Below are 71,710 nucleotides of genomic sequence, written 5' to 3' on the forward strand. Positions count from 1 at the left end.
CCCCCCCCCCCCAAACCCCAGTCAAATCCAGTAACCCTTTACTCCACAATATGTCTATGCACCTACTACCTGCTAGCTTCCTTGTGTTCTAAACTTTAGAAAGTAGGAACAGGAGTAGGCCATTTAGCCTATCAAGCTTGTTCTGCTATTCAGTTAGATTGTGGCTGACCTGTATTTTAGCTGCATCTACCCACCTTGGTTCCATTGTCTTTAATACCCTTGCCTAATAACTCAGTTTTGAAACTTTCAATTGAACTATCATTAAAGCTTTGTGGAGGAGAAAATTCCAGATTTCCACTAACCTTTTTGTGACTAAGTGCTTCCTGACTCTCGGAACGTACAGCCTCTGATTTTAAGGTTACGCACCCTAGTTCTGGATGCTTCCGCAAGGGGATATCATTTCTCTCTCTGTCAACTGCTTTTGATCATCTTAAATGCTTCAATTAGATCATCCCTCCGTTTTCTATATTCAAGGAAATATACAAACATAGTCTATGCAACCGTATTTCCCATTATATGGCATAGCACTCTGTTGTAAAGCAGCATATCATTCAGCTCATAGAGCAATGCTGGACAATAGATCTGTTTTGGGTTGTGTGTCTACTAAATATGGATAAAATCAGTTCTGTATTCAAAATTAATAGAGCACCTTCTTGTGAGTAACTTTATTTTCTGTGGATTGCCACCAGATAAAATGAGCTCCCGCGTGTTCATTGGTAGACTAAGCCCTCATGCCAGAGAGAGGGATGTGGAGAAATTCTTTAAAGGATATGGGCGAATAAAGGAAATTGACTTGAAGAATGGATTTGGATTTGTGGTAAGGTTGCTTTTCACTTCAACAGATTTGAACATTGTAACATAAACCAATAAAATATTTATAAATTTGAGAACATTTGAAGGGGAAAAAAAACAACTTGCGTATATAAATTTAGCTATACTTTATTACCACTACGTCTACTCCTAGGAGTTTGAAGATCATCGAGATGCAGATGATGCTGTTTATGAATTGGATGGAAAAGAATTGTGCAGTGAAAGGTAAAACAAAAAGTCAAAATGGGCTGGTCTATAGGTGTGACTATTTTCAATTAAAATGGGTTGTTTCATTAAATATTATATTTCTACAGAGTTACAGTTGAACATGCAAGAGCACGGCCTAGAGGGGGCCGTGGAGGAGGACGATATCAAGGTCGCTTTAGCCCACGCCGTCCTCGTAGTGAAGGAAGGTGAGAGTTTTATGGGAGCATAATAAATTCTATTTAAGGGCTACACTGATAACTCACCAAGATGATCCAGTGAGTAGCTCAGCTGTCCAGGCAGGCAAAGTTCAAGGTTTGATCTCCAGCCTGTGCTGATCTTGGGTAGAGCAACAAGAGTGCTACAATTGGCCTTAGTGCCAGTTATTAGGGAGGGGAAAATTGAAAATAGCTTCCAATCCTGATAACATTTTAGCAACACCTATTGGAAGTGCATGTGAGAATGGGATCAGGCTTGCTGTGGTGTCATGCAATCCTTATTGAAGTCTCGTATGAAAGCCAGCCACTTTGGCCAGGGCAACTTGCTGGTGAAACTAGGGGAGGAAGTTATTGGGACTAACTATTGTAATCTGTGCACATGATATACACTTGGCAGGGTTTGTGCTCATGCAAATATAACAGATGATTTCTCTTGTAAGGACTAGGTTTCCTCGTCTGGTGGGAAGAGCATTGGAGGAATTCAAAAGAATGGATCCTTTTTGCAAAGAGTACCTTGCTTGTCATGTTGAACTATTAGATAAGTTTCCATGCACTGGCTACATATTAAATAGTTTCATATATTTCTGAATATTAAAGTACTGTTGCTTTCTGGTTGGAGTGATGCGGAATGAGGAGGTGCAACCCAGCAGTTTATGACTTGGCAATTTTGATTGCATTTATTGTCACCATGCTGCTCTTTGATGCTTGCACTGTTCTTGCCCACTTAGGTGGTAATTCACTGCCTATTGCTAGTCAGCTTGTTCAGTGCTGTCTAGATTCAGTTAGATATCTCAATGCTGGGCGAGTAGAACAGCTCAACAGAAAGTAAATTGCTGGTTAAGTGAGAATATAAAAATAGAGATGCAAACTAACACATGCAGAAATTTTGGTGGGAAACTTTGCGATTGCTTGGATTTGGCTCCCCACATGCTCTGTGGAGGGGGCGGGGAAGAATTAAATGAGGGTAATTTCACTTGGAGGATTGGTTTCAACATTGTGCAAGGCAACCCATGTACAGGATGACCCTCACTTTCCCGAGCAAGGCCAGGGACTACCAAGCTTAATGGCAGGACATCAAAGGTTTTTTGGTCAGTTTCCGGCTCAACAGCTGGACAATTAGAAAGTACAACTGGTGAAAGCAGCAGCAGGAGGCTACAGCCAGGGACCTTCCCCATCAATTGAGAGGAGGGTGCAAAGGCTTCCTTGAGTGTCTGGGGAGAGCCATTGCAGCTCTTCTTGGCTCACAGTGCTGGGGGGAAAAAAACACTTGTGGATCTGGCAGCTCCAGCCTCCTTTCACTGTCAGTTCCTGACCCCTGGTGAGCTCACACCGCAGCAATGAACTTCAGTTGGAGGTCCCAATTGCACTGCAGGAGCCACTTATAAATAAGTTAATAAGTGCCCCACTCACTTTTAATTCTAAAGTAATTGAGCCTCTCTCGTGTGGGGGTTAATATCAAGGTGATTGATTTATTTTGTGTGAATAGCTATTCTAAGGAAAGTTTGCATTGATGTGCTTATTTTTCTCCAGAAGATCCCAAAGTGCTTTACATCTAATGAAGTGTTTTAAAATTCTGGTTAGAGAAATGAAAAGAATAGATACTAGTCCTTTGCGAAGGGGTATGGGGAATCATCACTTAATCAGATTCTATCATGAAGTGCTAGCTGGATGTGCCCCTATGCTCTGTAAAGTACTTGGATTGATTTAAAGGTATATCTCTCACTTGAGCGTTACCAACACTTCAAATAAGATAAGGCCATATCAGTTAGATAATGTAATCCTTCAGTTATCCCATTAATTCATGGAATCAGCATCACTGTCTTAACAGCATTTGTTCATGGCTGCATGTGCTGACAATGCTACCGCTAGGTGGCACTGCTGTGGCACGTGCAAATGCAGCATGTCCCACTAAGATGTCACAGTCTGCGACTTTAGGCAGCTGCCAGGACTAAAGATGGCGCTGCTCAAATAATCACACGGAGGCAGCCTAACAAACACATGTCAGCACACAATAGCCGAATGAGAGAGCGAATGAGCGGGGGTGGGGGGGTGGGCAGTGGAGCGGGCCTGGTAGGAGCGGTGGGCGATCAAACGGGCCGGTGACGGAGGGAAGCGGAGCGGCCGGAGACAGAGGAGGAGTGCGTTTTTCTGCGCATGCGCCATAAACTTGCAACGGCAAAAGACGCACCGGCAAAAGACGCACCGGCAGGTCCCCGCACCTGGCGACACCAAGGTCTTCAGCCGCTCTCTCTGCACGGCTCTCTACAGCCTCTCACTTCCGGCCTTCTCCATCCAGTCGTTCCCTCTAGCTGCAGATCCCCCATCCAGCAGCTTTCTCCCCTACTTCTCAACTGTACTTCAGGCATTGCAGCTGTCTGGTCCCTGCCTTTTGCATTCCCCTCTTCCTGAACTTCCGAATTTAACTCCCTCCCACTACACCCCCCCGCCCCGCAACCTCTTCCCCCCCCCCCCCCCTCCTCTACCTCTCACCTCCCCCACCCCCCCAGGACCGCACCACAATTGAATATCTGAAGTGTAGTTGCAAAGTCGGGAAAATAGCATCAAAAACCTCAACAATTCCAGGTTTAATTATTGAGGCATTTTATTAAGTACATTAAGCATTCGAAGCACTGCTGTGCATGGATACATGAGTGTTGTGTCACCAGCATTCCCGTGAGACAGACAGGCCGAGTCTCTGCTGTGCAGGACTAAAGAGATTGTTTTTGGGGAGCCTTGTGGTGAATGCACGAGTGGCTTTCTATTCCACTACTGTATTGTCCATGTGAAGTCACAAGAGTCTGAGCTCAGTCTATTCAAACGCATCCCAATGTGGCTCCCGCTACATCCATAAATGCAAGGTTCCTTTCCACATAGTGACAAGCTCCGCAGCATGATCCAGTTGCCTTCGTTGCTTGAATGCTGACCTTAAGTCTCAAGGATTGTTTTCTCGACAGCATGTTTTACATGAAAAGAAATAAGGAAAGACCATCCGTGTCAGAGCTTCCCCCCCCCCTCCCTCCAATTAAATTACTGTTGAGCATGCTTTATGTTCTGCAGTAAAGGCATGTTCTGATAATGCTGCCAATGAATCACTTAGTACCCACCTCAGCTGTAGGAGTCAGGATGATACTGCCCCTGTCTCGTGATGGTTCAATGCTGCTCTCAGGGACAACATGAATGATGTGAGGGTGCTGGAAAAAGAAGCGCATTTCTTTTGGACTATGAACATAAAGCAGGCCATTTAGCCCAGCTGTTCCCTGCTAGTGGTTATGCTACTCCTGTGCCTTCCCATCCACTCCCATTTAATTCTGCCTACTACTATCAACATCACCTATTTCTTTCGCTCTTATCTACCTTTGCCTTTAAAGCAACACTGAGGATGGAGAACGGTGTGGCTGCACTCCCACCTCACCAGTTGTGTACACAGCAAGAGCATTCACATTTGTGCTACCACTGGACACGGCATGCTTGTTTCTTTTAGTGCTCAGTCTCTTGCTGAATTTTCCCAAGTGCTTGACCACTTTGGTCGCCCTCTGTACTTGACAGGCAGCAGCTGGCAATTGCGGAGTCTCACAAGGCTCTGCATGGTTGTTTCAAGGGCGGATGGGGAAACAGGTTCATGTGCACGGCTCTGATGGGTGCAGGAGCAGGTGGCTGTATGTCCATGTGCACTGCTCTGATGGGTGCAGGAACGGAACGACTTACAACAGGCACTGGAGCAGATGCACTGCCTGCACACACAGTGCCCCAGACAATGGAAATGTTTTCCGAGCCAATTATAATAGGGACTGGAGCACATTTACTGCCTTCACACAGCCCCAGACAATGGAAAGGGTTTTAGTGCAGTGCAGTGGACTGGAGCACATGTCGTGCCCGAGACAATGGAAATTTTTTCAGAGCAACTTGCCTTGGAGCATCTCTTTCTGATAAAAATGATGCAGACTGAAATCTTCAAAACGACTAGATAATTGTGAGAAAATGCCCGACAAAACATCTCCTTCCACTTTCAGAAACTCGAGCCGAAGCTTGACGCATGCGTGAATATCCGTTGGCGTTGCATAAAGTGCATGCGCAGAGGCCAACCAAGCGCGTTGCCCGAAGATGCGTACGTCACGCGATGACGTCATCGGCGCATGCGCTAACCAGTCCTGGCAAGCCGGAACAAAGCGCATGCGCAGAGAGCAGGAGACCGTCTGCGCATGTGCGCACCGCGGGGCCTGATGACTTGAGTGGCAGCCAGCGTTGTCAGGAATCACTTAGTTTGTTCATTGCTAGATACCAGTTCATCAGAACAAAAGTTCCAGTGATTTATGGAATATTAATGTCCATACAAGTAAATTGGTGCCCAATAGAGGATGTTCGATATGACTCAACAGATGACAAGAATCCACGACTTGAAGTTTGCCTGGTAGAAATGAAATTCCAATCAAAGTTGAACATAGAAGGAATCCCAACACAGTTTTGAATTCTGCTTAATGTAATCTGTTTCAGAAATGGACCTCCACTTCGTACAGAGAACAGGTTGATTGTTGAGAACTTGTCTTCGAGAGTTAGCTGGCAGGTATGTTGCATATTACAGTGAATTGTACTTTGTTATCCAGTTGCTATAATATTTGTTTTGAGATTAAATACAATTTAATATGAAAAGTCAGTTCAAGGTTAGCTCAGATTTTACATCAGAAATCAAATGGGTATGACGCCACATATTACAGGGGACTGCCAAAATCTTTAATGAAAATGTTGGTCAAAGCCTGCATTGTTATATTACTAGTTATGAGAAAGTTAATGGCACTAAAGCAATGATTGGAAACTGAAATTTATCTTGCCCTATTAGAATGTGTGGAATTAGTTAGTTAACGCCTGTGGCAACATTAATTTTGTGTATGGAACGGGCTACTAATGGATTCTTTAAAAATGAGATGAATAGTGAGTTGAACTTCTAGAAAAGGGATTGCTACATTAGGAAGTATTTAATAGATGTGCTGCTACTGTTCATACAAACACAAGATGCCATTCCGTGTTAATTGTGTCTTCCCACTAGTATTTGGAATCTTTAGAAGAAAACTGCAGAAACTTGATGACCTGACTCCTGTTTGAAATCTTGCCAGTTGTGCTTAATTAATGTAATTGTTAATCATTTCAAAAATTTGCCTTCTAGACATACTGTTATCTTGAGACTAAAAATGTGTCAAATGTACAATATTCATAAACAAGTCCCAGTCAAAGGCAGTGATGGACTGTTCCTTAATTTTATATGTTTTGTTTTCCCCTACTTCCAGTTGTCCCTCAGGTTTTTCTTTATTCTGTCCTGAAGCCAGTGACTCATGCTGGGTATGATTCCATGGCGAGCATTGGTTCTCCAGAACCCTGACCAAGTTGCAATTTCTTGTATGTAAGGCTGGATGCTGACCATTGGCAAGCAATTCTACTTCGCGTTTATTGCAGTCAAGTCCAATCTTGACATTGTTTTGCCAATATTCATGCTTCTAGCATAGGTTGTTGGTAGTGGTCAGGGATCAATATCGTGAGGCTTTTTTCCTTCTCAAATGTTACTTGTGTGGCCCCAACCCCATCCCACCATGTCAACCCAATAAATCTTGGCACCATAAGGAGCACTTCCCTTTTTAAAATAGGTGGTTATTTTGAAATATTGGCGGGAGCATGGGCTAGTTGGCTGTAAGTTTAGCCCAAGTTGCACCTAGATCCTTTGCGTTTGTTGTCAAACTTGTCACTAAGCCTAACCCAGGGAAGGAGAAACAGCGGCAAAAAAAATTTGAAGGTGCACAGTACTGAACGAAATTAATTTCACTTGTCCATTTACAAAATTTTCATTAAGTACTGCAACTTTAGGAGTGTTAACAGTTAACATTCATAATGTAATTGAAGTAATTTGTCTAAATTGCTTACTTATTTGAAAACCTTAAATGTGACATTTTTGTTTGGTTTCTGTGTTGAATTATGTGCAAACTTTAACCAAATATTAAAACCTTTATTTACCAGCCTCTCGTATCGTTGGCCTTGTGACGAGTGACGTTTTCCTAATCGCTCTGGCTTGGTCTCTTGGTGGGCCTAGTTGAATTGCCAGTCCTACGTTTCAATCAGTTGGTGATCTGTATTATGCCGGTCTGACCAACATTGGTGGGCGCTAGCTTAAGTGCTGGGGTTCGTTCCTGCGCCTCTGAAAATGCTGGTAACGAGTTGTCCTAAAGTCGAGTTGTGAGAGCTGACTCTAAAATGAGAGGTCCTTGATTGAAAGAAATTCGCTAGTAGGTTTGTTTGGAAGCTCGATTTGAAATGTGAGGAGCCCTTGGTAACAACACAAGATTTAGCAATTCCTGTTCCCATGGCACCGCCAAAGCCCGCCTTTAGGATGGGTGATGTCCGGGAGGGCTCACATCGAGTGGGTGCTGAAGAGCACCATCGGGTCGTCAGTCGTGATGGTACCTCTGCAAGTTCTTCTTGCATTTGGCTGGTTGAATAGCCTAGGGAATGTACAGGAAGGTAATAAATTTTGATGAAATTAGCTTTGGTTTCTTTTGTAGTGACTTTGTTAGAAGATGACTGAATGAGTGTGTATATGGCTTGTTTTCTAACTGATCTGATCTTGTATAGGATCTGAAAGATTTCATGAGACAAGCTGGAGAAGTTACCTTTGCAGATGCGCACAGGCACAAAATGAATGAAGGGTGAGTCAGAGGAATGAATTAAGTTGGTGTGTTAAAAAAAGCTTGATAGTTAAATGGGAACAATTTGCCAATTCGTCCTCAGCAGAAGATTGGGCCACATGTTAGCAAAACAGTTCTCAAACTTGCACCAAATAGTACCTGAATTTGGCCCTTGGTGACAGTCATGCTAATCTTTTGAGACAAACTTTGATGTAATCTCATCTGAATGCTGCCTCTTGGGATATCTTCACCAATTTCACTCTCTTCCCTAGCCACTGTCCGGTTTGAACCAGACTGTTTGGAACTTTGTCTTATTTAACCCTGAGCTGAGCTTCTGACTCCATTACTATTCTCTTCACCTTCCCTCAACCCTTCAATTGCTGAAACCCTCATTTGCACCTTTGTCACCTCCAGACTTGACTACTGCAGTACTCTCTTGGCCCACCCTCATCCTGTACACTTCATAAACTTGAGCTAATCCAAAACTCTGCTGCCCACATCCTATCCTCCTGCAGATCCAGCTGAAACATCAACCTTGTGCTCACCAATCTACATTGGTTCCCAGACCCCAATCAAAAATGTTCATGCTTCAGTCATGCCCTCGCCTCTAACATGTTCCAGCTGCTTAATCCTCCAATAACTGTGTTTCTCCAACTCTGCTGCTTGTGCACCCGCTGTTGCTGGCTGGTATCAGCCAGCTAAACCCTTCTCTCCTCACATCTCTTAAAGACCCTCCTTAAAACCCACCTCTTTATGTAAGCTTTTAGTTACCCCTCCTCTGACTTGGCATCAACATTTGTCTGGTTAAGCTTCTACGAAGTGCCTTGAAATGTTTTTCAGTTAAAGTTGCTCCATAAATGCAAGTTGTTCATAAGTTTGTGTGTTATGATCCCGTTAGGGACTGTTAACTGGGATTTCGACTTTCTCTTTTTAAAAGTTATTCCTGAGACTTACGCCACAAGATTTCATATTTTAAACCAAACATTTCACTCTACAAGAGTTAAAGCAAAACATTTCTGAACACTACAATTTGGAAACACTTAAATTTTAAACTTAAAATCTTAACAGAACACCAGGACAAATACATTAAAATCTAAATCTCAACAGAACACGCCCGCTTGACTTTTACACCACCTCAAGAGTTCCCCTATACTTGACAAAATATTGGCGGTTAGTTCGCTTCTTCTGGGACCAATCCCTCTAGCTTTGGCTAGGCAAACCCTCCAGAGACCCTTCAGCACCTCAAATCTGGATTTCCCAGCTTGAGCGCAGGCCTGCCTCAAAACACAAACACCCCTGGTTCTTGATGGTCTCCTTGCTCCTGAACCCAGCTGCTTTCCAAAAGCCAACTACTTGTCTGTCAGCAAGCACACAGATCAAAACACCAACAGGCACCCCCTGCATCATCTATCTCCACAGCAATGTGTTACACATGGGATATCCCAGATAGCAATTTAATGATTTCCAATTCCAAATCTCAGTTCTGAAAAACCATATGAATAATTTAAACCCCTGATTGTGTCTGCAGCTGCCTCAATGTCTCCATCAAGAAGTTCAGAGAGGTTCCCTTTGTTTAGGGCCTTTGCACTTCCATTTATGATACTAAATAAACATGGGGTAATATTTGATTTGTAACCACCCTAGGTTTATTTGCCAGCTTCTCAAACCAGGTATTTAAAAAAAAAAAATTCAATTCCCAAATTAAGTTACCTCTAGAATATTAATACAAATCATGAATCAGGTGATCCTAACACGTGTAATATCTTTGCTCCTGATTTTTCTTTTGTCTGACTTGGGAAATATAGTGAAATAACAGTTTTGTTACTATGCTTTTTCTGACACTGGTGTATTTCAGCATTTGTGGTTCACTTGGATCTAAGAGCAGGAAGCCAATGCTACAGCAGTACAGTTGGGTACCGCTGTAGTTTTCTCAGTTTGACATTTTTCAGCTTGATCAATATACCAAAAAATAGACTCAGTAATGTGTTCAAATTGGAAAAAGTTGAATTTCATGAAAAAAAAATTCTTGCCTTAGGGTTGTTGAGTTTGCCTCATATAGCGACTTGAAGAATGCTGTTGATAAACTCTCTGGCACAGAAATAAATGGAAGAAAGATCAGACTGATTGAGGAACCTAAACATAGGTAAGCGCCACACAAAATCTCGTCTGGGTTTTATTTCCAAGTAAAATGGTACACACTGGCACTGTTGATGGAAGTGTCAAGTTGCAGAAACATCATTAATCAGAAATCAGAATTACTGTGTGGTTTCAGTTGACTTTAATATAAAGAAAAATTCATGTTTTTGAATTTGTACAAGAATAGAAAATTCTTAAAGTATTTGCTTCCCAGGAAGACAGCCAAGCTTTCAAACAAAATACAGTTGAAGGATTGTATAGCTCACATAAATGGAAGATTGCACTTCTACATTTTGGGGTTGTGATTTGGGGGGGGTGGGGTGCTGCATGGGGAGTGAAACAAAGCTAATTGACCTACTGCATGTTTTGCCATATTGGCATCTGGAGTGAAGAGGTGAAAGGTTCACTTTTGAAAATCAATTCAGCAACGAATGGTGTTGACGTTTTAAGCTGAGAGGGGTTTCAGACGTGGGCTCTAAATTAGTTTTTGTAATGACTGAGAAATACTGATTGAGCATGTTAAATGGGCAGTTCTTCTTTCCCCTTGATGTTTAGGTCTCGCAGCAGATCACGTTCACGTAGCCGTACATTTTCCCGATCTCGTAGTCGGTCTCGTTCCAGGAGCCGCAAATCCTACAGCAGGTCAAAGAGTAGAAGCCGCAGTAAATCCCGTTCTCGCAGTAGATCTCGTGTCCCTGTCAGGGAACAAAAAGTCCGTTCACCTTCACCATCCAAATCTCCTGCGTCAGAGCGGCCAAGATCTCGTTCTCGCTCACGTTCTCGGTCGATGTCAAGGTCGCCTTCTGTAGCAAGTGCAGATTAAGCAATGTGTGCTAAGTATGTTAATATAGTAAAAGTGGACTTTTACCCAAGTAAATGGAAGTTGATGTAAGTAGAAAGTAGTGAATATCTGTCAAGAAATATGGAACTTAATTTCTTTACTTGGGACCAGAGTGCTTGCAATTATTGGAAGTGTGTTGGAATTGTATTGTTTTCATATGCAGTGGTTTTCAAAAAATGTATGCACATGATACCCATTTATTTCACCCTAATGTTCAATTAATCTATTAATTTAAAGATACATCTACATTTGCATTATTACTTTCCCAGTGAGAAATATAATTCCAATTCATTATTTTGTTTTTCTTTAAATAAAAGTTGCAAATTTAATTCATTAAAAATGTGTTCGTTTTCCTATCTGGATTTGTGGATATTTCATTGGATAGAATGATTTGAATCCTCATCTGACAAATAGTGATTTTTTTTATCTTGCTGTGTAAATGTACAAGTTTGTTTTGTGTAGTTAGCAATTCTTGTTTTTTTGGTTCCTCATTCTGCAACTGAAATGTAGGTTTGTCGTGTCATAGCTTCCTCTTAGTAACATTTTTGGGGGGTGGGGGATGGTGGCTGAAAGCAGCTCAATTCTTTATGTAGCTCTGGTATATAAAAATCATACCCAGTTTGTCCTGCTCAATGACCAAAGCTGTATACCATTCACTGTTGGATTCCTCAAATTGCAGGTAACATTTTTGCACTCCTATCTTAAAGTGCTTGTAAATAGGGAAGGTGATGAGCACAGAGCTCCATGTCTATTGCATTAATTTATTTCATAAGTTCCACAACTTCTTGCAAAGCCCATTAGGTTATAGGTCTGATTCTACAGTGATGTGATCAGAGAAGGTCAGCCCTTGCATTCCATGCGTGCATCTTCCTAAATTAGGCAAGTAGGGTTGAACACCTGAGTCACAGTGCACTAAATTTGATTACTTTTTTTGGACTTTTGCAGGCCTTGCAGTGAGAGCCGCCTTTTTATTTGCCTTTTAAGTTGTATGCATTCTTTATTTCTTTTTAACACTGCTTCCTGTTTTCAAAAACTGGCACTGCAGAAATTCCTGCTGTAGCCTTTGGAAGTTTGATTGTTACTGGTGATTTTTTTTTTAAAGCATTCCTTTTTTTTTATTTCATGGGATGTGGGTAAGGCCAACATTTATTGCTCATCCCTAATTGCCTTTGAAGGTGGTGGTGAACCGCTGACCTCCTTGTATCTTGTAGAAGCATCCATACATTATCAGAACTGAGAAATTGAGATGGGACACCTCAATTCTGGGAAACAAATTAAAGTCAAAAGTAATGTACAGGACCATGCTTATTACAAAGAGGCTGCTAATGCGCTAGAGAATTTATTTTATTGAAATGAGCGGTCTGGGGGCTTCTTTCCCTACTACCCCAATCCTGTTTTCGTGATGTACTGTTGCAAGTAACATTGCTGTAGATTTGGTACATTGCTCTGAATTAGAGTAGAAACTCCTTTGGGATATTGGGGCGTGCTCTGTTGGTACCTGGGGAAAGAGATGACTACTGAATTTGTAACACCTCACCTGTACACCGTCACAAGGGAATAAATTAAAATCCAGATTGTGGTGGAGTACAATTCTGCTGTTGAGGGTAACCTCTGTGATTATGGGACTTAGTCTCCACAACGACTGGGCTGTGGTCACTCCTGCCAATACTGTCCTGGACAGATGCATCTGCGCCAGGTAGATTGGTGAGGATGAAGTCGAGTAGGTTTTTCCCCATATTGGTGTTCTCACCACCTGCAAGTCCAATCTGGCAGATATGACCTTCAGGACTCAGTCAGCAGCAACCAAGCCACTCTTGGTGATGAACTTTGAAGTCCCCCCACCAGAGTACATTCTGTGCACTTGCTATCTACAGTGTCTTTTACAAGTGGTGTTCAATGTGGAGAAGTACTGATTCAACAGTGGAAGGAGGATGGTAGGTGGTAATCAGCAGGACGTTTCCTTGCCCATGTTTGACCTAATGCAGTGAAACTTCATGGGGTCCAGAATCGACGTTGAGGCAGGACAAATGTAGGGATGGTGATAGAGGAGTCTGAGACATTGGCTGTAAGGTATGAATCGGGCAGTTGCTTGACTAGTCTGTGGGACAGCTTTCCCAATTTTGGAACAGGTCCCCAGAGTGAGGAGGACTTTGCAGGGTCGACTGTGCGGAGTATGCCGTTGTATTTTATGCCTAGGTCGATGCTGCGTGGTTTTATTCTTTGACCTTTCTGTAGCAGTTTGATATAACTGGCTTGCTAGGCCATTTCAGAGGGCAGTTAAAAGTCAACCGAATAGCTCTGAACCACTATGCTAGAGTCCCAAGATATAAGTGTTGGGTGAAGTGAGTAGAACAGGAAAGAGGTTGGTAATGTTAGACTACAATGGTTGGGAAAGCTGGTGAGAGGATGGGCCAGTTGGTTCATGAATAAACCAGAGTCCAGTTTGGTGACATCTGTCACTAACTTGCTGCAGCCTGAAAGGAGCCCATGGCGCAAAAATTAAGGGCCACGGTGCACGGTGATAGCTGCGGGTAATGCGAACAAAACTGAAGTTCTGGCTGCATCTAGTGATGTAGCTCTGTGAAATTCGCAAATACGCCTCGTGCATTGATTCTCTGAAATGTAGGCAGTGATTCCTGAATATCTGCTGAGCGTAGGGTGCCCTCTTCCTCCGCTTTTCATTTGTAGCTCATCTTCAGAAGAAGGGTCACTGACCTGAAACGTTAACTCTGCTTCTCTCTCCACAGATGCTGCCAGATCTGCTGAGTGTTTCCAGCATTTCTTGTTTTTATGTCAGATCAGAAGGGATGGGGTCAGGGGGAAGTGAAGGCGAAGAAGGACACAAAGGATGAAATGAAACTGCTGCGGAGTAGAACAGCTTTGAGATAAGGTGAGGTGGTGCTTCTGGCAAGAGGAGTCCAGTGTATACATGCGGCGGTGCATGGCACTGAGAGTGAATCTCATGATGCGGCAAGAGCAGCAGTCTGAGGAATGTTGTATTTCTCGGAGATGCCTGTAATCCTGGGTGGATTCAAAACATGAAAGATGAAATTTCAGTTGGAATCCACATGGAGTAAGTCGGAGCTGGAAACAGTCACTGAGGGATGTGGCGGTGAAAACGAGTTTTAGTAGACACTTTATCAAACACCAGGGGGGAAATAGAAAGCAATGAAGGTGAACAAGGTAAAAGAGAAACGAAAATCCTATCAGAGTGAAGAGCAGAACAACTTCAAGGTAGGCATTCCTGGAAGAGAAGTGGCAGTGAATTCAACACTAAAATAAAAGCAAAATACTGCAGATGCTGGAAATATGCAACAAAAACACAGTGCTGGAAAAATTTAGGTCTGGCAGCATCTGTGGAGAGAAGCAAAGTTAATGTTTCAGGTCTGTGACTGCATCAGAACTGGCAAAGGTTAGAACAGAATTAGGTTTCAAAGTGATGGGGAGGAGGGAGAGAACAAAGGGAAAGGTGTTTTATAGTGCAGAGGGTGATCAAATAACATTTTCCCCTGTCAGCATTCCAAAGGGATCGTTCCCTCCGCGACACCCTGGTCCACTCCTCCACTACCCCTGACACCTCGTCCTCTTCCCATGGCACTTCCCCGTGCAATCGCAGGAGGTGTAATACCTGCCCTTTTACCTCCTCTCTCCTCACTATCCAAGGCCCCAAACACTCCTTTCAGGTGAAGCAGCGATTTACTTGTACTACTTTCAATTTAGTATACTGTATTTGCTGCTCACAATGTGGTCTCCTCTACACTCGGGAGACCAAACCCAGATTGGGTGACCGTGGAACATCTCCGCTCAGTCCAAAAGCATAACCCCGAGCTTCCGGTTGCTTGCCACTTCAACACTCCCCACTGCTCTCATGTCAACATTTGTGTCTTTGGCCTGCTCCAGTGAACACCAACGCAAGCTCGAGGAGCAGCACCTGATCTTTCAATTAGCTGCGCTACAGCCTGGCGGACTGAACATTGAGTTCAATAACTTAAGAGCATGACTGGTCTTTTTTTAATTATTTTTTAATCATGTGCCTGCTTTTCATGTCATGTAGCTGCTCATTATTCCACTATTAACAGTCTCTCTGGACTAATGCTTTGTCTTTCACCACAATCATTAACACACACTTTGCCTTTCTCCCAGGACAGCTTTGCTATTTAATCACCCTCTGCCCTATCAAACACCTTCCCCTTTGTTCTCTCCCCCACCCCCTCCTCTTCACTTGCTTAAAACTTAATTCTTTTCTAACCTTTGCCAGTTCTGATGAAAGGTCACAGATCTGAAACATTAACTGCTTCTCTCTCCACAGATGCTACCAGACCTGCTGAGTTTTTCAAGTACTTTTTGTTCTTAAATTAATACTGTTGTTTATTACCAAGAATGAGGTACATTAATTTTGCCACATGGGCATTAAATTTCAAATTGTTGCTGGGAAGAGAATAAGAGGTTGCCAGGCCCCTGGCTGGAAAGACATTTTTGCATATTAACAGACAGTGCTTGTAGACAAAGGAGCTACTCCCTGCTCCAATTCAATCTCCACAAACAGATGTGGTCAGACCAGTTAGTCACATGACTGGCTGTTGCAGAGTTTGAACTGAGTTTTAAATTGAAGAGACAGTGTTTGAACTGACAGAAAGCAGAATGCTCCTGGACTGAAGCAGACCTCCTCGCTTGCCTGTCTGCTCCCATCTCTTTCTCACGGAACTCTAAAAACCGACTGAAAACACATGAACCCTACGAGAAAAAAGTCTCCTGCAGTGAACAAGGTTTAAGAAGAATACTGGGCCCCAATGAAAAGCATAATCCAACTACAAACAAAGATTCTACAGTGAGCTTGAAGACCCATAACAAAAACTCTTCAGATATTGCCTTAAACCTTTCCACTTTATTTTTCTTCTCTTTTCTGTCTCTATTTGCATGTGTATATCGCGTATGCATGCTAGTGTTAGTGTGTTGTGTATCCATAGGCGTCAACCGAATTAGAGTTTAAGTTTAATAAAATTTCACCTTTCTTCTTTAAACTTAAGAAAGCCTGTTTGAGCTCATTTCTTTGCCTTATAATTGGAAAGCAGTGAACACAGTGTTTAAAAATAAAAACCTGTTACAGTAAGACCAGGTGAAGGCTGAAAGGGAACCTTAGACCTCTTTCTCACCTGGTTGTAACACAAGACTTAGGCAATAAAGATGCAAAGCTTTAACACCGTTTCAAATATGACAGTAAATATATATGTATTCCCCTTCTAAATACTCAACACACACGCACACACCCTGCTTAAAGAAAAAATAAAGATGCTATGGCCAAAGTACTTGTTAATTCTTGAAGATAAAGGATATGTTATGTTCCAGATAGTATACAGTCTGGCATCTGAGTACACGTAGATAGGTCACTGGGATCTTTTCAGAATTAGTTCATTTAGGATAGATGGCGAGAGGAAATCTTCCAGAAGTTTCTCGAGAAATGCAGCATCAGGCATTACAGCTATCACACACTGGATTTTTTTGCAGGGTTTCTCAGAGAGGTGGAAGAAGTTGAGCTGGGTGTTTCTTTCAGCAGGCTACAAACCCAACTGACTTAAAGCAGTATTCCAAAATGAAACTCACTCTTGAGCACCATAAATCTTGACATGTCACTTCTCTTGTAAACAATTCCCATAGTCAGAAGGCACCTGTTTATATAGCTGAAGACGTGATATCCAGTAAATGTTTTTAAACAAGAGTTCTTCCAGTGACCCTTTAAAAAAACAGTCCAACATCTATGGAATCACTTCAGTTTTCCAATGAATTCATGTCCACAATTCTAAAACACGAGTCCTCAAAAAATATTTTAAAAATCGAAGTACTTTCATAACACCTCCATGCTTGGAGGAATGAAATGGCATTTTTAAATGCATTTTGTTACAAAGTGTGGGGGGGAAAAGTGAAAAATATTAAAACACATTTACATACTCGTTATCATTCACTCTTATAACTAATGCAGTTATTCCCTGTGCCAACTTTGTACTCAGATAATTCAAAGCAAGGTTAAATTCTAGACAAAGCCTCAGCAATTACAATGTTGTTCCCCGCAATGTGGATAATCTTTAAGCGATGGGGCTGCAATAGTAAACTCCATTGAAATAGACTGGCATTCTGGTTTTTGAATTTTTCCACAAAGGCTAGGGGGTTGTGATCAGTCTATACCAGTATCTCTCTGTAGTCATGGCAGACATAGACTTCAAAATGCTTACGAGCTAGTAATAAGCCCAGGGTTTCTTTTTTCACTGTTGAGATACTCTTTTGGTGTCGATTTAGCTTTTGGAAAAGTATCTCATTGGTCTTTCTATGCCCTATTCATCATTTTGTAACAGGACTGCACCAACCCCCAGGTCACTAGCTTCAATTGCTACCTTGAAGGGCTTAGTGAAATTTGGGGCAGCCAACACTGGTTCATTGATCAAAATGGCTTTCAGCCTCTCAAAAGATGCTTGGCACTCCTCTGACCACTCTACCTTATCTTTCTTTTTTTGTAGCAAATCAGTCAGTGGAGCAGCTATAGTGCTAAAATTTGGTACAAACTTGCGGTAGAAACCATACATTGCCAAAAACCTCATGATTTTAGACTTAGGGGCAGGGAATTCCGTCAATGCTTGTAGCTTTGCTGTTCTTGGTAACATTTGTCCTTGCTCTACTAAATGCCCAAGGTGCTATATACCCGTGCTTTTGCAAATTCACTTTTGGCAAGGTTTATCACCAAATCAGCCGACTGTAATTTTCTAAATGGAGCTTTTAGTTGTTCCAAGTGGTCCTTTCAAGTGTCACTGTATACCAGCACATCATCAAGGTCAACTACACAGTTAGGAACACTGGCTACCACTTGGTTCATTAGTCTCTGAAAAGTGGCTGGAGCATTTATTAGCCCAAATGGCATCACTTGGCATTGGAAAAGACCATCTGGTGTGACAAAGGCCGATATTTCTTTAGCTCAGGGTGTTAAAGGAACTTACCAGTATCCCTTTAACAAATCTACTTTGGTAAACATGGCACTGTCCACTCTGTCATTACAGTCTTCCAAGTGAGGAATTGGGTAGGAGTCTGCCTTTGTTACTGCATTAACCTTTCTGTAGTCTAATTAAAATCTAGTTGAACCGTCAGGTTTAGGCACTAACACCACTGGGGAACTCCAGCTGCTTTGACTGGGTTCAGTTAGGTGATTTTTCAGCATGTATTGGATTTCTGCTTGGCCTGTTTCTCTGGACTTAATCGATAAGGAAGCTGTTTTATAGGGGAGGTTTCTCCTACATCCACATAATGTGTGGCTAAGGTTGTACATCCTGGTTTATCCCTACAGATTCCTTTAAATGCTGTGAGTAGCCTTGTTAGATCTTCTCATCATTCTGCATCTAAATATGAAAGCATAGCGTCTAATCTCCCTAACAATTCAGTATTAGCTAACCAGATAATAGGTTCAATTTGAGAATTGTCTAGGCCTCCTTCTGCCTCATCCTCACTATCCCTTTCATCCTTCACTGTCCCCACTACCTGACATACCTGTGCGTGCTTATCCACCTCCCAGCGGTGATATTGTTTCAACATATTGATGCAACACAGCCGATTCCTTTTCTGTTGATCTGGGGTGTCAATCAAATAGTTTACCAATCCTTTTGACTACACTATATGGCCCACTGAACCATGCTTTTGGCAGTTCACCCTCTAAAGACAGTAATACTAACACCTCATCCCCTGGTTGAAATGTTCAACTCTTGGCATTCTTGTCTGCCCATTTCTTCATGGTTTTTTTGGAAGCTTTCAAGTGTTCCTGAGCCACTTTGCAGGCTCTCGTGAGCCGCTCCTGGAACACATACATAATCCAACATGGAACCATCCCTCTGTTCTAAAAACTTTTCTTTGATTGGTTTTAGAGGACCTCTTACCTCATGTCCATAAACTAATTCAAAAGGACTAAACCTGGTAGACTCATTCGGTGTCAAACAAAAGAAATTCAAACCCATTATCCCAATCATGGGGATATTCATGACAGTATGCCCTGATCATTGTTTTGAGGGTCTGAAGGTACCGTTCTAAAGCTCCTTGTGTCTGTGCATGGTAGGCTGAAGACTTTAACTGGTTTATACCCAAATTATCCATAACTTCCTGGAAAATTTTAGACATAAAATTGGAACCTTCATCCGACTGAATCTCAATCGGTAATCCATATCAAGTGAAGAAGTGAGTTAATTTTTCTGCCACTAGTTTAGCAGAAATTGTTCTCAAGGGAATGGCCTCTGGGAACCGAGTAGCCATATCCATAATAGTGAGTTTATTTTGATGTCCCGCTTTTGTTTTCAGTAAAGGTCCCACACAGTCTAACCACACCCTACTAAATGGTTCCCCAAAAACTGGTATGGGAATTGGAGGTGCCAGTTTTACGGCAGGTTGCAGTTTTCCCACAATCTGGCACGTGTGGCAAGTTTTGCAGAACTGCACCACGTCCTTGGAAAGACCTGGCCAGTAAAAATGTTGACCTGTACATGATTGGGTCTTCCGGATCCCCACATGTCCCACCAGAGGAATTTCAAGGGCTATCCTTAATATTTCCCAGTGATACTTGGGTGGTACTACTAACTGGTGAACTACCATCCATTCTTCATCTGCACATCTATGAGGAGGTCTCCACTTCTTCATCAGAATCCCATTTTTAATTTAGTAGCTTTCCAGAACTCCTTTTGCTTCAGCTTCAGTTAGAGCCAATTATCCCACTTTACTTAACTCTGGATCGGCTTGCTGAGCCTTGATCAGAGAAGACTACTGAACATTTCCTTTAGATTATCCAAATCCCCAAAGAAGGTTTCAGATATTCAGTTATCTGTCTGTGGTGCCAATTTGACCTCTGGCAATGGAACTTGTTTGGCCATTGCTCGGGTATAGGAACACATATAGGAAAAATTCCTGGAACGTTTTCCTGCAACTGCTCTGTGTCTTTGACTTCACTTGGTCTTTCCGTGAGTACTGGAGAAGCTACTGCCTTCGCTCCAGCCAAATCATTCCCCAGGAGTAGGTCAACTCCATCCACAAGCAAACTATGGACAACTCCGACAGATACCATTCCAGACATTAGGTCACACTCCAGGTGCACCCGATGCAAAGGTACAGGTATATACTCTCCGCTGATACCATTCACTAAAACCTTAGCATTCAGTGCGCTCTCTGGTGGAAATGTTATGCCTTTCCCCAGAAAAAGAATTTGGGTGGCTCCTGTATCCCTAAGTATAACTATAGGTTTACCTGCCTCACTTGAGGGATAAGGAATTACTTTTCCTTTTGACAAGAATTCCCTATAACTCTCAGGTATCTTGTTCACCTCCCCCTCACTTGGCCTTACAGCTGCAGTCAGAGCTATAGCCTGATCTGTCATACTCTTAGTCAGGGCCCCTTTCTCTGTATTGGCCTTGTGTACCCCAATAAGTCCCATAGGTTTACCCCACAACTTCCAGCATTCTGCATGATGGTGTCCCACCTTGTGGCAAAGAAAGCACTTAGACTTTCAGATCTCACTTCCACCCTCAGTGTCTTCCTTTCTGACCTGTCGAGGAGAACCCAGGATGTTCCCAGCAAACCCTTCTTGTACCCAGCTACTTGCTTTCCTTTCACCCTTCCATCTTCTATCCTTCTTGGGTTTGTGGGGGTGACGGTCAAAGGGTTTGGGCTTGTAAACAAGCTTGTAATCATCAGCGATCTCAGCTGCCAGTCTGGCTGTTGAAACCTGGTTCTCTATGTGGGTTCTTACTAATGGAGGGAGTGAATTTTTAATTTCTTCCAGGAGAATTATTTCCCTAAGAGTCTCATACGTGGCCTCTACCTTTAATGCCTGCATCCAACGATCAAAGTTAATTTGCTTTACCCTCTCAAATTCTATATAAGTACCCAGGCTGTTTCTGGAGATTCTGAAATTTCTGCCTATAGGTTTCAGGGACTAACTCATAAACAGTGAGAATAGCCTTTTTAGCCATCTCATAATCTACAGAAGCCTCCTCAGAAAGCAGGGCATAAACTTCATGAGCTCTGCCAATTAACCTGCTTTGCATAAGCATTGTCCAGCTTTTCTTTGGCCACGTCACCTGTCTAGCTATCTTTTCAAAAGAAATGAAAAATGCCCCTATGTTCCTATCCTCAAATTTTGGGAGAGTTTGCACAAATTTAAACAGCTCTCCACTGGGTCCTGGGCTGGAGTCAGTTCTTTCCTACCAGAATTTTCATCAAGGTCAATACCACCCTATTTTTTTAGTTCTAGCCTTTTTAATTCGGATACCCTTTCTTGCTCCCTTTCTTCTTTTTCTCTTTCTCTCTTTTTCTCTTTCCTGCCTCTCCTCTTTTCTTTTGAAATTGTAGTTCAAGTTTTTTCATTTATTTTTCCTGTTCAAGCTCAAGTGTTTTTGTTTCCAATTCTCTTTCCTGTTCAAGCTGCTTCACCTACAACTGAATCGTAGCTAATTCAACTGAATTATCATCTGGATTGCCTTTTCCTTCTTCCAATTTCAAATGCTGTGCTATTACTTCAATTATGTGTGCTTTCTTAGCTCCTTGTTTTAACTCTTAACTCCAACTTTTCTGCCAATTCCTTTAGCCTAGGCTTGGTTAAATTTTTCAAATCACTCAGGGATAAGTCCTCCCTCCCCAGAAAGGTCATAGCAACTGACAAATCCATTCCAGTAGTGTAAACTTTACTCTAATGCACAAGAAATCTGGTGTTTTGCTTTTCCCCTTTTCAGTTATTATTACCCTACTTACAGTTGCACTTCGTCGGCTTTGGGTTATCCCGCACAGAGCCCCCAATTATATGTTACAATCAAGGTGGGAGGAGTGCATTGTCTTTCTCTAGTCCCACTTCTCCATAGGTCACAACATATATTTAAATGTGCACCCAGTTACTGATGCGGCCAATTATATACTCTATTTTAGCTTCAGAATAAAATCCACCAACCAGGTTTCTTTAATAAACAACAAAAGTATTATTTTATTATAAAACAGGACTTAGTGAATAAATATGCAAAGCTTTAACATACAGTTTGAAATATGACAGTAAATATATATATATTTCCTTTCTAAGTACCCATCACACACACACACCGGTTAAAGGAAAAATAAAGATGCTTTGGCCAAAGTACTTGTTAATTCTTGAAGAAAAAGGATAAGATATGTTATGTTCCAGATAGCATAGTCTGGCGTTCGAGTACATGTAGATAGGTCACTGGGATCTCTTCAGAAGCAGTTTGTTCAGGAGATGTCAAGAGGACGTCTTCCAAAAGCTTCTCACAAGAAATGTGGCATCAGCATTACAGCTATCACAAACTGTATCTTTTTGAAGGGTTTCTCAGAAAGGTGGAGAGAAGATGAGCTGGGTGTTTCTTTCAGCAGGCTACAAACCCAACTGACTCAAAACAGTATTCAAAAATGAAACTCACTCTTGAGCACCATAAATCTTGACATGTCACTTCTCTTGTAAACAACTCCCTTAGTCAGAAGGCACCAGACATGTGACATCCAGTAAATGTTATTTTTAAACTGAGTCTTTCCAGTGACCCTTTAAAAAAACAAAGTCCAACATCTATGGAATCACTTCAGTTCGCCAATGAATTCATGACCACAATTCTAAAACATGAGTCCTCAAAAATATTAAAAAGTAGAAGCACTTTCATAACAAAGGGTAGTAAAAAAGTAGGGGGCACAATTGGATCAAAGGGGTAGGAGAAAGTAGGAATGGTATTAGGAGAAAATGTGAAGGGAACTATTGAAGGACGCAGCTCTGCTATCCCCCCTGAAAATGCATCCTACAAGAAATGAACTCTCATTTCTAAGCCACGTTTTCCCTTAAAAAAAAGAAAAGCAAGAGAAAATAGAAGGGGAAGCAAAAAGATAAGTTAAGAACAAAGCAAAAGAAAAAAGCAGCAGAAGATCAGCACAAAAAAAGATAACACAGAAACGATAGAGACAGGCAAGATCGAGACCGTATTCCCTACATCATGGGAGGTCCATTCGTGATTGAATAAGCTCCAAATATTGTAGACTTCTTCCCATAAAGTTGGTATGTATATGTTTTTTTAACCTGTATGTCCACCAAATATAATACATTAAGAATCTTGATACTAACTGATCTACCTCCTGGTCAAAGAGAATATATCTTGCAGGTGCTCAGGTGCAATCTATTTCTCAGTTTTAGAACTTTACATCTTAAAACAAACAGTAGGATCTTCCACTTTTTATAAATTAAACTGCATTGTAAAAGTTTGTTCTGTTGCAGGTGAGCTACATGGCATGTGTAGGGAAATAGTTGTAGGAATTCACAGAGCAGTTTCAACTGGTTTGATCTGTTTGGGCTGCTCATTTTAACATGTTATTCTTTGATTTAAGTATATAACTGCCACCCAAGGCACGAACACATCAAGGGAATAAGGTGATTTGCATGTGCAGCTGCTCCACATTATTGGTCCCAGAAGCCTACTGCCAACTGTTCTGTACGTAAGTGTAAGTCAGAGTGCATGGCAGCCTCCTTTAATTGATTCATGGGATTTAAGTTGTATACTATATGTGACTTAATTTTCCAAGGAACATGGTTTTATTTTACTGCATGTTGTGATGAGCACATTCACATGTGAATAATTGCCACCAAGTAGCAGATGTTTCCCTGTGATTTTGTCACTAGTGTTGTTTTAATTTGCTGATCATGATATGTCCTTAATTTACATAGGTACAGGAGTAGGCCATTCAGGCCCTAGAGCCTGTTCTGCCATTCAGTTAGATCATTGTTGATCTGTATCTTAACTCCATCTACTTAACTTCATTCCATATTCCTTAATACCCTTGCCTAACAAAAATCTATGCTTTCCGACATTAACCCTGAACAGCCAAGTTCTAATTTAAAGTTATGCCCCATCACAGGAAATAAGGTAGATAGAGAAATTAACTCCTTTGATTATCTTAAACCCCACAATGAGATCACCCCTTAATCCTCTATGTTCCAGGGAATACTGGCTGAGTCTGTGCAACTTTTCCTCATAGTTACATAAGAACAAAAGGAATAGGAGCAGGGGTAGATATATAGTCCCTCGAGGAAGTTCCGCAATTCAATAAGGTCATGGCTGATCTATCTCAACTCCACTTTCCTGCCCTATCCCCATATCTCTGATTCCCTTAGTGCCCAAAAATCTATCAATTTCAATCTTGAATATACTCATCACCTGAGCATTCACAGCCTGCTGGGGTAAAGTATTCCAACCATTCACATCCTTCTGACTGCAAAAATGTCTCCTTATCTCAGCCCTAAATGGCCGATCCTTATCCTAAGACTATGACCCCTAGTTCTAGACTCTCCGGCAGGTGAAACAGTCACTTAGCATCTACCCTGTCAAGCCCTCTATGAAGTTCCCTCTCATTCTCCTGAACTCCAGAGAATAGACCCAATCTACTCCATCTCTCCTCATAGAACAACCCTCTCAGCCCATGAATCAAACTAGTGAACCTTCATTGCATCCTCTCCAAGGCAAGTATATCATTCCCTAGGTAAGGAGAGGAAAACTACAAAATAATCCAGGTGTGGTCTCACCAAAGACCTGTATATTTGGACCAAAATTTCCTTACTCTTATACTCCAACCCCTTGCAATAATGGCTAATGTATTATTTGCCTTCCTAATTTCTTGCTGCACCTACATGTTAACTTTCTGTGTTTTCTGTACAAGCCCCTCTGCTTACCAACATTTACTAGTCTCTCAGCTTTTAAAATATATTCTGTTTTTGCATTCTTCAAAGTGGATAATTTAACACTTCCAAACATACTCCATTTGCCATCTTCTTGGCCAATCACTTTGGAGTCTCTTTGTGTTGTCCTCACAATTTACCTTCCTTCCTAGCTTGGTATCATCAGCAAACATGGGTACTTTACACTTAGTTCCCTCCTCTAAGTGATTGGTATAGATTGTAAATAGTTGAGGCCCATGCACTGATCCTTGCAGGACTGCACTAGTTATACCCTTGTGTTACAACCTCTTGTATGGCACCTTATCAAATGCCTTATACTGTTAGGACCAAGGCGGGAGGAGTGCACTGATTATTCTAGTTCAATTTCTCCACAGGTCACAACATATATTTAAATTTTCCCACTTACCGATATGGTTAATCATATACTCTATTTTTCCCAGAATAAAACACACTAAACAGGTTTCTTCAATGAACAACAAAATTATCAGTTTATTATAAAACACACACACACACATACACACACGTTAACCGGAAAAATAAAAAGGGATTTTAGTTTAGAGCTCTGTTACAGACAAAAAAAACCCTTGGGCTGAATAAATGCTCATTCTTGAATAATAAAACAGATGAGATATGTCATGTTCCAAAACTGGCATACATTCTGGTCTCCGAGTACACATAGACAGGGGTCACTGGGATCTTTTATAACAGTTCTTTTCAGGTGGCTTTGAGAATTAATTTAGCAGGCTTTTCTTCAAAGACAGGAGATGAGATGAGTTGACACAGTGGACTTCTCAGGGGTTTTTTGAGAGAGGTGCTGGAAAGCTGAGCTGGGTTGTGGTCTTCTCTACTTCCTTGGGAACTCTCTTCTCTCCTTGGAAGTTCTCTTCCTTTTAAAAAGATGGAACAGGCTGGGCTGAGTTGGGGGTTCTGTCCTTCAGTTTTTAAAAAAAAAATTCCAACCGCTGTAAACAGTTCATTCCTAGCTTCAAACCAATTTAAAAGTGATGCTGGAAACAGAAAGTCAACTTCCTGACCTGTCACTTTTCTACAAACACCTTCCCCAGTTACCAGGGTTTCTGTTCTATTTTTAGTCATGCGTCAACCAGTAAATATTGCCAAACAAATCCTTTCAGTGTCTTCTTGATGACCCGCTTGAAAAAAAACTGGTCCAACATTTCTTCAGTTTGACTGTGAATTCCTCAAAAAATATTTTTCAACAAAAAATAGAAACACTTTCATAACAATACATACAATGATACAGCACAGGAGGAGGCCATTTGGTCTATTGTGCCTGTACCTACTCTTTGAAAGAGCGATCAGTTAGTCACATTTCTCTGCCCTGTCTCCGTAGTCCAGCAAATGTTTCATTTTCAAGTATTTATCCAATTCCCTTTTGAAAGTTAATATTGAATATGCTTCAGTAATGTAGCAAAACCTTTACAATTCACCTCTCTCTGCGGTCATTTGTCAGAAGTGTATTTTAAGTCATGATAGCTGAAAGAAATTGAAATTATCACTAGTGCTCTCTCCCAGTTGCTAGCTTGTGCCTTACAACTGTAATAAAGGGACTGTAATTTTTAAATAATGTTCTAAAGAAAATTCAATTGCAGGAAATACACGAGATGGGAATTATTCTATAACTGCTGCACTCTGCCTGTGTCAAATATTTCAATGTGTCTCCCAGCGTGACATTCTTGGAACAACAAAGTGGGTATGTAGCAATGATTGTGATTGTTACAATGGGATAGGAGAAAAAGCTTCAGATAGGAGACAGCAAGAGTCTGAAAATCCAAATATACTACATTTTTAAATATTCTTTCTTGGGATGTGGACATCACAGGCAAGGGCAGCATTTGTTGCCCTGATTGCCCTTGACAACTGAGTGGCTTGCTAGGTCATTTCAGAGGGCAGTTAAGAGTCAAACACATTGCTGTGGGTCTGGAGTCATTTGTAGGTCAGACCAGGTAAAGACAGCAGATTTCCTTCCCGAAGGGCATTAGTGAACCAGATGGGTTTTTACGACAATCGATGATAGTTTCATGGCATCATTACTGAGACTAGCTTTTATTAATTAATTGAATTTAAATTCACTGCCATGGTGGGATTTGAACCTGTATCCCCAGGGCATTAGTCTGGGCCTCTGGATTACGAGTCCAGTGACATTACCACTACATCACTGCCCCACTGGTTCTTCCTTATCTACCCTACAGTGACACTCTCAAAAAACTGATAGATTTGTCAAACATAATTTCCTTTTCATAAATCTGTGTTGACGCTGCCTAATTGTATTGCTGTTTTTCAAATGCCCTGTTACCATGTCCTTAATAGAGTCTAGCATTTTCCTTACTAATGATGTCAGGCTAATTGGCCTGTAGTTTCCTGTTTTCTCTCTCATTCCTTTCTTGGACAGCGGGGTTACATTTGCTGCTTTCCAATTCACTGGGGGACTGTCCTAGAATCTAGGGAGATCTGGAAGATCAAAACCAATGCATCCACTATCTCTGCAGCCATCTCTTTTAAACCCTAGGGTACAGGGCATCAGGTGTAGGGGATTTTGTTGGGTGTTGAGTTCCATTAATTTCTCCAGTACTTTTTTTTACTAGTATTAATTACTTTAAGTTCCTAACTCTCATTAGGTCCCTGGTTCCCCACAATTTCTGGTATGTTCTTTGTGCCTTATATTTTAAAGATAAATATAAAATATCTCTTTCATTTATTTCCTTGTTCCTTGTTATAAGATCTCCTGTCTCTGCCTCTAAGGGATTCACTTTTACTTTTGCTGCTCTCTTCCAATTTACACACTTGAAAAGTTCTTACAATCTGTTCTTCTATTTCTTGCTAATTTACTCTCATTTTATTTTTTCCTCCATCAATTTCTTGGTCATCCTTTGCTGATTTTTAAAACACTCCCAATCCACAGCCTTACTACTCTTTTTGGCAACATTGTAAGTCTCTTCTTTTAATCTAATACTATCCTTAACTTTTTTTATTTGTTTCATGGGATGTGGGCATCGCTGGCAAGGCCAGCATTTATTGCCCATCCCTAATTGCTCTTGAGAAGATGGTGGTGAGCTGTCTTTTTGAACCACTGCAGTACATCTGGTGTGGGTACACCCACAGTGCTGTTAGGGAGGGAGTTCCAGGATTTTGATCCAGTGACAGTGAAAGAACAGCGATATATTTCCAAGTCAGGGAAGTGTGTGATTTGGAGGGGAACTTGCAGTTGGTGGTGTTACCACGCGTCTGCTGCCAGTGTTTATGCCTCCTCCTACCTTACTTCATCTTATATTATCAGCATAAGTTTCTATCCCTTTCTTCCTCATGTACTTATCAAGCTTCCCCTGAAATGATATTTAATTGCCTCAACCACACCATATGGTAGCAAATTCCAGTTTCTCCTGAATTCCTTATTGGATTAATTGGTGACCATTTTATACTTATGGCCCCGAGTTTTGGATTGCCTGAGAAGTGGAAACATCTTTCTTTATGTCTACCCTATCAAACCCCTGCATAATTGTAAAGACCTCTATCAGGTTACGTCTCGGTTTTCTCTTATCTAAAGATAAGTACTCCAGCCTGTTCAGTCTTTCCTGATTATTGTAGCTTCTCAGTTCTGGCATCATACTTGTAAATCTTTTTTTTTGCGCTTTCTCCAGTGTTTCTATATCCTTTTTGTAAAATGGAGATTAGAACTGAGCACAGTTCTCTCAAATGTGTTCGAACCAAGTTTCTAAATAGGTTTCACACAACTTCTTTGCTTTTGAATTCTATTCCTCTAGAAATGAACCCCTGTGCTTCATTTGCACTTTTAATGGCTTTGTCAACTTGCATTGCTACTTCTAATGAGTTAGGTATCTGTACCCCAAGATCCTTTTGCACCTCTACACTATCTCAACTCTTTATTTCCCCAAGGAGGAGGTGGCCTCCTTCTTCCTCCAACCACAATACACCACCTCACACTTATCTAAGTTGAAATTCATTTGCAATTTACATGCCCATTCTGCAATATTCCTGCAATCAAGAACAAGTATATACCAACAATAAAAGTGGACTCAGCACTGCCTCTTGGATACACCACTTCTCCAATCTGAGCAACACCTATTTACCCTCAAACCAATTCAAAATACTGCAGATGGAAGAGTGAACCAAGGTGTTACAGAGGGAATGCCCCCTTCAGAATGCTGAAAGTGAAGGGGAAAAATGTATTTGGTGGTGGCATTATGATGGAGGTTGGCGGGATGAAAAGGGGACCTTCTCATAGTTCTGGGAGGGAGAAAAAGGGGCAAGGACAGAAGTGCAGGAAATGGGATGGATATGGTCAAGGGCCCTGTCAACCAGAGTGAAGCCTCGGCTCAGGATAAAGGAAGACATTTCAAAAGCACCGGTGTAAGAAAGTGACATCAGCGGAATAGATAGAGAAATTGGGACAGCTGAGTCCACTCGCACATCACTCTAAACACCCGATCCCCTTCCCAAGCCACTTTTCATGCAAGCATGGAATGCAACACCTTCCCACTGTCCAGGACCCTTCACACGCCTTTGTGAAACAGCAATTTATTAGTACTTCTTCCAACCTGGTATACTGTATTCACTGCTCACAATGTAGTCTCCTCTACACTGGGGAGGCCAATCGCAGATTGAGCGATCGCTTTGCTCAGCCACGCTGTTCAATAACAAAATTAACTTGCATTTAAATAGTGTCTTCAACACAGCCAGCACAAATGGAGTGGATGAACGGGATGTACTGCGAGTTAGGATACGGGCAGCAGACTTTCAGATGAGCCCACCACATTCCTGAGCCATGGGAATTTTCTACTCCCTACCAGATTTTCCATGCTTTCCTACCCCTCTGCTATTCTGCTGTTGCCATTTATACCTCCTCTGAATTCATCCATTGTTTCTTGTCCCATTACCACCCTTGTTACCTTGCACCATCATTCCTTTTGTCAATTAATCAATTCTGCCCACCATCCTATCTTCTCCCCACCACGGCTCTGTAGTTGCTTAAAAACTGTTAATCTCTAACATTGTCCAGTTCTGATGACAGGTCATTGACCTTAAACATTAACTTTGTTTCTCTCTCCAGCTCAGTGCTTTCCAGCATGTTTTGCTTTTATTGCCTAATTACCATATCTACCTTTTCCTCTGCTTGTCAACCAATTTTTTAATCCATGCTGCTACATTTCTTTCAAAACTTTTTAAAGAAAAAGAGAAAACTTTCTTTTTTAAAACCTTTTAGCAGACGTCAAGGTTTTCCCTCTTCCCTGCCCTCAGCTTTCCCCCCTTCTCCCCTCGCCTTTCCTTCTTTACCTGCCCAAGGGTGACCTCCTGGTTCTCATAACTTTCGCACAACATGTTCTGGCACAAATCCACAAGCGAAGATACTGAACTATGGGGGACCCAACCCTTACGAGGTAAATGCAATACATTTATAGATGTCATGTGATCAACCCTCCAGCAATGCATCCAATCAAAGTTGGAAAAGAGATCTATTCCAGGCAGGTTTGTCGTGGCAGAAACCTTGTGCCTTGAAACTCATGGCTACAATTACTAGCAAACAAATGCTTAACACATTTCTTTGCTTTATTGATAGCATTAACCAATTTATTTTATGCAGCAAAATACCTCTATGTATTAAAAAAATCAGACAAAACAATTTCATATGAATGTAGTAAACATTCATTTGCAATGACTCAAAAAGCCCAACTTCAAGCCACGAAAGATAATTTGCCACACAGTTGAATTCTTCAATGAGATGACAGCATGTTTGAAAGCTGGGTGAAATAAAAGAAGCTTTCCTCCTCGTGTAACTCCTGATAACTTTGCAGGAGGAGAAGCAGGATATGCTTCTGCTTCCATCTTAACATTCGGCAAAGGCCAGGAGGCCCCAAAGGAGTGCTTTCTATGCAGGAGTCTCCCCTTGTACCATTGGTGTAAGAGATTGTTGCATGGAGCAGTTCCATCAAAATGATTTTTATGCCATATCATGGACTCCCAGGCTGCCTGTAACTTTTGCAACCTGGATAAGTCTCTGCATCATATTCACTCAGAGGATGAGAAGATGCAGCCAATTTCTTTATTTGAAAGGGGTGCTGCTAAACTCCTGGCGCCACTTCAGTTCCATGCTCATGATCTTGGGCCACCTGGTGTGGTGAGAGAGGGTGGCGGGCAGGTCGGAGGACCCCCTTGTGGGTCTGCTGCTGGAACTTGCCAAAGTGGTCATCCATAGGCCCAGGTCGTCCCCATGGGGAAGGTCGCTATGGCTGCATACCTCTCTTCCACGGTGGTTTAGGCCCGGGTGGCCCTGGAGAAGGAGCATGTGGCATCTGTCACTATGTTTGAGACCTTGTGCAGCTAGTGGGTGCTATAGGAACTTTTGTTTGATTCATTCATTGGATGTGGATGTTGCTGGCAAGGTCAGTATCCTTAATTGCCCTTGAGAAGGTGGTGATGAGCAGCCTTCTTGAACCACAGCAGTCCATATGGTGTAGGTACACTCACAGTGTTGATAGAGAGGGAGTTCCAGGAATGATCATGAAATGGCAATATATTTCCTAGTCAGGATGGTGCAGGACTTGGAGGGTAACTTGCAGGTGGTAGTGTTCCCATGCATCTGCCGCCCTTGTTCCTCCAGGTGCAAGAGGTTGTGGATTTGGAAGGTGCCTTGGTGAGTTGCTGCAGTGCATCTTGTAGATGGTACACACTGCTGCACATTGTGATGGTGTTGGAGGGAATGAATGTTTAAGGTTGTGGATGGGGTGCCAATCAAGTGGGCTGCAGTGTCCTGGATGGTGTTGAGCTTCTTGAGTGTTGTTGCTTCTGCATTCATCATCCAGGAAAAGAGGAGAGTATTCCATAACATGCTTGACTTGTGCCTCGTAGATGGTGGACAGACTTTGGGGAGTCAGGAGGTGGGTTACTCATCGCAGAATTTCCAGCCTCTGACCTGCTGTTGTATTTATGTGGCTGCGCCAGTTAAATTTCTGGTCAATGGTGACTCCCCGGATGTTGATGATGGGGGATTCAGCGATAGTAATGCCATTGAATGTCAAATGGAAGTGGTTAGATTCTCATTGCCTGGAACTTGTGTGGTGTGAATGTTACTTACCATTTATCAGCCCAAGCCTGAATGTAGTCTATGTCTTGCTCCTTGCAGACACAGACTGCTTCACCATCTGAGGAGTTGCAAATGGAACGGAACACTGTGTAATCATCAGCGAACATCCCCACTTCTGATTTTATGTTGGAGAGAAGATTATTAATGAAGCAGTTGACAATAGTTGGGCCTAGGACACTACCCTGAGGAACTCCTGCAGTGATGTCCTGGGACTGAAATATTTGGCCTCCAACAACCACAACCATCTTCCTTTGTGCTAGATATGACACCAAACAGTGGAGAGTTTCCCCTCTGCTTCCCATTGACTTCAATTTTGCTCGGGCTCCTTGATGCCACGCTAGGTCAAATGCTGCCTTGATGTCAAGAACAGTCACTCTCACCTCACCTCTGGAATTCAGCTCTTTTGCCCATGTTTGCACCAAGGCTGCAATGAGGTCTGGAGCTGAGTGGCCCTGGTGGAACCCTAACTGAGCATTGGTGAGCAGGTTATTGTTGAGTAAGTGCCGCTTGATAGTACTGTCAATGACACCTTCCATCACTTTGCTGATGATTGAGAGTAGACTGATGGGGCGGTAATTGTCTGGATTGGATTTGTCCTGCTTTCTTGTAGACAGGACATACCTGGGCAATTTTCCACATTGTCGGGTAGATGCCAGTGTTGTAGCTGTACTGCAACAGTTTGGCTAGAGGTGCAACTAGTTCTGGAGCACAAGTCATCAGCACTACAACCGGGATGTTGTCAGGACCCATTGCCTTTGCTGTATCCAGTACCTTCAGCCATTTCTTGATATCACATAGAATGAATCAAATTAACTGAAGACTGAATAAAAACAAGAAATGCTGGAAATACTCAGCAGGTCTGGCAGCATCTGTGGAGAGAGAAGCAGAGTTAATGTTTCAGGTCAGTGACCTTTCATCAGAACTGGCAAAGGTTAGAAATGTAATGGGTTTTAAGCAAATAAAGTGGGGGTGGGGCAAGAGATAACAAAAGGGAAGGTTTTGATAGGACAGGGTCACAGAGAATAACTGACATGAAGGTCATGGAGCAAAGGCAAACAGTATGTTAACGGTGTGCTGAAAGACAAAGCATTAGTGCAGAGAGGTTGCTAATTGACAGAAAAATGAACAGCCCTGGCCCAAAGCACAAACATGAAAAAAAACTGTGGGCAGGCACATGGTAAAAAAAATTGAATGATGAAACAAACTAAAATAAAAATAAAAAAATAAAAAATAACTACAAATAAAAAGGGGGTCATGTTCTGAAATTATTGAACTCAATGTTCAGTCCGGCAGGCTTTAGAGCAGGGGGCTGTGTTGAAATGGCAAGCAACCGGAAGCTCGGGGTCATGCTTTCGGACTGAGCGGAGGTGTTCCGCAAAGTGGTCACCCAATCTGCGTTTGGTCTCCCCAATGTAGAGGAGACCACATTGTGAGCAGCAAATACAGTACACTAATTGAAAGAAGTATAAATAAATGGCTGCTTCACCTGAAAGGAGTGTTTAGGGCCTTGGATAGTGAGGAGAGAGGAGGTAAAAGGGCAGGTGTTACACCTCCTGTGATTGCAAGGGAAGGTGCTGTGGGAAGGGGATGAGGTGTTGGGGGTAATGGAGGATGGACCAGGGTGTCACGGAGGGAACGATCCCTTCGGAATGCTGATGGGGAGGGGAGGGGAAGATGCGTTTGGTAATGGCATCGCACTGGATGTGGCAGAAGTGGCGGAGGATGATCCTTTGGATGTGGAGGCTGGTGGGGTGGAAAGTGAGGACAAGGGGAACCCTGTCGTGGTTCTGGGAGGGAGGAGAAGGGGTGAGGATAGAGGTGTGCGAAAAGGAAGACATATCGGAAGCGCTGTCGTGGAAGGTAGCATCATCAGAGCAGATGCATCGGAGATAGAGAAACTGGGAGAATGGAATGGAGTCCTTACAGGAGGCGGGGGGGGGAAGAAGTGTAGTCAAGGTAGCTGTGGGAGTCAGTGGGCTTATAATGAATATTAGTAGACAGCCTATCCCCAGAGATGGAGACAGAGAAGTCGAGGAAGGGAAGTGTTGGAGAGAGACCATGTAAAGGTGAGAGAAGGGTGGAAATTGGAGGCAAAGTTGATGAAGTTTTCCAGTTCGAGGCGGAAGCAGGAAACAGCACCAATAGATTCATCAATGTACCTGATAAAGAGTTGGGGGAGGGGGCCTGAGTAGGACTGGAACAAGGAATGTTCGACATATCCCACAAAAAGACAGGCATAACTGGGACCCATGCGGGTACCATTAGCAACACCTTTTACTTGAAGGAAGTGAGTGGAGTTGAAGGAGAAGTTGTTCAATGTAAGAACAAGTTCAGCCAGGCGGAGGAGGGTGGTGGTGGATGGGGTCTGGTTGGGCCTCTGCTCAAGGAAAAGCGGAAAGCCCTCAAACCGTCCTGGTGGGGGATGGAGGTGTAGAGAGTTTGGACGTCCATAGTGAAGAGGAGGCGGTTGTGACCAGGAAACTGGAAATTGTCAAAATGACGTAGGGCGTCAGAAGAGTCACGGATGTAGGTGGGAAGAGACTGGACCAGGGGAGAAAAGATAGAGTCAAAATAGGAAGAAACAAGTTCAGTGGGGCAGGAACAGGCTGAAACAATGGGTCTGCCAGGACAGTCCTGTTTGTGGATTTTAGGAAGGAGGTAGAAGCGGGCAGTCTTGGGTTGTGGGACTATGAGGTTGGAGGCTGTAGAGGGAAGATATCCAGAGGGGATGAGATCAGTGACAATTCTGTGGACAGTAGCTTGATGTTCGGTGGTGGGGTCATGGTCCGGGGGAAGTAGGAAGAAGTGTCTGAGAGTTGGCGCAAGGTAGAGGTCGGTAGCTGAAAACTGACATCTGTTTTGAGTCTATCCTATTTAGCACCGTGGTAGTGCTACACAACACGATGGAAAGTGTCTTCAGTGTGAAGATGGGACTTTGCCTCCACAAGGATTGTGTAGTGGTCACTCCTATCAATACTGTTATTGATATATGCATCTGCAACTAGTAAATTGGTTTATAAAGCGGTTAATAAAGCATATTAGTATAAAGTATATCAATAATTTAGATGAGAGAACTAAATGTAATATCTCCAGTTGACACAAAACTGGGTGGGAGGGTGAGTTATGAGGAGGATGCAGAGAGGCTTCAGGGTGATTTGGACAAGTTGAGTGAGTGGTCAAATGCATGGCAGATGCAGTATAATGTGGATAAATGTGAGGTTATCCACTTTGGTAGCAAAAACAGGAAGGCAGATTTTTATCTGAACGACAATAAACTGAGAGAGGGGAATATGCAACGAGACCTGGGTGTTCTCGTACACCAGTCGCTGAAGGTAAGCATGCAGGTGCAACAGGCGGTAAAAAGGGCAAATGGTATGTTGGTCTTCATAGCGAGAGGATTCGAGTACAAGAGCAGGGATGTCTTGCTGCAGTTATACAGGGCCTTGATGAGGCCACACCTGGAATATTGTGTGCAGTTTTGGTCTCCTTATCTGAGGAAGGATGTTCTTGCTATAGAGGGAGTGCAGCGAAGGTTTACCAGACTGATTCCTGGGATGGTGGGGCTGATATATGAGGAGAGATTGATTCGGTTAGGATTATATTTGCTGGAGTTCAGAAGGGTGAGGGGGGATCTCATAGAAACCTATAAAATTCTAACAGGACTTGACAGGGTAAATGCAGGAAAGATGTTCCCGATGGTGGGGAAGTCCAGAACCAGGGGTCATAGTCTAAGGATACGGGGTAAACCTTTCAGGACTGAGAGGAGAGGTTTCTTCACCCAGAGTGGTGAACCTGTGGAATTCGCTACCACAGAAAGCAATTGAGACCAAAACATTGTAAGTTTTCAAGAAGGAGTTAGATATAGTTTTGGGGGCAAAAGGGATCAAAGGATATGGGGGAAAGCGGGAACAGGTTACTGAGTTGGATGATCAGCCATGATCATAATGAATGGCAGGGCAGGCTCGAGGGGCCGAATGGCCTACTCCTCCTATTTTCTATGTTTCTATGTTTCTGTATGGGATCTTGGGCTTTATAAATAGGGGCATAGAGTACAAAAGCAAGGAAATTATGATAAACCTGTAGAAAACACTGGTTTGGCCAGTGTTGTGTCCAGTTCTGGGTACCACATTTTAGGAAGGGTGTGAAGGCATTAGAGTGAGTGCAGAAATGATTTATGGGAATGGTTTCAGGGATGAGGTTCTCTCACCACCTGCTGCAGACCCAGTCTGTCAGATATGTCCTTCAGGACTCAACTAGCTTGGTCACTAGTGGTACTACTGAGACACTCTTGATGATGGACACTGAGGTTTCCCCTCCCAGAATACAGTCAGTGCTCTTGCTACCTTCAGTGCTATTCTCACGATGTTCAACATGGAGGAGCACTGATTCCTTAGCTGAGGGAGGGTGATAGGTGGTTATCACAGAATCGTTACAGTGCAGAAAGAGGCCATTCAGCCCATCATGTCTGCACTGGCTGTCTGAAAGAGAAACTCCCGCAGTTCCATTCCCCTGCCTTCTCTCCATAACCCTGCACATTCTTCCTGTTCACATAACTGTCTAATTCCCTTTTGAATACTTCAATTGAACCTGCCTCCACCACGTTGCCAGGCAGCGCATTCCAGACATTAACCACTCGCTGCATGAAAAAGTTTTTCCTCATGTTACTTTTGCTTCTCTTAAATACTTTAAATCTGTGCCCTCTCATTATCGATCCTTTCACGAGTGGGAACAGTGTCTCTCTATCTACTCTGTCCAAACCCTCATGATTTTGAATACCTCTATCATATCACCTCTCAGCCTTCTCTTCTCCAAGGAAAACAGTCCTAACTTCTCCAATATAATAAAAGCAAAATACTGCGGATGCTGGAAATCTGAAATAAAAACAAGAAATGCTGGAATCACTCAGCAGGTCTGGCAGCATCTGTGGAAAGAGAAGCAGAGTTAACGTTTCGGGTCAGTGACCCTTCTTCGGAACTCTCTAACTTCTCCAATCTGTCTTCATAACTGAAATTCCTCATCCCTGGAACCATTCTCGTGAATCTTCACTGCACTCTCTTCAATACCCTCACGTCTTTCTTCAAGTGCAGTGCCCAGAATTGGGCGCAATGCTCCAGCTGAGGACGAACTAGTGTCTTATACAAGTTCAACATAACTTCCTTTCTCTTGTAATCTCTGCCCCTATTAATAAAGCCCAGGATACTGTATGCTTTATTAACCACTCTCTCAACCTGTCCTGCCACCTTCAATGATCTATGCACATATACACCTATGTCCCTTTGCTCCTGTACCCCCTTTAGAATTGTACCCTTTATTCTATAGTCTCTCCATGTTCTTCCAACCAAAATGAATCACTTCACATTTCTCTGCATTGAACTTCATCTGCCACCTGTCGGCCCATACCACTAACTTGTCTATGTCCTTTTGAAGTTCTACACTATCCTCCTCACAGTTCACAATGCTTCCACGTTTCATATCATCTGCAAATCAGCAGGAGTTTCCTTGCCCATTTTTGACCTGATGCTATGAGACTTCATGGGGTCTTGAGTCAATGCTGAACACTCTCAGGGCAACTCCCTCTTGACTGTATAACACTGTGCTGCCAGCTCTAGTGGGTCTGTGCTGATGGTGTCTGGGATATTGGCTGTAAGATATGATTTGGTGAGTATGACAATGTCAGGCTGTTGCTAGACTAATCTGTGGGACAGTTTCCCAATTTTGGCACAAGTCCCCAGATGCTAGTGAGAAGGACTTTGCAGGGTTGACTGGGCAGGGTGTGCCTTTGTCATTTCCAGCCCCTAGGTCGATGGTAGGTGGTCTATCCTGTCTTATTCTGTAACGGTCTGATACAACTGAGTGCTTGCGAGGCCATTTCAGAGTGCAGTTAAAAATCAACCACATTGCTGTGGGTCTGGAATCACATATATGCAGAACAGGCAAGAACAGCAGATTAACTTCCCTGAGGGGCATAAATGGAGGGCATAGTGGACATGCGTGGCAATAAATATTTTACTGGACAAGTCTATGATAGTTTTGTTAATGATTTACATTTATAACACATGTGACCCACTGGAAAGGTGCCACGTTTGTTGGGTGGTTATTGCGTGAGGACGACACTGGGGCGCAGAAGTGACGCAAAACGAAGACACGAGGCGCGGAAGTGACGTGGATGATCGACGGGCGGACTCCATTTTGTGATGGTTTTTATTTTAACTGCGTCATTGAAGTGGAGGTCTCGGTGTTGGTGAGTAATGTTCAGGCGGAGAAGGTAAAAGTGTCCGCTGTTTGTCGCCGCCTTTTTTCGGTGGAATGGAAAGCTTTGGGGGGAAATGTTGTGCGGGAGCTGGAGGTTTTATTTGGTGCTAAGGCGGTAGTTGGGAAATTTCGGATCGAAAGCTCCGTGGCGGCGGGTTTTTTTTTTCCACGCGCGCTGCACAACAACTTGGCGGGTTTGAAAATCAAGCTCCGGTGTGGAGTTAGGCTTTAGGAGTTAGGTGCTGAAAGTATCAGTGAATACGCTCGAGGAGGTCGCGGGCCGCCGGGGACTCCTTAGTTCTCTCCTTGGCTCTGGGTGGGCTGTTGGTGCCTATGGACGGGAGGCCGAGTCTGTCTTCTCTCCGGCCTTGTAACTCCTTGATTTCCAACACCCTTGCCCGACCCCCTTCGCAGTGTAATGCTGGCCTGAAATATGTATAGTCATCCTGACTGCGCATTGTCAAAGCCCAGTCTTCCTCTGTTCTCTGGCCTTTGCTGTCGCCCCACCCTCTCATTTCCCGTTTAAAATTTCCTGCACGTTAGTCTATTGCAGGTTGAGCTAATCTCTCTTTGCTCCCCTACCGTCCGCCGCGCCCCCCCCCCCTCCCCCCTCCAAAAGGATCTAGGACCGTATGCCTTTGTATATCTGAAATAAAAGGTGAAAATGTTGGAAATACTCAGGTCAGGCAGCATCTGTGAAGCGAGAATTAAAATTAATGTTTCAGGTATATGATTTTTTTTATCGGATCTTGGTTATTTGCTGCTAAACCTGGGTATTCTCATATTTTCAACTTGTATTGCAGATTTCCAGCATCTGCAGTTTTTTGCTTTGTAGCATTTGTTTATCTGTAAAGTGTAAATTGGCCTCTGATCAGTGGGTTAAAATGGTGGCAGCTCTGAGGCTCTACATCTGATAAATATGTCTGTCACTTTTTGTTCTCTACTGTTTAAAGTTTTATGATAGTTATACTACCTGCTCATGACCTGCCCTGTGGAGGTGGAGGAGTTTTGTACGTAAGACTAGTCTGGTTAAGAGTGTAATAAATTAAAAGCAAAATACTGTGGATGCTGGAAATCTGAAATAAAAACAAAGTTCTGTAAATATACAATGGGTCTGGCAGCATCTGTGGGGAGAGTTTACATTTCGGGTCTGTGACCTTGTTCTGTATTGCCAAAGAGCATGGCAAAGTTTCCGCATCTTGACAGCATTAACTCTTCACTGGGCATTGTTCTCTAAGTGCTTTTAAGTACTTTGCCAAATGACCATGTTCATAATACTCATAGTTGAGCAGTATCTGCCTAAGCTTGAATAATTGATGGATAAATGAAATTTCAGCTGGAGGCTCAGCAAAAGGGTTTGAAGAGTTTGTTTTATGTCTTTTTAACAGTGTTCATTGTTCAGAATGAGTTCTCGAGTGTTTATCGGTAGACTGAGCCCTCATGCTACAGAGAAAAATGTGGAAAAGTTTTTCAAAGGATATGGACGAATTAAGGAAATTGATTTGAAGAATGGCTTTGGATTTGTGGTAAGTTTTTTTTTCTCTTTCCTTCCCCCCCCCCCCCCCAACAGGTCTAGTTACTATTGCTATAGCTGTAGAGTAAAATTACAAGGTTACTACTTGATTATTCTTATCACTTGTCATTGGTTTAGATTCAACCAGTCTTTGGAAAGTTTGCATCATGCCTTGTGCAAGAATATCAGATTTTCTCAGCTGAAATTGGAGCAGTAACATTGTATTTAGAGCATAGGAAAAGGCTGTTCAACCCATACTGGTGTTTGTCCTACAGGAAGTGTCTTGACTGACTAATTAACATTATTAGTTGAGGACATTTAGCCTTTTAATGAACAAATACAATTCTTTTTAGGAGTTTGAAGATTACAGAGATGCAGATGATGCAGTGTATGAGATGGATGGAAAAGAGCTATGCAATGAAAGGTATACAGAAATAATTCATTTATGGTCAATGTATATGGTGTGTGTTATGGATATTAATGGTTTAACATCTTCAGAGTTACAGTTGAACATGCCAGAGCACGCCCTAGAGGAGGACGTGGAGGGGGGCGATTTCAAGGTCGCTTTAACCAACGTTGGTCTCGTGGTGGTAATGGAGGAGGAGGAGGAGGAAGGTGAGCCCAGTGTTTTTTTGCAGTAGCTTGAAATAACTTGAGAACGGCTACATAGTCTTTCAGGACTGATACAATTGGATTATACATTAATATTGTCGTGTGTTTGAATAATACTTGTCCCATCTTGTACACCTGAGATTCATAATTGCTTGACCCAGGGTGTAATCAAATAAATACCTTTTTTTCAAGTACACAATGCAGCTGGAAAATGTTTTGGGGTATTCTGTCTAAAGTCAGGTTTTCATCCCTCAACCCTTGCTTCCCAGTACCCTAAGTGGCCATTCCTGAGTTGTGCTTTGAGGTTCAGCTGCAAGAGCCACCACAGACAGCCAAGCCTGATATATTAACATTAGATGGCAGTGAATAGAAATGGGAGGTCTGGTTGATGTTTCTCTCCTGGGGTTGTGTAGTTATCACTGTTCAGGTTAGTTCAAATCATGGGATCTTGTGTTCATGGCTCAGCACACAGTTCATCATTGAACCCCTGACAGAGCCTCTAAGTCTGTACTGAGGAACAGTATCAATTGACTTTTTTTTTGGGAAGTTACTTTCTGTTAATTGTCTCCAGACTCAAATGCGCCTGCAGTCTATATTGATGACTTAGAGATCTCCATTTATTGTCTTACAGAAATGGGCCTCCCGTTCGTACAGAAAACAGAGTGATTGTTGAGAATTTGTCTTCCAGAGTGAGCTGGCAGGTATGTTGTATATATCATTGAATTGTATTTTTGTGGTGTAAACAGCTGACAAATTGTATGAAATGAAATTGGTACTTCCTTTTGAATTAAATATGAATAGGGCTTTCAAGATTAGTCAAGATTCTATTTACAGTGAAGGGCACATTAGTGGTTATATTTGTCTTCCTGGCTTAATTAAGAGCTCAGCAAAAGCTAATAAGTTGAGAAATTGTTGAGTGAAAGTAATTGTCATGTAGCTATAAATAACTTGGACAGACTGAAATTTGTTAATCAACAAGCTGCTGCTAAATTGACATTGGAGATGGAAAAGTTGCTGTATTTGCTTTCCTGAAAAGCAGTTAATTGGCTAGCTGAATTCTTCCACAGAATTGTAAACAAGCCTGTGGACAGTGACATTTATAAATACATTAAGTTGCATAATACCAGATCTGCATGATCTTTCAAACTGTTCATAATGTGAAATTAAATGGGGATCATTGTTCCCTTTACTGTAAAATGGCTTGGTCAAGTATAACTTCTTGTCCTTCAGTAGTTGTAATTCCTTGTTTGAGCTGTTGAAAGCGCTGTATTAAGTATTTTCTTGCGCATAGTATATTTTTTCAGTTTTGGAAGATGAAAAAAACTACTTTTGTAAGGTCTCACTTTTGACCTGAATTGTTTTTTTGCTCAGAACTCCAGCCCTATTACTTTCAAACATGATTTGCTGAGTGTCTCTGGTGATGCTAATCCTGTTGGCCTCATTGATGGAAGAGGTGGAACAGGAATATTTGAAGTGAGTTGTGGGTGTGTGCCCATAATTACTCACAAGGGTAGTTCCTTCTCTCAGCTGACTGGGGAGGGGGAGTAGGCAACCTGCCCACAATGAAGGAAGGCACTGGACATTTTGCTATCAGTATTAGTGGGGATGCTGATTTGCATTCCTGCCCTCTGTGCAGCTAAATGGTGTGTGGCACTGAGGAGATTGTGAACTGTTTATTTTGCAGCACTATTAGTCCGTTTCAGTTTTCTGGAAGTAGTTAACTTGTTTGTTAACCTTGAAAGCCTTAAGTATGACATTTGTTTGGTTTTTATGCTTAAATGTTCACAAAGTTTAACCAAATATTAAAACCTTTATTTACCAGCCTCTCGTTATGTCGTTGGCCTTGTGACGAGGAGTGCCGTTGGTTTTCCTAATCGCTCTGGCTTGGTCTCTTGGGCCTAGTTGAAATGCCAGTCCGCTCCTACGTTTGTCATTTGGTGATCTAGATCTGTGTGTGGTGGTCTGACCTACATGGTGGGCACTTGGTTAATGCCAGTGTTCCATGCTGCACCCCGAAAATGGTGTCTTCCTAAAGTCAAGAGTTCTGGGCGCCCACTCTAAAATGAGGTCCTTGGTTGAAAGAAATGGGAGAAATTCGCTAGTAGGGTTGGTTGGAAGCTCGATTGGCGTGAGGTGAGGAGTCCCTGGTCACGGCGCAAGAGTAGCAATGTTTGTTCCCATGGCAACGTCAGCGTCTGCCTTTTAAGGTAGGGTGATGTCCGGGAAGGCTCGCATCGAATGATAGCGTCGGTCAAGTGGGTGGTGAAGAGCACCATCTGGTTTCCAGTCGTGGTGGTACCTCTGCGAGTGCTTGTTGCATTTGGCTGGGTGAATAGCCTAGGGAATTGTACAGGAAGGTAATACGAATTTTGATACAATTAGAATTGTTTTTTTAACATTTTTCCAATAATCTTGTATATTGGAAAATAACAGAATATGCATCTTAATGTACTCCTTTTTACCCAATTGATCTGATCTTGCTTAGGACCTGAAAGATTTTATGAGACAAGCTGGGGAAGTAACCTTTGCAGATGCGCACAGACACAAACTCAATGAAGGGTAAGTTACAGGAATGAGTTGGTATTTTAACAGCTTGATACTGCTGGTTTGAATGGAAACCATCTGAATTTTGGCATCTTCACCAAGGAAAATGTACAGTAAACATTTTGCTTTAGTTGTGTACATTTTAGACAGGTTTCGCAGACAAGACAAAAAAGCAACAGATCTTTCAGGAGAATTCATTCAGCGTTAATAATCTAATGCCAGATTTGTTACAACTTAACTGGTTGCAATCATTTTTTACCTCCCATATGAGCCAAGGGCACAGTTGATGATGTCTTCTCACTTGCTTCGGTGTGATTCCTTCTCTGCTGTGCGCCAGAGCCTTTCAAACCCTTCCTTTTATCCTTTCTTGTGTTCTCTAAGTCCATGCGACATTACCATATAAGGTATGGACACAACAGCCCAGGCCACATAGCTCACAGATACCTGTCTCATTCTGCTCGAGCAAGCTGACTTAGTCTTTTGGAATGTTGCCAACACTTTCCTTATATGGTCTCTTGCACAGATAACTTGATCAGCTTAAACTGTTCTTTGGTAACCGTTACAATTAGAAGCTTAACAGGGTTTCAACATACTTTGTCAACTGTAAACCAAGGTACTCTACCCTGCCCTAAGTTCATATTACAAAGACATGTTAAAAGGGATGGGTGCATAGTGGTTTTGATAGTGTTACGATCAGGTGAGGAGGGGTCGAAGGGTTCCATTCTTATCCCCCTCATTTCTTTTCGAAATGGATATACTTGCCAGTTCAGTGAGTGTTTAACTGTTTAAGCACTGTGATCAAAAGACCCAATCAGACAAGATTTCTTGAGTTTAATGAAAGTTAGCTTTATTTTACTTAAACTGATCTAAAATATATGCTCCAACTTTTACTCATGCACAAAGTTCTCACACGTAAACAGGTTAGTCCAAAGAAATGAGATATAGTGTGTGGAGGTTGGTGACTCAGCTGGCTTCAGGCTGAATTCAGTGGACGCATGAATTTCCTTTGGTGCTGAGGCTTCTGGTTTGAAGATGTGGATGGCTGATTCGGTGGTTTGCAGATGGCAGTGCGGCTGCTTTCCTTCCAAGGGTCTCTGTCTGCAGCAGTGATCTGCCTCGGTGGTCACAGTTAGCAGACCGGCTTCACAGTTTGCAAGGTGGATTGCGGGGGAGAGATGAAGGTGGGACCCCACTTGGGTCATCTTGGTGTCTAATTCTTGTCTGGTTGCTGCAGAGAAAACACCGGTTGAACCACAGATGGTGGGCCAGTTACATGACTGTCACCCAGTGATTCAAGCGTGGTAGTTAACCGTGTGAATTCCCTCTTTCAACTTAGTCCATGTCTGGGAATTCCCTTCTCACAACCCTGGTCCCATTTTTCAAATGAGTAGGTTTGAGTGGTTCGTCTCCACCTGTTTAATATTCAGGTGATTGCTTTGCTAATGGGAATAGGATAGATAGTTCACTCAGATTCCCCAGGGTCATTGGTCTTGCTCGGTCTGTGCAGACAATTCATCTCCATCTCAATGCATTGGAATGTGGAGTACAGTGATGCAAATTAGGATGGCCATCTTTAGCTGCTAGTGTAGTTAACTTATCTGTTTTTTTAAATTCAGGTTTCGAGGTAGTGGATTAAAATCATTTGAAGTCACTTTTGTGACGGTTGCTATAAAAAAAAAAATAAAAAAAAATTTGCAATAATAGAATTAAAGGCTGATTGCAATTGGATGTGATACTCAAATAATACAATTGGCAGAGATGTAAAAAAAAAAAAATTTAGCAAAACCTCAAGCATTCTCTGCAGTTTGAAAAATCAACTTAAGCAAACTTTAGGAAAACTTATTCTTGCTTACCTTTTACCTAGAATCTGCACAAACTGACCATTTGGCTAAAATGTTTTATACAGCCCACCCTCTCTTTTTGAGGTACAGCACTGAAACAGGCCCTTCGGCCGGAGTCTGTGCCGACTAACAACCACCCATTTATATTCCCATCACATCCACACCATTCTCCTAACACCTACTGACACGAGGGACAATTTATAATGGCCAATTTACCTATCAACCTGCAAGTCTTTGGCTGTGGGAGGAAACCGGAGCACTCGGCGGAAACCCACGCAGTCACGGAGAACTTGCAAACTCCGCACAGGCAGTACCCAGAACTGAACCTGGGTCGCTGGAGCTGTGAGGCTGCAGTACTAACCACTGTGCTGCCCTTATTCATTCCTTCCCTTCTCCCTCATGTTCCCCACAAATGTCAGACTTTGTTTCATCTACTTAGTGGCAGCTACATCTTCGCCATTCTGTAAAGACATTGTTCCTAATTTCTCTTGATTTGTTAGTCACTACCTTGGTATTTTAGGTGTTTTCTTTCCACCCCCCCCCCCCCCCCAAATCCTTTGTTCTAGATTCATCTGTAAACAGAAGTGCTACTTCGTAATTTTAAAGATTTCTATCAGGTCACTTTCTTTCAAGAGAAGGGCCTGAGCAGATCGTCATGATTATTTGGTTTTCTTTTATAGGATTGTAGAGTTTGCCTCTTATAGTGACCTGAAGAATGCACTTGACAAGCTCTCTGGCACAGAGCTTAATGGAAGGAGGATCCGACTGATTGAAGAGCGCAAACAGTACAGGTAAATATTACAGGATGCTTCCTAAATATGGAAAGACCGCCCTAGTGTGGTTTAGAATTTTGTGTAATCTTTGGGGTTTATGTAGGGAAATGAAGAACTCAAGTTGACTTCTTTGTGGTACACTGTATAGAGCACCAAGTGAATTTTTTTTTTAAGATGACCATGTCTTGTGAAAGCAGTAGCACTAGTATGTTGGTAATGGCTTTGGGTTGGGTAGTGTCCAATGTAGGTATACTTTCAAGGCAACCCACTTTAATTCATTTCCAAAATTGATAAATCCAGAGCAGCTGGATAACCTATGAAGTTGAGGTAGTATGACATAATATTTCTCCCCACTTATTTTTTTAAATTTTCAGGTCTCGCAGCAGGTCCCGTTCCCGTACTCGCAGTTCTTCCAGATCTCGTAGCCGATCGCGTAGTCGTTCTCGTTCCAGAGGCCGCAAGTCCTACAGTAGGTCAAAGAGTAGGAGTCGCAGTAAATCACGTTCTCGTAGTAGATCGCCTGTTCCTGCTAAAGAGCAGAAAGGCCGCTCCCCTTCACCATCCAAATCACCAGTGTCAGTGGAGCGTGCAAGATCCCGTTCTCGGTCCCGGTCCCGATCGCCTTCCCGATCCCGATCGCCTTCTGTTGAGAGTGCTGACTAAATGTTAATGTCAAAAGTGGACTTTTACCCCCAAAATGAGTGAAAGTTGATGTAAAATATGGTAAGTAGGAAGTGGTGAATTTCTGTCAAAAGGAGTACAGAAAATTGTTTACTTTAATCCACAATATGTGCAGTTATTGGAAGTACTTTTGACTTGATTAAGTTCATTTTTATTCAGAATGATTTACCCACTTTGCTTTTTGTTTTTCACTGATTTCATTAGTTAATCTTAGTTTTTATCTATCTGCAATATTGAATGCAATTTCATGGTTTTTCTTGTACATTGCTTTAAATAAATATTCCACAAAAAGATGTCCTAATGGGTTACATAAACACAAATCTGCATATCATCTGGCATGTGGTGAGTGTTTTCTCATCACGAGGCAAGTTTGACATTTTACTAGCAAATCTTTATTACACCACTAAGTTTTTAAGTTGGGTTAAGGAACAACCATGTCTTGTCATGTTAAATGCACAGTTCTTTTGAATATTTGAAATCCTGCCTTGTTGGTGTTTTCCTATAATTTTAGTATTTAGGTAACACTTTCTTTCCTAACAATTGTCTTTGCTAGAGTAGAGATGGAATTTGAGTAACATGCTGTAATACTTACTGGGTTAAAGAATGAATGTTTATCTTCCCAGATAGTTGTGTTGAAATGTTTATGGTAAAGTTACCAGCGTCTTCACAATTGTACTGTTTTTACAGTGCCCAATTATAGTATCCTCGAGATGCATGCAGAGCTAATGAGAATAAATGTAGTTTGTTTCCTAGATGAGATGGGGGGAGAATTTTTAATGTCCTAATGCTGTGTTTTTTTTTAATCCATTGGTTGTATTGTAAAAGATCAATTTATTTCCATACCGCTCCAGAAGCTAGTTTTGATGATTTCACTTGATTTTTAAATTACCAGAAATCCAAGGTTTGATCCTTTTTGCTGAGCTAAATTTGGTCTTCGCTAAATTTTCTTCTCCAGGAAATAGTGATTCACGCTATGGTGTGGCTCTTGGATGAAAGCATCCTTGGTCAAGTGGCTATTTTTGTTGTGAACTTGGACAGTTTTGGCCTTTCAAAGGGGAGGGGGTGCTGGGAAAGCTTGGCCTCCCAATTCCCTCAGCTGATGTCTAGATAGCAATTGGGAGCTGTTGAGGCTGATCAGGGAAGTATTCAGAATCCCTATTTCACTCCATACTGAGTCTTTAAAATTTGGTTGCATCCCTCATGCTTATTTTATAAGAGCTAATGTTGATTTGTCTATAAAAACAATTAAAATGAACACATTGCACAAAATATTGTGCATTTTGCAGATTGATTATAAATTTTGTTCAATACCATCTGCAATAGTGGAATTTTGTAAAGGTTTTTGTATAAGCCTGAAGTGATGTTGCATGTGGTAATAAATTTTCCCTTGCATTCTGGGAAGCAGATGTGTTATCACTTGTAAATTACTCTGAAGCCACACATGTTGCTTGAACTGAACAGGCTGCATTTTTGTAACTGTCAATGCAGCAAAAAATGAACGTGGCATACAAATCAGATTCAACGTGTTATAAATCACTGTCAAGACAATGACCTTAAGCTCATTTGTCATCATAACCAACAAGCCCATAAAGAGAACCTGGAGCAAGCAACAAGAGTTGAGTGAATAGAGATGGTGGTTCTGTATTTTATGTTGCTTCAAAAGTTATAGTGGAACCACCCCAGCAGTGAAATTGATCTTTTGAGTGCTTGATAGGAAGAGATACAGCTATTTTAAATTGGGATAAGGTTTTTCAGAATTTCTCCGCATCCCAAGGGATTGAATGTCTGAGTAAGGGAGCCTTCCACGTGACCTTTGTACAACTACTCAAGAACTGTGTCCTAAGAATGGGTCCTCCACCCTACTACTTTAATCATGGGAGCTGGGCTAGGCAATATGAAACCCATGGTTTGTGAGGGGTGGTGGGGGTATGCACGTCCAGGAAATGTAGAAGACCATTCTTATTGAGGGCATAACATTTCTATCACGCTATTTTCCTTGCTACTTTGCTCTTTGGGATGCAATTCTACAGGTGCTGCTCACCCTCTGGTACTTTGTCCAAGTATTCATTGTTCCAATGTAAGTGAGCCTGTACAGGACCACAGAGGTCTACCCTTACATCGCATTCATGTGCTGGATGTCCAGCATGACATCAGATCTGCCTGATGGTACTTCCTTTGTTCAGTAGATGTGAGCACTTGCTGTTTTTTGTCTATATGTAGTTTCTGCATTATAGTTCTCACTGCAAGCAGCTACGGTTTCAGAAACACCATTGGCACAACAGCCATTGTCAAATTTCCATTTATAATGTAGCACTGACTGGAATTAATCTTACTAGGGTTAACCAACTGCGACTTGGGCACTCTGCTATTATTGCATGTGGAATATAAAGAACACATAGCAGAGATGAGTAACTTGCATTTACTAAATAGTTACCTAAAAACAGACTTGTTGAGTTAATAAGGGACATAACTTTATTTTATCCACTAATAAAAATTTAAAAGTAATAGATCTGAAAGGGAGTTGTTTGAGGTTGTTCACAGGAATTGGTTTAAGAGCTTAAGGAGTTTCCAGTGGAAAAACACCAGACCTGAAGAGGGTTTATGAACTGTAATGGCAATATGTAATTGAGCCATACACAAGGACGACCTTTGGCTCAATTATCTTTGCTCCGTGATCTTTCCTTCGCACGAGGGAGGGGGAAATCAGTTGGGTCCCTGCTTTTGGTCTGTCTTTGACTCCTGCAGATGGTCCCCACACACTGAATCTGGCATCCTGAACAATTAGTCTGCCTGCACATGAAGGTCTGGATTTGCATATGAAGAATCACCACTTATCCATGTTGAAGGGTAATAGTTATGACTTGTTCTAAGTTAACATTTTCAAAAGAGCTGAAAAATCAAAAATAAGTAAAATGCGACATTGCACAAATGATGCAATCATCGAATAAGTACACTGCAATCCAATTGGGTCCATTTGCCAGCTCTGTCTACATTCCTGCAATTTTTGTTTCTTCAGTATTTTTCCAATTCCCTTTAAACGGCTACTATTTAATCTGTAATCACCCTATTGGGTTCAGGTGAAGAAATTAACCTTCGCGGTACTTAAAGATATCTAAAGGAAAGTTAACCTATTTAATTTTCAAGATCGATAGGATATAAATTGCAAATTTTCTCAAAACCACTAGTAGCAGTGAGTGGAAACTTGCATTTATATAGCACCTAGTCATGTCTCAAGTCCCATTGTACAGAAGCCCACATATATAAACTTAAAAATACACTCAAGCAGGACTTCTGTCATTATTGACAAAAATAGGAGAAATAATTTTCTTTCAGTGCAAGGGCTAGAATTGCCTTTTAATCTAGAATTTTTCACATGGCTTATGTTGTAAAATTGTATTTTGCTAAATGTAGTTTTATCATGTTCTAATACCAGAATAAAATTCTTCAGCTGAAATTTGTGTGAATGTTTCTTTACGTGGTGTTTTTTCAAAAAATGCATGGAGGGAAAAAAAAGTAATGTTCCAATTTAGCCATGTAATTGATTTGTGAGAAATTTATATATGGAATTATTTCAGCAACAGGATTATTCAATTAGATCATGAGTGATCTACGTTTTGACTTCATCCAACATTGTAGTTCCGTAACCCTTAATGTCTTTGCACAACAAGTCTCTGAGGCTAGGTCAATTGGAAATTTCAAGTTTTTTGGGGGAGAAATTTCCACTACCCAATGCATGAAGTATATCACTCCTGAACAACCTAGCTCTAATTTTAAAGTTGGGTCTCCACGTTCTAGACAATCCCACCAGAGAAAATGGTTCCCCTCTCCATTCTCATCATCCCTTAATCATCTATACTTTGAAATATAAGCCTAGTCTATGCAACCTGTCCATTTAACCCTTTTATGGCCTACCCAAAATTAGGACTAAACAGTCTAGGGTGTAGAAGATGGCTTTTTTTATTTGCTCATGGGATGTGGGCATCATTGGTTAGGTCAGCATTTATTGCCTATCCCTGATTGCGCTTGAGAAGGTGGAGGTAAGCTGCCTTGAACTGCTGGAGTCCATATGGGGTAGGTGCACCCACAGTGCTGTTAAGAAGGGAGTTCCAGGATTTTGACCCAGCAACAGTGAAGGAATGGCGATTTAGTTCCAAGTTAGGATGGTGTGTGGCTTGAAGGGGAACTTGCAGGTGGTGGTCCTATGCATCTGCTGTCCTTGTCCTTCTAGATGGTAGAGGTTGCAGGTTTGGAAGGTGCCTTGGTATGTTGCTGCAGTGTATCTGTAGATGGTACACGCTGCTGCTGTGTCTCTGTGGTGGATGGGGTGCCAATCAAGCGGGTTGCTTTGTCTTGGATGGTGTCAAGCTTCTTGAGTATTGGAGCTGCACCCATACAGGCAAGTGGAGAGTATTCCATCAGGCTCCTGATTTGTGCCTTGTAGATGGTGGACAGGCTTTGGGGAGTCGGGAGGTAAGTTACTCGCTGCAGGATTCAAGAACACAAGAAATAGCAGTGGACCATATGGTCCATTGAGCCTGCTCCACCATTCAGTATGATCATGGCTGATCTTGGGCTTCAATTTCACTTTCCTGTCTGCTCCCCATATACCTTGATTCCCTGCGAGACCAAAAATCTACCTATCCCAGCCTTAAATATATTCAATAATGGAGCATCCGCAGCCGTCTGGGGTAGAGAATTCCAAAGATTCACAACCCTTTGTGTAGTAATTTCTCCCCTCCGTCCTGAATGATTGGCCCCTTATCCTGAGACTTCTAGTTTCCCTGACCAGTGGAAACAATATCTCTGCTTCTACCCTATCAAACCCTTTCAGAATCTTGTATGTCTCAATTTGATCACCTTGTTCTTCTAAACTCCACAGAACATAGGCCCAATTTACTCAGTATCATCATAGGCTAACCCCTTCATCCCAGGGACCAATTTAGTAAATCTTTACTACACCACTTCCACTTCAACTTTATCCTATCTTAAATGTGGAGACCAAAACTACAGTATTCCAGGTGCGGTCTCGCCAAAGCCCTGTACAATTTTAGCGAGACTTTATTCCTATACTCCAATCTCCTTGCAATAAAGGCTAACATGCCATTTGCCTTCCTGATAACATGCAGGTGCAGCAGGCTAACTTTCTGCGTTCCTTGTACGAGTACCCCCAAGTGTGTCTGAACATAAACACTTAACAGTTACACACCTTTTTAGAAAAGCAGAATATTTTTTATTTAACAACCAAAGTGAACAACTTCACACTTGCCTATATTATACTCTATTTGTCATCTTGTTGCCCACTCACTTAACCTGTCTGTCTCTTTGCAGCCTTTTTACATCCTCCCCACAGATGACCTTTCCACCGAGCTTTGTACTGTCAGCAAACTTAGATACATAACTCTGTCTCTTCATCCAAGTCATTATTATAGAGTGTATATAGCTGAGGACCCAGCACTGATCTTTGCAGCACCCTGCTAACTTGAAAATGCCCCATTTGTGCCCATACTCTGCTTATCTGTTACCTCCAACACCATGAGCCCTTGCCTATTTTTTTTTATGTGGCACTTTATCAAATGCCTTTTAAAAATCCAGGTATACTACATCTACTGGTTCCCCTTTACCCTACTAGTTACATCCTCAAAAAAACTAATAAATTTGTCAAATGGGTTCTCCCTTTAGTAAAATCATGCTGGCTTGTTCTAATCATACTGTGCTTTTCCAAGTGCAATGTTAAGACTTCTTTTAATAATATTTTCCAGCACCTTCCCAACGACTGATGTTAGGCTAACTGGCCTATAGTTCCCCATTTTCTCACACCTCTTTTCAAGAAAGGAGGTAAACACTTGCCAACTTCCAATCAGCTGGGACCATTCCTGAATCTAAGGAATTCTGGAAAATCATAGCCCGTGCATCCACTATCTCTGCAGCTATCTCTTTTTAGAACCCTAGGATGTAGGCCATCTGGTCCTGGGGACTTGTCAGATTTTAGTCCAAGTTTCTCCAATACTTTTTCTCGGCTGATATCAATATCCTTAATTTCCTCACTTTTTAGCCCCTAGGTTACTGCCTATTTCTGGTATGGAACTTGTGTCTTCTACTGTGAAGACAGACACAAAATATTTGTCGAATGCCTTTGCCATTTCCTCATTTCCCATAATGATTTCTCCTGTCTCTGCCTCTAAGGGACCAACATCTACTTTTAGCTACTCACTTCCTTTTCATGTACTTCTAAAAGCTCTTGCAATATGTTTTTATACTGCTGGCTAGTTTACTCTCGTTCTATTTTTTCCCTTTTTATCAACTTTTTGATGGCCCATTGCTGGTTTAGATTTTAGATTTAGAGATACAGCACTGAAACAGGCCCATCAGCCCACCGAGTCTGTGCCGACCATTAACCACCCATTTATACTAATCCTACACTAATCCCATATTCCTACCACATCCTCACCTGTCCTGATATTCCCCTACCACCTACCTATACTCGGGGCAATTTATAATGGCCAATTTACCTATCAACCTGCAAGTCTTTTGGCTGTGGGAGGAAACTGGAGCACCCGGAGGAAACCCACGCAGACACAGGGAGAACTTGCAAACTCCACACAGGCAGTACCCAGAATTGGACCCGGGTCGCTGGAGCTGTGAGGCTGTGGTGCTAACCACTGTGCCGCCCATTCCCAATCCTCAGACTTGCAACTACAAAGGGTACAATTCTAAAGGGGGGTGCAGGAGCAGAGGGACCTAGGTGTATATGTGCATAAGTCATTGAAGGAGGCAGGACAGGTTGAGAGAGCGGTTAATAAAATGTACAGTATCCTGGGTTTTAATAGGGGCCCGACAGCCCCGACAAACAACTTTCTCTGCAGCACCTGTGGAAGAGCCTGTCACTCTAGAATTGGCCTTTATAGCCACTACAGGCGCTGCTTCACAAACCACTGACCACCTCCAGGCGCGTATCCATTGTCTCTCGAGATAAGGAGGCCCAAAAGAATAGGGGCATAGAGTACAAGAGCAAGGAAGTTATGTTGAACTTGCATAAGACGGGTTCGCCCTCAGCTGGAGTATTGCGTCCAATTCTGGGTGCCGCACGTTAGGAAAGACATGAGGGCATTGGAGAGAGTACAGAAAAGATTCACGAGAATGGTTCCAGGGATGAGGAATTTCAGTTCTGAAGATAGATTGGAGAAGTTAGGACTGTTTTCCTTGGAGAAGAGAGGGCTGAGAGGTGATTTGATAGAGGTATTCAAAATCATGACAGAGTAGATAAAGAGAAACTTCCCACCTGTGAAAGGATCGAGAACAAGAGGGCACAGATTTAAAGTATTTGGAAAGAGAAGCAAAAGTGACATGAGGAAAAACCTTTTCACGCAGTGAGTGGTTAAGGTCTGGAATGCGCTGCATGAGAACGTGGTGGAGGCAGGTTCAATTGAAGCATTCAAAAGGGAATTGGACAGGAATGTGAAAAGGAAGAATGTGCAAGATTATGGTGAGAAGGCAGGGGAATGGAACTGAGGGAATTGCTCTTGCAGAGAGCCAGTGCGTACACGATGGGCTGAATGGCCTCCTGCACTGTAATAACATTGTAAGTCTCGTCTTTTAGTCGAATACTCTCCTTAACTTCCTGAGTGAGCCAAGGATGGGTCTTTCTTGACAGGTTTTTGTTTTTGAACGGAATGTACTTTTGTTGAACCCTTTGAATTGCTTCTTTAGATGTTTCCCATTGTTCATTTACCACCATGCCTTCCAGTCTATTTACTCAATTAATCTTAGCCAGTTCTCCCCTCATACCTTAGTAATTGGCTTTGTTTAAGTTTAAGATTCTTGTTTGTGATTGAAATGTCACTTTCAAACTTAACATGAAATTCAATGGTATTATGATCACTATTTCCCAGTGAATCTTTTACTGTGTCATTGCTTATCACACTGCTTCGTTACACAATACGAGATCTAAGATAGCTTTATAGCTAGTCGGTTCTACAACGTATTGCTCCAAGAAACTGATTTTACAAACTCATCTTCTAGACCCCTGTTGCCAATTTGATTGTCCCAGTCTATATGCAGATTAAAATCCCCCACAATTAATACATTAAATGGGAAATTATTGGCGTGTGTAAAAAAGTTAATGTTTTGTCCAATAATATAACTACTGTTAGGGGGCCTATAAACTACTCCCATCAGTGTTTTCTGACTCCTGCTATTCTTAATTTCCACCCAAACTGATTCTACTTCATGATCTTCTGAGGCCAGATCCTTCTTATTTATGTCCTGATGCCACCCTTTACTATCAGGGCTACCCCTCCTTTTGCCATTCTGTCTGTCTCTCCGAAATATTGTGTACCCTGGAATATTTATTTCCTAACCTTGATCTCCTTGTAACCATGTCTTGGTAATGGCAATTAGATCTAGATCATTTACCTCTATTTGTGCCACTAGTTCATCTATCTTATTACAGATGCTTCGTGCATTCAGATAAAAGAACTTTAATTTCATTCCTAACCTCTGACCTGCTCTTGTACCCCCGGTATTTATATGGCTACTACAGTTCAGTTTCTGGTTAATGATAACCCCCAGGATGTTAACAGTGGAGGATTCAGCAATCATAATGCCATTCAATGTCAAGGGGAGATGGTTAGATTCTCTCTTGTTGGAGATGGTCATTGCCTGCCACTTGTGTGGCACGAATGTTACTTGCCACTTATCAGCCCAAGCCTGGATAATGTCCTGGTTTTGCTGCATTTCTATACGAACTGCTTCAGTATCTGAGGAGTCACGAATGGTGCTGAACATTGTGCAATCATCAGCGAACATCCCCATTTCTGACCTTATGATTGAAGGAAGGTCATTGATGAAGCAGCTGAAGATGGTTGGGCCTAGGACACTACCCTGAGGAACTCCTGCAGTGATGTCCGAGAGCTGAGATGATTGACCTCCAACAACCACAACCATCTTCCTTTGCTCTAGGTATGACTCCAGTCAGCAGAGGGTTTTCCCCCTGATTCCCATTGACTCCAGTTTTGCTAGGGCTCCTTGATGCCATAGTCGGTCAAATGCTGCTTTGATGTCCAGGGCTGTTACTCTCACCTCACCTCTTGAGTTCAGCTCTTTTGTCCATGTTTGAACCAGGACTGTACTGAGGTCAGGAGCTGAGTGGCCCTGGTGGAACCCAAACTGAGCATCACTGAGCAGGTTATTGCTAAGCAAGTGTCGCTTGATAGCACTGTCGATGACACCTTCCATCTCTACTGATAAATTGAGGCTCCATCTGTTTGCTAAGGTGGACATAAAAGATCCCATGGTACGCTAAGAAAAGCTGAAGAATTCTCATCTGAGCTAAATCGACCAACATCACTAAAACAGATTGGTAATTTTAATTTGTTGCTGTTTGTGGGTTCGAGCAGTTTGCAAATTGGCTGCCACATTTCCTGCATTACAGTAGTAACTACAATTCAAAAGTACTTAATTGGCTGTAAAGTGCTTAGGGACATCCCGAGGTCGTGAAAGGTGTCACACAAATGCAAGTTCTTATTTTCCTTTGATCAGTATTAACTGTTGTAGATAGCTAATGTTGGATTGCAATTGCAGTACTGTAAATGGTCACATAGGAAAAGAAAGCAAAATACTGCTGTGAGGCCAGAAATTTGAAATAAAAACAATGCTGAAAAGAATAGGCAGCATCTGTGGAGAGAGAAAAAGTTGATTGATTACCTTTCATCAGAACTGGGAAAAGAGATGTAACCTGTTTAAGCAAGTACAGAGGCAGGAAAAGAAATGGGAAAGTGTGATAGAGTGGAAGGTGAGAGTGATTAAATGACAAAAGAGATACTGGTGTAAGGCAAAAGGGGGTGGAAATGCAATGAGAAAGAAACGAACAATGGGCCCAGAGGTATAGATGGTAGTAGCAGAATCATTGCCAGCAGCTGCTGTTCCCCATCCCCCCCCCCCCCCCCCCCCCCAAAAAGGGACCAGTTGTTATGGTCTAAAATTGTTGAACTCATGTTGGGTCCAGAAGGCTTCGTAGTACATAATCGAAAGAAAAGATGAGGAGTTGTTCCGTGAACTTTCATTGCGTTTCATTGGAACAGTATAGGAAGCCAAGTCAGATTGGGAGTGGAGAATTAGGCCCACTACTCCAACTGAGGCCTAACCAGTGATCTTTGGCCTATTGGGTCAATTCCTAAATTATCTTGCATCAACAAATGTAAGTAGAAGAGGTACTGTTGGAGTGGGTAATGGTATCGTTCATCGTTGTTCCCATGTCACACTCCCAACAATATTTATATTGAAATATATGCACCCAGCAATAGGGATCAGTAAGTTTGTGGCCCATGGTCCAATTTTTGTAAAATGTCAAGCTGGTGACATTTCCTTTCCAATTAAAGTGATGATATACATTTTGAGTCAGCTGGAAAACTCATCACCATGCTTTAAGTCTCCAATCAACACTGAAAAATGCACATGGATGTAGCGATTGTGGTTGCCAGATGTGGAGTAGATGCGCTCTTCCTATAAGAATGCATCACTCTTACCTAAACTCATAGAACTTTGGTGTCCCATTTTGGGGATTTCTACACTAGATCTTTTATGTTTACTGTCACTAGCCACTTGTGTTTGCAGGCAATGCATCTCGTAAGATAAGTTTATGGAGGGTGGAAGATGGGAAGTCAGCCAGAAAAGCGTTGGAATAGTCAAGTCTAGGGGTAACAAAAGCATGGATGATGGTTTCAGCAGCCAAATGAGCAAGCCAGGGTTGAAGACTGGCAATATTACTGAGGTTGCAAATAGACTGAAATGGTGGTCAGGGACGGGAATGGAATCAATTCCTGACAAACTCTTCCCTAGCCAATACCATTCCCCTCCATGGCCACCGTCTCAGGCTGTTCGCAACCTCAGCCTTCTATTTGACCCTGGGCTGGGCTTCCAACTCTGTCTTCTCCCTTATAAAGACCACCTACATCCACCTCTAATATTGCCCATCTCTGTTCATTCTGGAACTATCATACTTTTGTCAATCTCCCATTTTCCACACTCCGTACAATTCAGCTCATCTAAAGCTCTGCTGTCTGTGTGCTAACTTGAAAGATCCCATTCACCTATCACCCCTGTGCTTATTGACCTACATTGGCTCCTGGTCCACCAAAGCCTTGATTTTTCTCATTCTTGTGTTCAAATGCCTCCTTGGCCTCACCCTTCCCTGTATCTGTACCCTCCTTCAACCCTAAAGCCACCCAAGATCTCTGTGTTCCAGCACTCAGGCCTCTTGGTCCCCTAATTCCTTCACCATTGGCTGCCATGCCTTCAGCCACCTAGGCCCTAAGCTCGGAATTTCTCTCCCTGAAGCACTTTGCAACTCCTCCTTAAAACTTATCACTTCCTCTGAGCTTTTGGTCACTTGTTCAAATGTCTCCTTTGGCATCATGTCTATTTTTGTGTGATTACACTCCTGTGAAGCGACTGGGCTTTTAAGCACATTAAATGCGCATTATAAATGCAAATTATTATTAACGTGTACCTTTTTTCTGCCCAAGGCATAGGTAAATTATGGAAAGACCATGTGATCATAATAGAGTTATGCTCTTTGTACACCACCTACTGCAATGTATCATACACTTCTCTTCATAAGGAGAAATGAATATAAACTATCAGTCTGAGACTCAGGTTCTCCACCAACAATTGATTTAAGTAAAGCAATGTTTTTCATGTGCTTAAATAAAAATCGAAAATACTGGAACTACTCAGCAGGTCAGGCAGCATCTATGGATAGAGAAACAGTTAATGTTATGTTGAAAGGCCATTGACGTGGAACGTGAACTATTTCTCCGAAGATGCTCTCTGACCTACTGAATGCTTCCAGCATACGCAGTATTTTGGTTTTGTACTTCATATACTTCACTGTTCTTGATACATAAAGTCATAAAGATGCTACTCATTTTATCTCCATACAAAAACTTTGGGAGAGAAGTTCACTTGACCTGTATCAAACTGGCTGTTGGTTAGAACAATATTCAGCTCAACATAATTTTTCAGCTGGCTGATAGCAATCGGTTCACCTAAAAAACCGACTGTTTACTGCAACAAAGTCGGCTGAGATACATCATTCAACATCCTTTGAAGAAATGATACAAAGTGCTGCATTTCCCACAGCATTATATGTACAGCCAGTCTTTGGCACTGGTACATGATGCTTGCCATGTAATGTGAAACTGGACCACAATCAATTGTATTTTACTTAATAATTTGGAACTTTATGAACCTCACCACAACCAGCCTCTCTGGTCTCTAATCCCATGGTTTTCCTTTGAGAAGTGCCTTGTTTGATTAGATTTCTAACCTCATATGCTGTTTCTGGCAATAAAGAATTTGGCTAAAAACCCATTTTTCTGTTCCAATTGACAAGAGTCAAGACAGGCCAGGTTGAAGGAGTATAAATGACTGAAATCATGCAGCTTACCTGCACAGAGTACTGGTAAGCTAAATTGAACATTCGGCTAAAAAAAATTTTTTTTAATTCATTCATGGGATGTAGGCGTCACTGGCCAGGCCAGCATTTATTGCCCATCAATAATTGCCCTTGAGAAGGTGGTGGTGAGCTGCCTTCTTGAACCGCTGCAGTCCATTTGGGGTAGGTATACCCACAGTGCTGTTAGGAAGGCAGTTCCAGGATTTTGACCCAGCGACAGTGAAGGAACGGCGATATAGTTCCAAGTCAGGATGGTGTGTGACTCGGAAGGGAACTTGCAGGTGGTGGTGTTTCCATGTATTTGCTGCCCCTGTCCTTCTAGTTGGTTGAGGTCGCAGGTTTGGAAGGTGCTGTGTAAGGAGCCTTGGTGCATTGCTGCAGTGCATCTTGTAGATGGTGCACACTGCTGCCACTGTGCGTCGGTGGTGAAGGGAGTGAATGTTTGTAGATGGGGTGCCAATCAAGCGGGCTGCTTTGTCCTGGATGGTGTCGAGCTTCTTGAGTGTTGTTGGAGCTGCACCCATCCAGGCAAGTGGAGAGTATTCCATCACACTCCTGACTTGTGCCTTGTAGATGGTGGACAGGCTGTGGGGAGTCAGGAGGTGAGTTACTCGCCTCAGGATTCCTAGCCTCTGACCTGCTCTTGTAGCCACGGTATTTATATGGCTACTCCAGTTCAGTTTCTGGTCAATGGTAGCCCCTAGCATGCTGATAGTGGGGGATTCAGCGATGGTAATGCCGTTGAATGTCAACGGGAGATGGTTAGATTCTCTCTTGTTGGAGATGGTCATTGCCTGCCACTTGTGTGGCACGAATGTTACTTGCCACTTATCAGCCCAAGCCTGGATATTGTCCAGGTCTTGCTGCATTTCTACACGGACTGCTTCAGTATCTGAGGAGTCACAAATGGTGCTGAACATTGTGCAATCATCAGCGAACATCCCCACTTCTGATCTTATGATTGAAGGAAGGTCATTGATGAAGCAGCTGAAGATGGTTGGGCCTAGGACACTACCCTGAGGAACTCCTGCAGTGATGTCCTGGAGCTCAGATGATTGACCTCCAACAACCACAACCATCTTCCTTTGCGCTAGGTATGACTCCAGCCAGCGGAGGGGTTTTCCCCCTGATTCCCATTGACTCCAGTTTTGCTAGGGCTCCTTGATGCCATACTCAGTCAAATGCTGCCTTGATGTCAAGGGCAGTCACTCTCACCTCACCTCTTGAGTTCAGCTCTTTTGTCCATGTTTGAACCAAGGCTGTAATGAGGTCAGGAGCTGAGTGGCCCTGGCGGCGCCCAAACTGAGCGTCACTGAGCAGGTTATTGCGAAGCAAGTGCCGCTTGATGGCACTGTTCATGACACCTTCCATCACTTTACTGATGATTGAGAGTAAGCTGATGGGGCCCGGTTGGACTTGTCCTGCTTTTTGTGTACGGACATACCTGGGCAATTTTCCACATTACAGGATAGATGCCAGTGTTGTAGTTGTACTGGAATAGCTTGGCTAGGGGCACGGTAAGTTCTTCAGTACTATTGCCGGAATATTGTCAGGGCCCATAGGTTTTGCAGTATCCAGTGCCTTCAGTCGTTTCTTGATATCACGCGGAGTGAATCGAATTGGCTGAAGTCTGGCATCTGTGATGCTGGGGACTTCAGGAGGAGGCCGAGATGGATCATCAACTCGGCACTTCTGGCTGAAGATTGTTGCAAATGCTTCAGCCTTATCTTTCGCACTGATATGCTGGGCTCCCCCATCATTGAGGATGGGGATATTTGTGGAGCCACCTCCTCCAGTTAGTTGTTTAATTGTCCACCACCATTCACGGCTGGATGCGGCAGGACTGCAGAGCTTAGATCTGATCCTATGGTTATGGGATTGCTTAGCTCTTTCTATCGCATGCTGCTTACGCAGTTTGGCATGCAAGTAGTCCTGGGTTGTAGCTTCACCAGGTTGACACCTCATTTTGAGGTATGCCTGGCGCTGCTCCTGGCATACCCTCCTGCACTCTTCATTGAACCAGGGTTGGTCTCCTGGCTTGATGGTAATGGTAGAGTGGGGGATATGCCGGGCCATGAGGTTACAGATTGTTGTTGAGTACAATTCTGCTGCTGCTGATGGCCCACAGTGCCTCATGGATGCCCAGTTTTGCATTGCTAGATCTGTTTGAAATCTATCCCATTTAGCACGGTGATAGTGCCACAAAACACGATGGACGGTATCCTCAATGTGAAGGCAGGACTTCGTCTCCACAAGGATTGTGCGGTGGTCACTCCTACCAATACTGTCATGGACAGAGCATCTGTGGCAGGCAGATTGGTGAGGACGAGGTCAAGTATGTTTTCCCCTCGTGTTGGTTCCCCCACCACCTGCCGCAGACCCAGTCTAGCAGCTATGTCCTTTAGGACTCAGCCAGCTCGGTCAGTAGTGGTGCTACCGAGCCACTCTTGGTGATGGACATTGAAGTCCCCCACCCAGAGTACATTTTGTGCCCTTGCCACCCTCAGTGCTTCCTCCAAGTGGTGTTCAACATGGAGGAGTATTGAGTCATCAGCTGAGGGAGGGCGGTAGGTGGTAATCAGCAGGAGGTTACCTTGCCCATGTTTGACCTGATGCCATGAAACTTCATGGGGTCGGAGTCAATGTTGAGGACTCCCAGGGCAACTCCCTCCCTACTGTATACCACTGTGCCACCACCTCTGCTGGGTCTGTCCTGTCGGTGGGACAGGACATCCCGGGGATGTTGATGGCAGCGTCTAGGACATTGTCTGTAAGGTATGATTCCGTGAGTATGACTATGTCAGGCTGTTGCTTGACTAGTCTGTGGGACAGCTCTCCCAACTTTGGCACAAGCCCCCAGATGTTAGTAAGGAGGACTTTGCAGGGTCGACAGGGCTGGGTTTGCCGTTGTCGTTTCCGGTGCCTAGGTCGATGCCGGGTGGTCCGTCCGGTTTCATTCCTTTTTATTGACTTTGTAGCGGTTAGGAACAACTGAGTGTCTTGCTAGGCCAATTCAGAGGGCGTGTAAGAGTTAACCACATTGCTGTGGGTCTGGAGTCACATGTAGGCCAGACCAGGTGAGGACAGCAGATTTCCTTCCCTAAAGGACATTAGTGAACCAGATGGGTTTTTACAACAATCGATAATGGTTTCATGGCCATCAGTAGACTAGCTTTTAATTCCAGATTTATTAATTAAATTCAAAATCCACCTTCTGCTGTGGTGGGATTCGACCCCATGTCCCCAGAGAAATAGCCTGGGTCTCTGGGTTACTAGTCCAGTGATAATACCACTACGCCACCGCCTACCCTAAAATCATCCTTAGGTTAAGAATATTGGTTTGTCGGGCTGTCTGGAACTGAGTAAGTCGAGCTCGAGCCTTAGTGTATGGAAAACATTCTGAGCACAAACTAGCCATGCTCAAAGTGAGGCCATGTGTTTTCTACACCCAGGTGATATTTCCTGCATTTTTCAGTATTATGCAGCGCTAAACAGATTTCTGCAATATATTGACCATTGCCAATATGAAGAATTGCATGATGTACTTTTTCCTTAACACCACATTAAAATCACAGAAGGTGACCAAGTTCATTTTATGGAACAACCAATAAAATCATAATGAGCATCCAGAATTTGGTCTTTTTTGGATATTAAATGCATGTGCTGACAAAGATATCTTCATAGTTAAATAATCCCTTTAAAAGCATCTAGCTACATCAACACCAGGATACATTCTTACGAAGTTCATCCTGGGGACAGTCCCATGGCACTATTTCAAAGAAGAGCAGGGAGTTTCTGAAAACAGACATTTTGTCGAAGCTTTTCGTCTTGCACTCATCAGGACAATTTGCAAGAATACCAATGTAAGGGAAAGCAACAAATTTATGAGAAGAGAGTGCAGTTTGGTTGGTAGAGGTGTTGCCGTGGAGAATGCACCAGTTTATGGTGACTGACAGTTAACTGCCAAGCTTTGTTTGAAATTTAAACTGGGCAGCTGGACTCTGGTCAAGGCATTGACCTGAGGAATGAACCAGTGAATGGCTGTCACTTATTTTGTTTAGCTGAAACAGGCGCAATGTGTGTACATGTTCTTTCTGGACAGAAAGGACAAAAGGGGAGATTGGGAGAGGGGGAGTGGGGAGAGAGAGAAGAAAGAGAGAGGGGGGTCAGGGAGAGCAAGAGGGACAGAGATAGAGGTCGCAGAAAGAGAGGGCAGAGAGGGGGCACAGAAAGAGAGAGCAAGAAGGGGCAGAGAGGGGGGTCACAACACAGAGAGGGGAGATGACACAAAGGGGAGGGATGACACACAGAGGGGGTAGAGAGACACAGAGAGAGAGGGTTGAGAGTGCAATCAAGGTCATTCCTGATAGATGGGCATCTATCTGGAATATTCTGCATCGCTACAATTGCTCGGGCAAACATTGACTACATGTGCAAGCACTAAAATGCCAGGTATCTCACTAAGTCAGTGTCCAACATAGTGGTGAGAAAGTAAGTCAATAAATTCATTTTCAGGGCATGACGGTCCCCCTTTTTATTTTTAGTTATTTTTTCTTTTTTATTATTTATTACTTTTTATTTGTTTATTTTATTTTAGTTTGTTTCATCATTTTTTTTTTACTATGTGCCTAACCACTGATTTTTTTCATATTTGTGCTTTGGGCCAGGGCTGTTCATTTTTCTGTCAATTAACATCCTCTCTGCACTAATGCTTTGTCTTTCAGCACACCATCAACATACCGTTTGCCTTTGCTCCATGACTTTCTGGTCAGTTATTCTCTGTGACCCTCTGTCTCAACAACTTGCCTTTTGTTATCTCTTGCCCCATCCCCGCTTTATTTGCTTAAAATCTATTACATTTCTAACATTTGCCAGCTCTGATGAAGGGTCACTGACCTGAAATGTTAACTCTGCTTCTCTCTCCACAGATGCTGCTAGACCTGCTGAGTATTTCCAGCATTTCTTGTTTTTATTTCAATAAATTCATTTGTTGTTTTGATTAATAGTAAGAAACAAAAGTAATTCACATTGGCATTGCATACTATTTTGCTTGCTAGCCAGCTAATACGCTTATGCTGCTCTCCATTGAGGTCTGTATGCTTAGCTACTTTATAGGGAGAAATGTGTTTTAAATTGGACTGTGTTTTGATGGCATTAGATTCACTATACACTTAATATACTGCTTAATTGCCCCCATTTCCGTGGCTGAGTAAACAATTTTGTCAAATGTCTGTGTGCAACATTTTGGTGCCTATCCCTGCTCATCATATGAATAGTCTTGTACATTTCTTTGTACATTTCTGTCTAGTTTTATTTCTCAGCCATTAAACTGATAAGTTGTTTCAAAATTTCAGAAATACTGTGCCTATAGATGGTGTGGTGAAATAACGTTATGTGACTAATTGAGAGCAATAGGGTAGGACTTTAAATAATGCAACACCCCAAACTGAACCTTTAATCATCATCAGATACTCCTTTCTGGGGAAAACAATCATGATTGTTGCATCTCAGAAACTGTTAAATTAACAGACCATACTGCGAAAAGAACCTGTGTGATCGGAACTCACTAGCCGTTAATTTAAAATCCATTTGAAGGTTACCTAAGTTAATGAGTATCTCAAAGAACATTCAAAAATTTTGAAAAGGGGTCTGTGTCAAGGAACAGCATTGTAGACCTGAACATGGTGAACATGGCTCACAGTGAATCGTCAGGGAATACGGAAGACCAATGGAACACAGCAGAAGCTGAGGGATTGAAGCATGCAAAGCAAAACAGCCACTGAGTAGCTTTTGCACTAGAGCATGGAATCATCTTTGAAAATCCCTGCAAAATGGCATCTGAGCAGGCAAGCAAGTAAACATTCATCACAATACCTGGAGCCATGAAAGTGGAAGAAATAGTGTTTCCACTCCACCTCACTGAACAGAAAACAACCCACTCCTCCAATAAATAAATATCCTGGTCAAAGATGTACTTGTAGTGCCCAGTCAATTATCATTGAGTACAGATAACCGTTGAAACACAGCAGAAGCCAAATAGCATGAAGTTGCAAAGTGCAACAGCTGTCTCTAGAGCATGAGATCATTTCAGAATGGCACCTGAGCAATAAAGGTAAAATTCAAGCCAGTAAACATCTAGACTAAAAACTGTCTAAGGCACCTAACCACACCACCAACCCCCACCTTTTTGTGAGCCTCCATCCTGCCAAGAACAAACTGCTAACCCTCCCTCCGCTGAAAGTACCAGGCCGACCTCTCGCAAACTAATTGCATATCCTCCCACAACAACCCCCAAGATGTGATAACAAAGCCACAATTAACCTCTCCCCCACCAACTCCCACTTTGCAATAATTCCTTGACTGTACAGCAAACTGCCCTGCCCCCTCCCAATTGAGCAGAAATGTCAAGTGGCCCAGAAAATCAACCCCTTCCGCCATTGAACAGTAATTCCTGTCGCACACAACAAGATCTCTATAATCCTCTCATTAAGCAGAAATGCAGCAGAAGAATCACCTAGGTGCTTGGAGCCAACTCCCCCTGAGCATTATCTTAGTGATTGGACCCCACTCTCCTCAGTCCAGAACATAATGTTCCCACACTGATCATCATGATGGTGACTGGAACCCATTCTCCTCACCTGAACACATTTCTTTCCGGCCACCCACTAAGCATCATTTAGCTCACTGAAGTCAACCTATTGCCTTCCTTTTACAATCATTCTTCTGGTCCCTGTTCTTCTTGCTCTCCTTCATCCTCTCCTTGCCCTTTGTTTCCCTTCATTACTTTCCTCTCTCTCCCTGTGTTCCCACCTCTCCCCCTTTCCTTCACTCCTTTAACTCCTCCTGTCTCCCCTCCATCCTCAGCTTGTCAACCAGGAACAACCTCCCACGTCCCCACCATGCGCCCAGACAGATTCACGGATTGTTTTCCAGCCCAGGTCACCCCCTCCCAACACCTGCTTTGACAACCACCAACTTGCTCTCAACAGTCTGCCAGTCAGACACCCCTACCTAGCTGAAAAAGTTTGCCCGAGCCTTAGGTAGCATTCCCATTATGCCTTCCCATTACTCCCTGCTCCTTTGCCCCCTATCTCCATATACCCTACCCCCATCCTCCATCTCTCTCTTGCTGCACTCTCCCCTCTCCTCTTCTTTGACCCTCCCCCTTCTTTTGCTCCCCCTCACATCTTCTTCTCACCTCATCCACATGCCTGAAGTAACGCCCGGTTATACTTTAATGAATAAGTGTAACACCTGTTAAAATTACCATTAAACTTCTGGTTGTTGCCTTTCACTCCTCATGATGGTTCTGTGACAGGGGTCACCCAGATCAGCCCACTGTTTTTTTTCTTGTCTGCTTTCCCCAAGTCAGACTCATTTTGTTTTAAACTGTTATGACATTTCTTTCCCTGGCTGCTGAATTATTAATTTTGCCTACTATGACATTTGGAATCAGTAAAATATGAGAAATTAATAATTTACAGAGGTTCATCCTGACTTAACTAAACTGAACTAAATTCAACACTTCTGCCTGCCCAGCATATATAGAAGTAAATAAACATTTCTCCACTGCCAGCCTTTTATTCTACAATGCAATGATACTGCGTGCATGCCCAATTCGTAGCTAAATATTTGCCGGGACAGACATAAATACAATGACAATAGATTAAGGGACACATCAACGGACAGAAAGAGTTACTTAAATTGTGAGGAGGGATTACACAAACTAGTTTTGCATTCCCTGGACTTTAGAAGGTTGAGGGGTAATTTGATCAAAGTTTTCAAGATATTAAGGGGATCGGGTAGGGTGGATAAACAGAAACTATTCCCACCAGTTGGGTAGTCTAGGACCAGGGGGCATAATATGAAAATTAGAGCCAAAACTTTTACCCATAACAAAGAAAGGACAAATTAATAATCTTGTTGTAAAAGAACCTTTAGGGATGAGTGACCATAATATGATAGAATTTTTCATTATGTTTGAAAGTGAGGTAGTTCAATCTGAAGCCAGGGTAGTAAATTTGAACAAAGGAGGTATGAGGGGCAAATTGGCTGAAGTGGATTTGGAAAATACATTAAAAGGTATGATAGTGCATAGGCAATGGATAGTTTTTAAAGAAATATTACATAGTTTACAGCAACTATACATTCCCTCAAGGCACAAAAAACCCAAAAGTAAAGGCAGTCAACCATGGATAACAATGGAAGCTAAGGATTGTATAAGATCAAAAGAAAAGGCCTATAAAGTTGCCAGAAACAGTAGTAAACCTGAGGATTGGGAGGATTTTAGAATACAGCTAAGGAGGGCCAAGAAACTGATAAAGAAAGGGAGAATAGAATATGAATGTAAGCTAGCAAAAAATATAAAAACAGACTGTAAAAGCTTCTACATGTACATAAAAAGGAAACGTTTGGCTAAGACAAATGTGGGTCCATTACAGGCAGAGCCAGGAGAATTTATAATGAGGAATAGAGAAATGGCAGAGAAGCTAAATGATTACTTTGTGTCTGTCTTCACTGAGGAAGATACAAGAAAACTCCCAGAATTAGAGATCCAAGGGTTTAGGGGGAATGAGGAATTGAAGGAAATTAATATTAATAAGAAGGTTGTATTGGAGAAATTAATGGGGCTGAAGGTTGATAAGTCCCCAGGACCTGATATTCTAAATCCCAGAGTGTTGAAAGAGGTAGCTATGGAGATAGTGGATGCATTGGTGATCAGCTTCCAAAGTTCTATAGATTCTGGAGCAGTTCCTGCAGATTGGAAGGACGCAAATGTCACCCCACTATTTAAGAAGGGAGGGAGGGAGAAAACAGGGAATTACAAACCTGTCAGCCTTACATCAGTTGTTGGGAAAATGCTAGAATCTATTCTAAAGGATGTGATAAATGGACACTTGGATAATAATGATCTGATTGAGCATAGTCAACATGGATTTATGAATGGGAAATCATGTTTGACGAACCTGTTGGAGTTTTTTGAGGATGTTACTAACAGAATTGATAAAGGGGAGTTGGTGGACGTGGTATACTTGGATTTTCAGAAGGCTTTTGATAAAGTCCCCCACAGGAGATTGGTTAGCAAAATTAAAGCACATGGGATAGGAGGTAAAATACTGGCATGGATTAAGGATTGGTTAACAGGCAGAAAGCAGAGAGTAGGAATAAATGGGTCATTCTCGCATTGGAAGGGGGGTACCGCAGGGATCAGTGCTTGGGCCCCAGCTATTCACAATATATATCAATGATTTGGATGTGGGACCAAATGTAGTATTTCCAAGTTCGCGGATGACACAAAACTAGTTGGGAATATGTGTTGTGAGGTAGATGAAAAGTGGCTTCAAGGGGATTTGGACAGACTTAGTGAATGGGCAAGAACGTGGCAGCTGGAATATAATGTGGAAAAATGTGAGGTTATCTACTTTGGTAGGAGGAATAGATGTGCAGAGTATTTCTTAAATGGTAAAAGATTAGAAAGTGTAGATGTACAAAGGGACCTTGGTGTCCTTGTCAGTAAGTCACTGAAAGCTAATATGCAGGTGCAGCAAGCATGTAGGAAGACTAATAATATGTTAGCCTTTATCGCAAGAGGATTTGAGTACAGGAGGAGTGAAGTCTTGCTTCAATTGTATAGAACCTTGGTTACCAAGGTATCCCAGGATACCGATGCTTCAGGCGGGATAGAGAGGGAGGTAAAAGGGGTGGAGGAGTTGCATTACTGGTCAAAGAGGATATCACAGCTGTGCTGAAGGAAGGCACTATGGAGGACTCGAGCTGTGAGGCAATATGGGCAGAACTCAGAAATAGGAAGGGTGCGGTAACAATGTTGGGGCTGTACTACAGGCCTCCCAACAGCGAGTGTGAGATAGAGGTACAAATATGTAAACAGATTATGGAAAGATGTAGGAGCAACAGGGTGGTGGTGATAGGAGATTTTAATTTTCCCAACATTGACTGGGATTCACTTAGTGTTAGAGGTCTAGATGGAGCGGAATTTGTAAGGAGCATCCAGGAGGGTTTTCTAGAGCAGTATGTAAATAGTCCAACTCGGGAAGGGGCCATACTGGACCTGGTGTTGGGGAATGAGCCCGGCCAGGTGGTTGAAGTTTCAGTAGGGGACTACTTTGGGAATAGTGATCACAATTCCGTAAGTTTTAGAATACTCATGGACAAAGACGAGAGTGGTCCTAAAGGAAGAGTGCTAAATTGGGGGAAGGCCAACTATACCAAAATTCGGCAGGAGCTGGGGAATGTAGATTGGGAGCAGCTGTTTGAAGGTAAATCCACATGTGATATGTGGGAGGCTTTTAAAGAGAGGTTGATTAGCGTGCAGGAGAGACATGTTCCTGTGAAAATGAGGGATAGAAATGGCAAGATTAGGGAACCATGGATGACAGGTGAAATTGTGAGACTAGCTAAGAGGAAAAAGGAAGCATACATAAGGTCTAGGTGGCTGAAGAAAGACGAAGCTTTGAAAGAATATCGGGATTGTAGGCGCAATCTGAAACGAGGAATTAAGAGCGCTAAAAGGGGTCATGAAATATCTTTAGCAAACAGGGTTAAGGAAAATCCCAAAGCCTTTTATTCATATATAAGGAGCAAGAGGGTAACTAGAGAAAGGATTGGCCCACTCAAGGACGAAGGAGGAAAGTTATGCGTGGAGTCAGAGAAAATGGGTGAGATTCTAAACGAGTACTTTGCATCGGTATTCACCGAGGAGAGGGACATGACGGATGTTGAGGTTAGGGACAGATGTTTGATTACTCTAGGTCAAGTCGGCATAAGGAGGGAGGAAGTGTTGTGTATTCTAAAAGGCATTAAGGTGGACAAGTCCCCAGGTCCGGATGGGATCTATCCCAGGTTACTGAGGGAAGCGAGAGAGGAAATAGCTGGGGCCTTAACAGATATCTTTGCAACATCCTTAAACACGGGTGAGGTCCCGGAGGACTGGAGAATTGCTAATGTTGTCCCCTTGTTTAAGAAGGGTAGCAGGGATAATCCAGGTAATTATAGACCGGTGAGCCTGACGTCAGTGGTAGGGAAGCTGCTGGAGAAGATACTGAGGGATAGGATCTATTCCCATTTGGAAGAAAATGGGCTTATCAGTGATAGGCAACATGGTTTTGTGCAGGGAAGGTCATGTCTTACCAACTTAATAGAATTCTTTGAGGACGTGACAAAGTTGATTGATGAGGGAAGGGCTGTAGATGTCATATACATGGACTTCAGTAAGGCGTTCGATAAGGTTCCCCATGGTAGGCTGATGGAGAAAGTGAAGTCGCATGGGGTCCAAGGTGTACTAGCTAGATGGATAAAGAACTGGCTGGGCAACAGGAGACAGAGAGTAGCAGTAGAAGGGAGTTTCTCAAAATGGAGACGTGTAACCAGTGGTGTTCCACAGGGATCCGTGCTGGGACCACTGTTGTTTGTGATATACATAAATGATTTGGAGGAAAGTATAGGTGGTCTGATTAGCAAGTTTGCAGACGACACTAAGATTGGTGGAGTAGCAGATAGTGAAGGGGACTGTCAGAGAATACAGCAGAATATAGATAGATTGGAGAGTTGGGCAGAGAAATGGCAGATGGAGTTCAATCAGGGCAAATGCGAGGTGATGCATTTTGGAAGATCCAATTCAAGAGTGAACTATACAGTAAATGGAAAAGTCCTGGGGAAAATTGATGTCCAGAGAGATTTGGGTGTTCAGGTCCATTGTTCCCTGAAGGTGGCAACGCAGGTCAATAGAGTGGTCAAGAAGGCATACGGCATGCTTTCCTTCATCGGACGGGGTATTGAGTACAAGAGTTGGCAGGTCATGTTACAGTTGTATAGGACTTTGGTTCGGCCACATTTGGAATACTGCGTGCAGTTCTGGTCGCCACATTACCAAAAGGATGTGGATGCTTTGGAGAGGGTGCAGAGGAGGTTCATCAGGATGTTGCCTGGTATGGAGGGCGCTAGCTATGAAGAGAGGTTGAGTAGATTAGGATTATTTTCATTAGAAAGACAGAGTTTGAGGGGGGACCTGATTGAGGTGTACAAAATCATGAGAGGTATAGACAGGTTGGATAGCAAGAAGCTTTTTCCCAGAGTGGGGGATTCAATTACTAGGGGACATGAGTTCAAAGAGAAAGGGGAAAAGTTTAGGGGGGATATGCGTGGAAAGTTCTTTACGCAGAGGGTGGTGGGTGCCTGGAACGCGTTGCCAGCGGAGGTGGTAGACGCGGGCACGATAGCGTCTTTTAAGATGTATCTAGACAGATACATGAATGGGCAGGAAGTAAAGAGATACAGACCCTTAGAAAATAGGCGACAGGTTTAGATAGAGGATCTGGATCGGCGTAGGCTTGGAGGGCCGAAGGGCCTGTTCCTGTGCTGTAATTTTCTTTGTTCTTTGTTCTAGACCTCACTTGGAATACTATGTGCAGTTCTGGTCCCCTTACCTTAGGAAGGATATTATTGCCATAGAGGGAGTGCAATGAAGGTTCACCAGACTTGTTTCTAGGATGGCGGGACTGTCATATTCAGAGACATTGGGGAAACTGGGCCTGTATTCGCTGGAGTTATGAAGAATGAGAGGTGATCTTATTGAAATTTACAAAATACTTAAAGGGGTAGACAGGGTAGATGCAGCTAAGATGTTTCGCTCGGTTGGGGAGTCTAGAACTAGGGGACACAATTTCAAAATAAGGGGAAAGCCACTTAGGACAGAGATGAGGAGAAATTTCTTTACTCTACCCCAGAGGGCTGTGGAAGCTCAGTCATTGAGTATGTTTAAAGCAGAGATTGACAGATTTCTAAATACAAATGGCGTAAAGGGATATGGGGACAGTGTGGGAAAAAAGCATTGAAGTGGATGATCAGCCATGATCATATTGAATGGTGGGGCAGGCTCGATGGGCTGAATGGCCTATTCCAGCTCCTATGTTCCTGTGTTCCTATAAAGGGTGGTAGAAGTTTGGAACTGTCTTCCGCAAATGGCAATTGATGCGAGATCAATTGTTAAATTTAAAACTGAGATTGATAAAGTTTTGTTAACCAAAGGTATTAAGGGATATGCGGCAAAGGCTGGTATATGAAGTTAGGTCGCAGATTAAACATGATCTCATCGAATGTTGTTGGAACAGGCTTGAGGGGATAAATGGCCTACTCCTTTTCCTATCTTTTTGCATTTCTATCTGAATGATAAAGACAAAGACAGAAAGAGGGAGCAACAGAGGAAAAGACTCAGATATCATGCTGCATAGAGAGATTGGGAAAAATTGCTGGTTGACAGGCAAATTGAGAGAAAGATCATCCAAGAGAAAACTGGACAGAGAT

General features: G+C 42.6%; 2 protein-coding genes and 1 long non-coding RNA gene across 9 annotated transcripts in view; 2 read left to right on the plus strand and 1 right to left on the minus strand.

Annotated features, from left to right (window-relative positions):
* The window catches only part of LOC137373917 (serine/arginine-rich splicing factor 5-like), a 12,871-nt gene extending 1,676 nt beyond the window's left edge, over positions 1–11,195 (plus strand). For both annotated transcript variants that reach the window (XM_068039517.1, XM_068039518.1), the window contains exons 2-8: positions 690–817; positions 965–1,035; positions 1,125–1,223; positions 5,724–5,793; positions 7,845–7,918; positions 9,933–10,040; positions 10,589–11,195. In XM_068039517.1, the coding sequence (XP_067895618.1) occupies positions 695–817; positions 965–1,035; positions 1,125–1,223; positions 5,724–5,793; positions 7,845–7,918; positions 9,933–10,040; positions 10,589–10,856 (813 nt within the window). In that variant the 5' untranslated portion in view covers positions 690–694 and the 3' untranslated portion in view covers positions 10,857–11,195. The remainder of the gene's footprint in view (positions 1–689; positions 818–964; positions 1,036–1,124; positions 1,224–5,723; positions 5,794–7,844; positions 7,919–9,932; positions 10,041–10,588) is intronic.
* A 13,898-nt stretch (positions 11,196–25,093) lies between these two features.
* Positions 25,094–42,964, minus strand: LOC137373921 (uncharacterized). Of its 4 annotated transcripts, none has more exons than XR_010975731.1 (3): positions 42,901–42,964; positions 41,917–42,434; positions 25,094–25,490 (listed from the first exon to the last, which is right to left on the minus strand). It is a non-coding gene; the product is annotated as an uncharacterized lncRNA (long non-coding RNA). The 4 variants fall into 4 exon arrangements; XR_010975733.1 differs by having other exon boundaries at positions 25,094–25,530; XR_010975732.1 differs by having other exon boundaries at positions 25,094–25,535.
* On the plus strand, positions 37,856–49,390 carry LOC137373914 (serine/arginine-rich splicing factor 5-like). Of its 3 annotated transcripts, none has more exons than XM_068039509.1 (8): positions 37,856–37,961; positions 39,361–39,498; positions 39,839–39,909; positions 39,984–40,100; positions 40,729–40,798; positions 42,583–42,656; positions 45,163–45,273; positions 45,630–49,390. In XM_068039509.1, exons 1-8 carry the CDS (start codon positions 37,887–37,889, stop codon positions 45,916–45,918), a joined length of 945 nt encoding a protein of 314 aa, XP_067895610.1. In that variant the 5' UTR covers positions 37,856–37,886; the 3' UTR covers positions 45,919–49,390. The 3 variants fall into 3 exon arrangements, with proteins under 3 accessions (XP_067895610.1, XP_067895609.1, XP_067895611.1); XM_068039508.1 differs by having other exon boundaries at positions 37,872–37,985; XM_068039510.1 differs by lacking the exon at positions 37,856–37,961 and adding an exon at positions 38,610–38,697.
* Positions 49,391–71,710: the final 22,320 nt, after the last annotated feature.

Source organism: Heterodontus francisci, chromosome 9 (assembly GCF_036365525.1).
Source record: "Heterodontus francisci isolate sHetFra1 chromosome 9, sHetFra1.hap1, whole genome shotgun sequence".
Lineage (NCBI taxonomy): Eukaryota > Metazoa > Chordata > Chondrichthyes > Heterodontiformes > Heterodontidae > Heterodontus > Heterodontus francisci.

Coding starts and splice junctions, on each gene's coding strand:
- LOC137373914 (XM_068039508.1), top strand. CDS start 37,887: ATGATCGACGGGCGGACTCCATTTTGTGATGGTTTTTATTTTAACTGC. Junction 39,910..39,983: donor AAAGAGCTATGCAATGAAAG/GTATACAGAAAT, acceptor TAACATCTTCAG/AGTTACAGTTGAACATGCCA. Junction 45,274..45,629: donor GAAGAGCGCAAACAGTACAG/GTAAATATTACA, acceptor TTAAATTTTCAG/GTCTCGCAGCAGGTCCCGTT.